The sequence below is a fragment of the Anomalospiza imberbis genome, chromosome 4 (assembly GCF_031753505.1).
Source record: "Anomalospiza imberbis isolate Cuckoo-Finch-1a 21T00152 chromosome 4, ASM3175350v1, whole genome shotgun sequence".
NCBI lineage: Eukaryota > Metazoa > Chordata > Aves > Passeriformes > Viduidae > Anomalospiza > Anomalospiza imberbis.
Window position 1 is genome coordinate 68,187,702 of NC_089684.1, and position 72,089 is coordinate 68,259,790.

The 72,089-nt window shown below is 40.6% G+C and overlaps 2 long non-coding RNA genes across 11 annotated transcripts; one reads left to right on the plus strand and one right to left on the minus strand.

Annotated features, from left to right (window-relative positions):
* Positions 1–6,494: 6,494 nt before the first annotated feature.
* LOC137473201 (uncharacterized) lies at positions 6,495–11,784 on the minus strand. Its single transcript, XR_010998641.1, has 2 exons — positions 10,470–11,784; positions 6,495–6,725 (listed from the first exon to the last, which is right to left on the minus strand). It is a non-coding gene; the product is annotated as an uncharacterized lncRNA (long non-coding RNA).
* Positions 11,785–16,332: 4,548 nt separating this feature from the next.
* Positions 16,333–42,204, plus strand: LOC137473202 (uncharacterized). Of its 10 annotated transcripts, none has more exons than XR_010998643.1 (8): positions 16,333–16,469; positions 24,189–24,274; positions 25,274–25,385; positions 26,500–26,670; positions 29,516–29,653; positions 32,683–32,873; positions 34,618–34,769; positions 42,023–42,204. It is a non-coding gene; the product is annotated as an uncharacterized lncRNA (long non-coding RNA). The 10 variants fall into 10 exon arrangements; XR_010998642.1 differs by having other exon boundaries at positions 26,500–26,664; XR_010998645.1 differs by having other exon boundaries at positions 26,500–26,607.
* Positions 42,205–72,089: the final 29,885 nt, after the last annotated feature.

Below are 72,089 nucleotides of genomic sequence, written 5' to 3' on the forward strand. Positions count from 1 at the left end.
AAATGCCTTGGTGCATGAGAGGCTTATCAGCAAAAAATGGCAAATTGATAAAAGAGAAGGTTACACAAGAATTCAAATAAAAAGCTTTCAGTCTGTGTCAAGTATTTCTTCTTGCCTGTTAACAGCTGAATAGAGAGGAAATGAAAGAAATTCTCTTGCCTGTAGGAAGAAAACTGCACACACAGAAAGAAACCCCTTACAACATGTGCAAGGTGGGCTTGAGTTGAGAGCAGCTGAGGCTCTCTCGGGAGCGAAAGAGGGTTTGCTTTCACTGGCTCGAGGTGCATAACCTTGGCCACGGAGTTAGGAGCTGTGGATACATCGAATGAAGATTTCAGGATCCAATTCAGGCATCAAGGTTAGAACTTGATGATTTAATTTTCATCTTCCTCCTTCTTCCAGAGATGCTTCCCAAGGAAAAACAGGTAAATGGACCATCAGTCTCAAGATCTGTGTTTTCTGTAAAAATAGAATTTCAGAATGGTTGAAATACTGGAAACAGTGAAGAACAGGCTTAGCCAGTGTCTCAGAAATTTAGCTCATTCCTGGGATTAGGATTATTATTAATGCTGGCATTAATAATAATTAATTCAGGCATCAAGGTTAGAAGCTGGAAGCAGCATGACTGCCCCATACCTGCTCAGCTCCCACCAAAGGTACTGCAGCAACCTAAGGATGAGTCAGATTAAACTGGGCCAAATTAGGTATTTAACCTATGCTCGAGAATCCTGAAGTAACTATTTAAATATTTTCATATTTTTCGGCTGCTGCAGAGTTATAAACATGGTGTTACTCTAACTCCTAACTTCGGGCTGTTTAGACAAGGCTTTGGTGGCACCTGAGGCATCAGGGCAGAGCAGGATGTGCTGCTCATAAGGTTATCTGGAATTTGATCTCATCAGTGCACCACGTTATGAAGGAAGAAAATATTTGGTACCCTGAAGATACATCCCAAGATGGTCTTGAGAAGTGAAGAAAAATACAGACTGTTTTAAATTTTTTGTAAGAGTTGACGTTTGAATACAGAGTGAAGATTTTCTTTCACTCTTGCAGTGTTATTTCTTTTAAATGTGTTTTTAACCACAGAGAATGCACATTTTGTCCATATTTTCTTGCTTTCAGTAGACCTGTGATATTCCCATAAACATTTCAGTGTGACACAGACTGTTTGATTAAAGGTTTTTAGTTTGTCTTGCCAAACACAGTCTCTGAAATAGCACTTCTGCTCCTAAAACATCCAAGATTATATAAACTACTTCTGCTTCTTATACTACTTCTCTAAAAGCTGTTTGTGATTTGCCCTTTAACTTCTAAATTTCCTGAAAACACGGGAAGGCTGTTACCCATCTCTTAACTCTCCTTACCAATGGAAATTTTTCTCCTGAGAAGTTGCCCTACCTACAAATGTACAATGTGTAATCCACCAACTGTCCTTAAAGTGCACTCAGCTTCAGAGGAACTGAGACTTCAATGTCTTGAAAGATTCCGCAGCATTGGTTTTTGTAAAGGTTGTTTGATTCTCACTTCCCCTGTATTTCTTTTCCACATTTTTTTGTAGAAAGGTAAGAATTCATTTCAAGTTGTTGAAACGTTGCCTCTGATGTTTTAGTTGGTTTTGTATGGCAAAAACTTCTTGGTTTTAATACAGATTGCATTGATTTAATCAAATGTACCAAAGAGCCAGTAAAAGCTTATAAAACCTCACCACATGCTTTTCATTCCAGATTTCATATGGGATCAGTTTTATTAACAGAAAAAACACTTGTATTGTCCCATCTTCCTGGGATGAGGTGAGAAGGAAGAGCCCTCCTGCAGTTATTATGTGCAATGTTCAGCCTTTTAATGAATTACTCCATTTTCAAATATAATTAAAAATAACTGATAATTTGGTTAGTTTTAATGAACGTCTGGGATGGTGTTTCCTTCTGAGATACCATCAATGGTGACTTCTTATCTAACGCCTGAGAGACAAGGCATAAGGTGGCCATTTAATTGGGTGGGTAGGATCAACAGATGGTGCTCCAGGAGTGTGAATGATCCTGTGGCCTTCTCATGGACAGCTTTATTCACCCCTACCCCTTTTTTGCTGCCGTACCTGCGCTGCCAGCATCCAACTGTCAAACCTGCCCCCTGCCCAGCTCCACCTTGTCCTCAACAGGATTTTCCTCTATGCTATTAAATGTCAGGAAATGTGGGATGGACAAGTGTGATGCATAATTGTGACAAGGAGAGCACATCCTTCATCTTAGTGGTGTTTTTACCAGAATTTTATTTCAAGTGTTTCTCACTAATCCCCAATTTCTGAGAAGGAGAGTATAGGTGTCTATGGTTCTTTAGGCTTAGTCTTAGTTACCACCTCTGCACATTGACAAAGCCACATGATGTGTGAGGTTATGAGATCCTGTAGAACCAAAGATATCAACAGAGGTGTTGATTTGTGCCTGGAACCCTGTGAGCTTCCCTGCAGTCCATTCTCACGCCAAGTCCTTTTGAATGGTTGGATGGTCTCAGCTTTTGGCCAGCTATGGCAAAAGATCTTAAAGGTCTCTTCCAACTCAAATGATTTTGTGATTCTCTACATTTAGCACATACTACAAATAGCACCTTATTGTTGAGCAGGGAAATAGAAAATTACAGAGAGTGAGTTTCCAGAAGGATGTCTAACAGTCTCTGTTCGTACCAGCAATAAAGTCCCTAAATAAAGTAGCAGCTTTACGTTTGCTGAAGTCCTGAAGCCCAAGGAGAGACCTGCTCTCTGTCTGAGGAGACTTTCAATCGAATAGGATAATCCTTCAGATGCTTGTGATTGATTTTTGTTGCCCAAAGCCTGTTCTTGTTGTGTTAAATAATGTATCTGCCCTGTGAGACAGGCTGTAATTCTCTCTCTGCTGGAGCTGAGAATGTACCCATGTCCCAGCTGGGAGCAGCGACCTCTCTGACAGCCTTAGACACAGAAATCTGGGGCAGATTACAGGAGAAAAGGGAGCACACAACAGCATTTCTTTTGTGCACCCTCCCAGCTTTCAGCAATCTGCAGCTTGGTTCTTAATGAAGCTTTCTTGCATGAATCTGCCTCTCTTAATTAGGTTCTCCATAGCCTCCTGAAGAAGGGGGTTGAGCAGTTTAAGTGAATGGCATTGAAATAAGCATAGAAAAATCCTAGAGCACATTGTGTGCTGAGGTACACAGGAAAGAATCCTGCAGGCAAACCATTTTGGTGCCCTTGTTGAAGGACACTTCATTGAGTTTTGCTAAATGGAGCCATGTATGGAAAAAAGATAGGATTCAGCACTGTTAGGACATCTTATTCTGATCTCCTCTGAGCATTAGCCCAAGATTTATGGGGCAAATATATTGGCCATGTATGATAAAAACATCTCTACTCTTCCGCATGTTCCACTGTTGCAAAGTACAGCAATGTGAAACTTTGGTTCTAGGGTCTATTATATTTTTTGTTCATTTAAAGTGGAAATGAAAGCAGGGAAATAATTCAGAGATAATGTCATGAACCAAATTAGTTTTTGTGCACATATAGCAAAGTACACTAATATAAATTCTAAGCTTAGTCTGGATGCTTCACTGAGAAACAGTTTAATTTATCACATTAATTATGTAATTAAAGCATGAAGGAAGCAATGGTTTAATTGAATACAGGCAATGTTTATTTGTTCACACAGGTATTTTGTATCCTTGTAAATTCATCAAATGAAGAAAATGTTTGCATCACTATAATTGGAGGGCCTAATTTATCCTTTTTTAACTACCTCCAAATATATAAAAGTTGTTTGTTTATTCATGCCTGGAAATTAGGTAATTTATTTATTTTTTTAGAAAAAGGTAAAGAGTGCAGCAAAGTTAATTCTTATTGTAGAAATCCATACAGAAATGCAGAATATACAATCATTTATTTCCCTGTATTACTGTGCCATAAGGTAACACATGCTTGACTGTAATCCTAAAAGAAAATCTTATCTGCAAACCATATGGTCTCTGTGATGCCTTTATGCAGCTTGTTATTTTTTTCTGACAATACTCAAGTCAACTATTTTTCTAAAACAATGGCAAAGCAGTATAGCATTTTGGTTTTTGCTTTCATCTCTCACCCATCCGTACACAGATACTGAGCAGTGTTGGCTGCTAATGGGAGGCACCAAGTTCTGTGGGATGTGGAGTATGGATGACCTTTCAGCTTCATTATTGTACAGTTTATTTTACTTCATTTATGCTATTATCTGCATAATTCTAACCAGGCTGACATTACCTTGAGGCTCTGTTCTTTCATTCTTTCCTGAGATATATTCCAAAAATAAGATTAAATTGTTAATGCAGAAGAGTTTGCAGCAGGAGGGATTTGGCTTACTGTTTTTTCTTGTTTTCCATTCATATGTTCATTATTTTGATTTAAAATCTCCTGTGGAGACAGTAAAATATTTGAAAGGGCAGGTTAGGGAGCTGACAGGTGGTTTGTTCATCAGATCCATCCTCCACTTCAAAGCCCAATCTGCAGAACATGGTGTGAATAAATAACTTGAGGCTTATGAGTTGCTTTCAGTGGGGTTAATCATCTCAGCCAAGTGGCTGGCATGAACCAGAGCTGTCAGGGTGCAGGACATACCTGTAGGCTGGAGGTAACAGATAAATGAACTCTGAACCCCCAGATCATCCCAACAATCTTGTGAATTCTCTTTGCTGGAGAATGAGGGGATGAGAGAGACTTAGTGCAAGATGAAGAACAAGATCATCCTCAGGAAGGACTGCCATGCCTATTGCCAGGTATGATCATGACAAATGATCTTTTACTTTTTCTATTCCTGTTTTTTTTTTAACCCCTTGTTTCTCCCTTTAACCATATCCTACTCCTTTTTCCTTTTTCTGTCTCATTCCCTTCACATTCTCTGCTGCTCACATCTGTGTTGACTCTGGGGTTGTTGGATGGTAGCAGCTTTCCAGCTTCCAGACTTATCACATCCTTAAAGTGTTGTTGAGAAAGAATGCAACAAACAACAATGCAACAAACAAAGTGAAGAGCTGAGACACTGTAGAATCTGAGGGCATCAGAACAAGTATTTGAGAAAATGGCCTCAAATTACATCAGAGATTTTAGATTGGGTATTAGAAAAAAATTCTTCACTGAAAGTGTTGCCAAGAATGGGAACTGCCTACATAGGGTAGTGATAGAGTCACCATCCCTGGGAGTGTTCAAAAAACATGTGCATGTGGCACTTGGGGACATTGAACACAGTGGTGCTGGGTTAAGGGTTCACCCTGATGATCTTAGAGGTCTTTCTCAACCATAACAGTTCTGTGATTCTGTGGTTCAGACTCTGCACTCCCATGTCCTCCTTAGCACTGGAAAATCTTGATGGAGCTCATGTTTGCCAACTGATTAACTAAATAAGAAGTGGCATTTTTGGAGTGCTCATCTGGTATTTTTTATGAAGAATGGTTATTAGTCTGGCAGAGTTCAAGCTTTTTCATCAGTGATTTGATAATAAATATGAATTTTGTGGATGACAAAGTGACATAGCCTGCAGTCACTTCATAAGAGGTACCTGTTCAGAGAAAATTAGTTTTAATATAAGTGTAAAGTCACATCTTGCAGAAGGAGGAATGAAAAGCATTCTGCCCATGTTGGGGACTATTTTTTGGGAAATCAGACAGACAGAAAAATGTCTTTGGAGTGGTTTTGGTAAAGCAGCCTGCCCCAGCTGTCCACAAAAACAGCCATGAAAAATCCTCAGTTCTATAAAGAGATAATTCTGAAATAAACAAATTTACCTTTTAAAATATCCCTGTTGAGGATGAAAATGGAATATTGCTTCCAGTTTTAATACCTTTGTATTGTGTGTGCAGTCTTGTCTCATTTTGTGTTCCAGTCCTACCTATGAAATGAGCATCTTAAGATTGTCTATCTTCCCAAAATGCACAATTTTATTTTATTAAGAGTCCATTTCAACCCAGACCTAAAATCAGGGGCATATTCAAAGATGTCCTTACTTTCTCTAAAGTGTTTCACTAATGACTCCCAGATGGCAATAAAACAATTGCCAGGGAAAACAAAATGTAATAATATTGTCACATAAATGAAAAGATGCCACAAATGAATGCATTTACAGAAAATACTTGAGAGCAGACAAGTGGCAATTGGTTTGCAATGTCTCTGCTGGGAAACTCCATACAATTATAATTAGCGCTCTGCCTCTTATTATTCAAACTTGGTTGGGAGATTGACTGCAAATGATTTTTTAATGGCTTTGGTTGTGTATTTTTCCTTTGTTATCAGACCATAACAGCAAGAAGAACAGTATTCTCACTGTACTCAATCTGCCAAAGTGTCCTTTGTACCAGATGGTTTTGGCTTCAGCAAGCTAAATTTAAATCATTAGATTATTGCACTCTATCCCATGTTATCATCCTGACAGACCTGGCAGCTAGAAGTTGGTTTCCATCAGTAGATTTTTATCCAAGATAAAAACTTAGTCAACAGGGAATGATTCAAGTTCAGGCAGTTATTTACTTTATTGGTGCTTCCTTCTACCACTTATTCATATTTCCAGCTTCAACCAGGCCTCCTGCTACACCAGGCTGATAATTATTTCTCTCAGTGGGAAGAGATGGTGTTGACAAAACAGAGGATCAAGAAAAAATTGTAGGTGATCAATTTTCTATTGTTCTCATGTTCGTTGATGTTTCCCAGAGTGAGGTCACCTGGGGAAATAATGGAGCTAAAGAAAAGATTAAGGTAGTTAGGAAAAATGAGGGGAGTAATGAAATTCTAGTCCTTTGACAGGTATGAGTGGAACATCAATAATGACTAAATGCATTTGCAGTGCTTGCTGTAATAACCTAAATAATATAATGAGGCCTCCTGTTACTAAAAAAATATTGGAAAATATTAGATACCTTATTGTCCTAAAAATTAGCAATATCAATTAATTTTCAGGTATTTATAGTACTATATTAATCACTAGCAAAACATGACAGGCTTTCAAAAGTGATTTTGAAGTTTTTTTTTTCTTTTCTGCTATATAAGGAACTCATTGTACCTATTTGTCATTTGTAAAGGTTTGTTTTCTTTTTTTAAGGAAATGGAGGAAAACAAAAATGAAAAATCATATCTATCTTTTCAGTGAAGAGTATTTAAAATATCCTTTTTTACCTGCTATGGAAAGAAATAATTAATGTATGCTCTGAAATAATTTATTAAAGAGACAAAATAATGGGACAGAGATAAGCAGTTGTGAGAGGAACTAAAACACTGGTGTGGGGCATCAGTGCAGTAAATGAATACGATTTGGTTAATGATGCAATAAAGAAACTGAGGAGTAGGATGGAGAAGGCAAGCTGAGAAAAATTCATTTCATGAAGAATGATGAAAAGGTTCTGATAGAGTGACCCACAGCTCAGGTATTGACTGCAGAAGACTGGAGCACATCGATCACCAATGCACTTCATCTCTGAATAAGCACTCGAGTCAGAAAGTGGTGCTTTTATACATTAGGGCAAACAGGGACCAAGAACATGCTGGGAAATGTAGAAGTGAAAAATAGGCTGCACTGACTGTGAGTTTGATTTATGCTAAATAGAAATAGGTGAGTTTTCATGTGCACCCAGGATCACAGAATCATAGAAATCATGGAACAGTTGGGGTTAGAAGGGGCCTGAGAGACCATATTGTTCCACTCCTCTGCCATGGCAGGGACCCCCTTCACAAAACCAGGCTGCTCCAAACCCCTGCCACCTGGCCAGGAACCCTTCCAGGGATCCAGGGGCAGCCACGACTTCTCTTGGCAAGAGACTAAAATGACTAAATTTGTAGAGAAAGAAAATAAAGAAAGAAGAAACAAAGAAAACCTTCCAGTTAAACTTCTTAGACTGAAAAAATCATGGATAAATTCAACTTTTCACCAGCTATAAGGGCAAAGATTTCATGGTGATCATATCACACCACTGACCCTGCTGTTATTGCATGTGATCTCCTTGAATTTAACATCTGTATTTTTGTTGACATACCATAAAACTTATATTCCCAAATCTCAAGGGTTGCACTTCTAATTCCTTTTACCCTAGTTTTCTCTGTGTTGGAGCCAGCAGTTCCCTGCACCACTGTGAGAGAATGTAAATGCCTCTCTAACTTGGGAAAAAAGGAAAGTTTCTGGGGAAATTAAGGAGAGAAGAAAAGAATGAAAATTCAAGTAGCAGCAGTGGTGAAAGCTCCATCTTTATGAAGATACTCAATGTCCCTGTTCACTCCTTGTTCATATTGCCTGCCCCCTTCCACGGCATGTGACCATATGTTTAACAATTAGCTCGGTACGGATTTTTCTGTGCAGTTTTTATTGCCCTTATGTCAATCCTAGGCTGTATTTTGCATAACATTAGTCAAAGAATCAGTGGAAAAAAGAAATTATCATTTCAATTGCAAATTTAAGTGCTGTGATCAATATTCCAAACATGCTGAGCTATAGTATCAGAAACCATACTTAGAATAACATTTATATGCAGCTATTCCTTTCTGACAGATTTTCTGCCTAAGTACCGTGCCCAGTAAGAAAAATAAGACAAACAGTGAAAGTTCTCATTCTGGGAACACACTGAGTGATGAAGAGAACAATGTGGAAATCAAAGATGTCTCTGAGGGATGTGTTTGTCTGAGTCAGTTCAAAACCCTTTAAACTGGTCTTTCAAAAGAACATGATGCTCTTATTTGTTCTGTTTTGCAGCAATGTGCTGATTAATGCTTGTGCAAATTTTGAGAAGACTAGTTTGGCATAAGGATTTGCTTTCCTTCACCCCTTCTGCTCCCTTTTTTTTTTTTTTTTTGTGTGTGTATTTTTTTGTGGGCCTACAGCTGACTAAGCCAAGATCAAACTTAACGAGGACACTTAAAGCAACTTTGGTGCAAAGTGAGACAGAAAATATCAGGCTCCTTGTTGTGCTTGTTATGTGAAGGCAGAAGTGCACAGCTTTCCCACAGCTTCATTTTTACAAAAAATACATTATAACCAATTTTTTTACTGGCACGGGAGATTTGCAAATCTGGAAGGGATTTCTGGGAAGATCAAACTTCCCTAAAGAATATGAGAAACTATATCAGAGAATCATGGAATCATAAAATAATGGAATCCTAAACACACAGAATCATAAACACATAGAAACAGAACCTCACAGAATCACAGACGGGTTTGTGTTGAAGGGACTTTAAATTCCATCTCATTCTAACCTCCTACCGTGGGCAGGGACACCTTCCACTATCCCAGGTTGCTCAGAACCCCATCCAACCTGGCCTTGGACACTGCCAGCAATGGGGAAGACACAGCTTTGGACATCTTGTCCTAGTGCCTCCCCACCCTCACAGTGAAGAATTTATTCTTAATCTCTGATCTAATCCTGCCCTCTGTCAGTGTAAAGCCATTCCCTCCTGTCCTGTCACTCCATGGCCTTGCCCAAAGTCCCTCTCCAGCTCTCTTGTAGCTCCTTTTGGCACTGGAAGGTGCTGGATGGTCTCCTGGAGCCTTCTCCTCTCCGGGCTGAACATTCAAAGCTCTCTCAGCCTGACTCCAGAACGTCTCAGCACCTCTGTGGCCTCCTCTGGACTCGCTCCAACAGCTCCACAACCTTCTTATGTTGGAGGCCCAGATGTGGACCCAGCTCTGCAGGTGGGGTTTCACCTGAGCAGAGCAGAGAGGCAGAATCCGCTCCCTTGACCTGCCCACCCTACTGTGGATGTAAATCAGGACACATTTGGCTTTCTGGGCTGCCACTGCACATTCTTTGAGGGGCAAACTTGAAAGCAGTTACACAGCAGATACTACAGAAAAAGAATGGGCTCTTTTTAAGTATTGACCTCCCAGTCTCTGCTGACCAGGTTGTTATAACTACCATGGTGATGATCTCACATGAGAAACTCTCTCCTCAGCAGTAAACACCTAGCAGAAGAGGTGAGAATAGTAATTTCAAGCTTTCTTCACAGAGTCCTTCTAGTTCAATATACCACACTTATTTTTAGTTGAAAACTCAGTTTACCAGAGGACTGAAGCTGCAGCCAGGGAACTTGCTGCTTCACTTTTGTCTCTGCCCTGATCTTTCCAGTGTAAGCAACGAGATTCACAAAACTGCTTCTTATATCACAGCAGGAGGGGAAAAAAGGCTTTCTTCAAAATACAGCATGTCATATCATCTCTGTGTGAGTCAAAATACTGGGAAACTTACTCTCCTGTAGAATATTTACCTGTCTTGGACTGAGTTGCAGGTTTTTAGTCAGTTTTAAAGAACAAAAAGCTGCAGTCTGATATCTCTTCCAGTGAAGAGCTCTAAGAACCTATTATGAAGCACTTCAAGGGGGAACAGAGTAATAGTAAAGTGCCATTAAAAAAAAAAAAAGACAAAAAGAGTGCCAGGAAAACTGAGCAGGAAAAGATAGACAACATTTTCTGTGGAAGGAAAAAAATACAAGAAATATGAGCCACCTGGTCTAGGGGAAGGTGTTCCTACCAATGAGAGATAGGCTGGAACTAGATGATCTTTGAGGTTCCTTCCAGCCCAAAATATTCTATGATTCTAAGATTTTATGACTGTGTAATTCTGTGACTCTGTGAAACAATTGCCTACATTGTTAGGGGAGGTTTGATGTCCCCAGGATTCTGTGATTCTAGGACACAGCTTCTAATTTGCACATAGGGCACAGAAAGATTAACTCTGCTCACTAATTGTGGGTTCCTGTTCCTCTGGTGGCTGGATCCCAGAGAAATTTGAGTCTAATATACAGCTGGGGTATCTGGATCGAGGCAATATGCCAGCTGCCAAGAATGCCACCTTAGAATCCACTAGGGACCCATACAGAGCTGCTGAACATCTGATTGCTGGGGAGACTTAAGCCTGGGGGGGTGTAAATGGGCTCACTGTCTAGGACAGGGCTAAAATCAAATATAGAGACTGAAGCCTACATCTGTAGGTGGAATGAAGCAGGAAAATGTTGTCATTAGCCTTGCTTGGCTATAAGCAAGAAGTTCCTGGAGTATCTGGGCCAAAGAGAAGTTCAGTCAAGAAGCCAACCAAAAAAAGAGTGGCAGCATGTTCAGAGACTTGTGAAATTTGGGCAACAAGAAAGACTGTACAGCAAACTTTGATATGACAAATGAGAGATGTTTCACTCTGCCCAACCATTTTTCTACCTCTGAGAGTGGTGTTTTGTAAAACATAGGCCAACATGAACAGTGAGTCTGTTCTCCCCTCTGCTGTTCCTGGCTCTGCACTTCTGCTGCTTTCCTTGTATTGTCAAGAACAAATTGAATCTAAGGACATGGCTTCCCAAGACATGGTGAGACAAATTAATAAGCTGTCCTTTCTTTTCCAGAAGGCAATATCTTCCTGCACACTCTCTTCTTTGCTGTCCCCTCTCATCTGCTCTCCCACTGCTCACCCTGTATGTTCTGAAGAGACTTTTCTGAGGTAATATACCTCAGTGAAAGGGAGGAAAACAAGCTCAGTGAATTACGGGCTATTTTTCTGCCTTTTCAGTGAGTTACATTAATTCAGTAAAAGGTCTGACAGGTGCTAGAGGCAGAACAAATGGTTTAAAGATAAAATTATGTGGCTAGGAAGAGGGTGGGTGGGGGGCTGAGGATAGTTAAGGATGATGAAGAGATGAACAGGGCAAGTGGAAATAGAGAGTCACAACAGGTAGAAGGTGTCTGGTTGGTCCAGGAGTGTGGGCACTTACAGGAAAGATGGGGAAAGAGTATTTGCTAGAGCCTGTAGTGACAGGACAAAGGACAATGGTTTCAAATTAGATTGGATACTAGGAAAAAGTTATTTACTGAGAGGATGGGGAAGCCCTGGCACAGGTTGCCCAGAGGTTACCCATCACATGTGGATGCTCCATATGTGAAAGTGTTCAAGGCCAGACTGGATGGGACTCTGAGTAACCTGGTCTAGTAGAAGGTGTCCATGCCCATGGCAGGAACAAGATGGCCTTTAAAGGCCCTTCCAACCCAAACCAGTCTGTGATTCTGTTGCAGAGTACATTCAGTGCAGGTAGTCAGGGTGCAGCTGCAGTTACAGCTGCAGGTGGAGCTCTGGGTGTCAGAAGACCCAGGCAAAAGCTCATGAACTGCTGGTCCTTGGCATAACAAAGGGCACAAGGGCCTGTGGCCCAGGAAAGGGACCCAAGGGCTCCAGACTTTCCCCACACTAAGTCTGTGAGGGGATAAAAGCCCAGGGCTTCCTTGGTTCACTCCCTGGAGACACCCAGCTCAAGTTGTTCTGTTATTGCACCAAGATTAAATGTGTAGGATCTATACTTCTCTGACTCTGTTGTGGGAAATCTGGGGTTGAGCTGATAAGGAAACCTGATTTGACCACATGAGTGTGGGGTGTGTGCAGAGACCAAAGCCAGGCCCTGGAGCTGCTGGTGTACATGGTGTGGGTGTAACTGCTAGGGTGGCCCCTGGATGGTACGGCAGGGAAGGTTCCTTAACAGTTCTATGATTTACCTTTCCAATTAATTTTTCAGAATTTCACTTACAGAAATAATTTAATCCCACTGTTCCTCATACACTGAATTAACCCAGGGGCTTGGCAACCGTGCAAACACCTGTCAGACCTCAGTGAGATGGCTGCTGGTGGAAACAGGAGCCAGAGAAATATCACTTTGAACTAAAAACTTTATTTTCACATGCAGTTCATGCTGCTTTGTGATAAGGCCTTCTTGGGTTTTTTTTATTCTAACAAAACAGTGTCTCTGTCTTTGTAAAAGTAATGGCTGCTTCTTAATGCAATGAGCTTTTTCTAAATAATGACACAGCACATAATCCTGAAAGCCTGGGTTTCCAGGCTTTCCATTTTCCATTTGGAAAAATGATCGAGGTTTTTTTGATAAGGCATTGGGTTTTCTTGGGGTTTTCTTGGTCTTATTCTCTACTAATGAGAATGTGGATAAACAAAATGGCAGGACAGGTGGATAAACAAAAGCACAGCCAGGACAGGTGACCCGAACTGGCCAGAAGAATATTCCACACCAGAGAATGGCATGCCCAGTATATAAACTGGGAGAGTTATCTGGAACAGGGCCTGAGCTGGGTTCAGAAAAACAGCTCTGGCATTGTTGATCAGTAGGTAGTGAGCACTTGTATTGTGCATCACATGTTTGGGTTTTTATTTTCTTTTCAGCTATATTATCAATACTATTATTATCATTTACCACTATTACAATATTTGACTGTTTTCAGTTGCCAAGCTTCTCTAAATGATTAAATGTTAAACTTCTCTAAACCTGTAAGTTGTACTTTTGATTCTCCTCCCCACTCCACCAGGGTGGAGGGGAAGAGAAGGGTGTTGAGCAAGGGCTGTGTGGTGCTTAATTTCTGGCTGGGGCTGGAACGACAAGAGGGTACTTGGGTAGTTGGGAGTAGACACAGACAGCACAGCTGACCCCAAGGTTAGGGTTAGGGCACCTCAAAGGGATATTCCATACTGCATTCCATCAGGATCAGTTCATAAAGAGGGAGAAAGAAGGAAGAAGGAGGGACATGTCGGGTGTCTGCTGGAAACCCAACACAGCAGGGGCGGCCTGGGAGGGCCCTGGAGTGTGTGGATGAGAACTTCACTTCCTGGCATAGCTGGTGAGCCCACCAGGGGAACCACCTCTGGAAAAAGAGGCAAGCAGCTCAGGAAGTATTTATGGATGTTTTTAGGTCAGGTAGAAAGAAAATCAGAGCGGCAAAAGCTCAGTTAGAACTTAATTTGGCCACTTGTGTAAAGAATAATAAAAAGTGGTTTTATAAATACATTAATGGCAAAAGGAGGGCCAAGGAAAAGCTCTGTTCTTTACTGGACCCAGGACCCAGGGGAAAACACAGTCACCAAAGAGAGAAAAGGCTGAGGTACTTTACACCTTCTTTGCCTCAGTCCTTAACAGTAAGACCAGTTATCCCCAGGGCAACTGGCCCTAACCTGGTAGACAGGGATGTGGAGCAGAATGGAACCCCTGAAATCCAGGTGGAGGCAGAAGAGCTCACCAAACCCCTCTCCAGCATTCATCATCAGTCCTGGCTAACTGGGGAGGTCCCAGAACTGGAGCTGCCAGTGTGAGGCCCATCCACAAGGGCTGGATGAAGAATCCAGGGAACTCCAGGCCTGTCAGCCTGACCTTGGTGCCCAGCAAGGTTATGGAACAGATCATCTTGAGTGTGATTCCACAGCACATATGGGATAACCAAGGGATCAGGCCCAGTCAGCACAGGTTTAGGAGCTCAATGTTCTGTTGTCTGGCAGATCCCTTTGGGCAGTTGAGGTCAGCTGTCTGTCTGTGTCTACTCCCAATTCCCCACCCAGCCCCAGCCCAAAGCAGCGCCTGGGGACGCTGCCAGCTCTCACTGAAGGATCAGGAAGGTGCCTGGGCTGCCCTGCTCCACGGCAAACACCAGCACAGCACAGAGCTGCATGTCGGAGGGGCCGCTCAGCAGCAGCCGGCAGGAGTGGGAGCTGGGCAGCATCGTGAGCAGCCAGTCCTGCCACTGGGGCAGATGATCCCAGGCTGTCTGCACCGAGTTCTGCACCCAGCAGGCGATTTCCTCCACGTCTAAGTAGGAGCCTGTGCAGAGGTTCTGCAGCAGGGGTGAGTGCTGGCCTGTCTCATTGGTCTTGGAGGGGTGGACAAAACATGGAATATTCTCCATTTTCTTCAAGCAGGTGCACTCCAGCACCACACGGATGTTGGAGCACTTCTCTGGCAGATGTGTCCCACCGTAGAGCTCCAGCTTGAAAGAGTGCCTGGAGGGTGGCTTCAGGAACACGAGCAGCTGGTACAAGATTCGATCCTCGAAGATACTCCAGGATTCATGCATGCTGTTCTTCCCGGTCGCTGGGTGTATCTCCGGCATGAAAGTGTTCTTGGAAAGCACTCGGCAGACACGGAGGATGTCATGCGTCATCTTCTTCACGTCCCTGCACATGTCAGACAGTCCCTGCATTGACATTACGTTGGGGACAGAAAACAACCTCACACTGTGGCGTCGTCCCTTGCGGGTTTTCTCCTCTTCATCATCTTCCTCCTCGCTGCCAGAGGTGTCCTGCTCATAGCAGGTAGAAGTTGTAAACTTCATTTGCCAGGCCAGCCAGCAGACCTCCACGAGCAGGGCTACTGCAGCAGCCCAGAAGAGACAGAGCTGCAGCCCAGAGAGGAATGGGGCTTCTTGTGGCGACTCGATCCACGCAATCTCCTGTAGCAGCTGCATCATCTCCTGCTGCAGAAACTTCTTACGCTGCTGCATCTGTTGGACTGTGATCGTTTCGCTCCATAGGTCTTGTGTCTGCTTGACCAGGATGGTCAGCAGAACCACGAAGAACGTGACTGCTGCAGCCATGGCCTGGAGGAGATGGGAGAAAGGTTTATCCAGCAGGTCTGGGTGAACAGGCTTGAAGGGACCACAGACCCTGGCTGGAGACAGCACAGGGCCCATCCTGCCCAGGCCACCCTGATGGTCATCCCTGGCTGGGCTGTGCCCCATGAAAGGGCAAGACACACCTCAGCAGTCTCCTGAGGCCCCATCCCTGCCATGCTGGAACATTCCATGGAGCCAGGGGCACCTGGCACACCCCCAAAGCCTCTCTGGCACCACTGGGAGCCCTGAGCCCTTCTGCCCCCAGCCCAGAGAGTGGCACCCTGTCCTGCCCTGCCCTGCCCTGAGGGGCCCGGGCCTCCCTCAGAGTTAGAAACCCCCCTGGGCATCTGTCCCATTCCCCACCCATCCCAGCCTTCCCTGTGCATGTGTACTCACCAATTGCCCAAGTCCGAGGTGGGGTTGAAGGGTGGTTGTCTGGTATTGTCCCTGGGAATGGCTCCCACTGTCACCTGTTCTCTGCAATGTCACAGCCACCAGAGCTGACAAACCCCAGACTTCAACCCTAGCCCCTGCTCAGTGGGTTCTGGGCACCACTGCACCAAGTCCCAGCCCACTGCAGGAGGAACCAGGGGGTCTCTTGGCAAAGCAGGGACAGGCCCAAAAGCCAGCACAGAGAGCCCCAACTCCCACTGTCCCCAGCCCCAAGGGCAGGACCTTGCCCTGCTCTGAAGGGCTCAGCCCTCACTCAGGATTAGGAACCCCCCTGGGCCTCTGTCCAGTCCCCCAGCCACCCCAGCCTTCCCCGTGCACGTGCACACACGAATCACCCGAGTCCAACTGCAGTGGGGCTGCCTGGTGTTGTCCCTAGGGACAGATCCCACTGTGACCCATCCTCTGTGATGTCACAGCCACCAGAGCCCCATCACCCAGCTGACAAGTCCCAGACCCATCCCCACCCCCTCTCAGCGAGCTCTCGACAACGCCCCAGGTACAACACCACTGGGCAGGAGTTCCCGGGGCTCTCCTGACAAAGTGGGCTGCCCAAGCCACCCCCTGGTCATCCCCTGGCTGGACTGTGCTCCATGAAAGGACAAGAGACACCCAAGACACCAAGAGACACCAAGGGTCTCCCGAGGCCCCATCCCTGCAACAGTGTGACAGAAAACCCTGGGCACCCGGCACATCCCCAGAGCCTCTCTGGGCACCTGGAACTCCCCCAGGAGCCCTGAGCCCCTCTGTCCCCAGCCCCAAGGGTTGTCCTGGCACTGACTGACAGACCCTGGGATGCACTGACTGACCCTGGGATGCACTGATGGATCCTGGGATGCACTGACTGACCTTGGCACTGACAGACCCTGGGATGGACTGACTGACCCTGGGATGGACTGACTGACCCTGGGATGCACTGATGGACCCTGGGATGGACTGACTGACCCTGGCCCTGACTGACCCTGGGATGGACTGACTGACCCTGGGATGGACTGACTGACCCTGGGATGGACTGATGGACCCTGGCACTGACAGACCCTGGGATGGACTGACTGACCCTGGCCCTGACTGACCCTGGGATGGACTGACTGACCCTGGGATGGACTGACTGACCCTGGGCACCAGGGCTATACATGGTCCATGATTCCAGCCCAATGGACAGAGCCGTGGACTTTGAACTGATGGTTGCCCCACCTAAAGAAACATCACATGCAATCTCTCTCTGACCACATCTCTAAAATTTTGACCTTTGCTGTGGTTGGGTCAGTTATTTCAATGGATTCTATAAATCCAGTTGGGTTCATACAGAAGTCTGATTTGGATTTACTCAGCTCTGGAAAGAGATACAGGTGGATCTAGGAAGGATTTCTGGTGATGTTATTGTGTGCCTGAAGAATTTCAGGATATAGAATGATGTTCTTAACCTTAAGTTATAGAGTTACACTGCAAAGGTCTTTTCTGAAATGAACTCCATTTGGCTTTTTGATTTTCTTAAGGAAAATTAAGAAATGTATTGGGCATTGCATGCTACATAGTTCAAGTCTGACAACTGGACAGTTCAATAAACCTATTCTGCACTGCCCTCAAAGGAAAAGTTTTGGAGAAAAAAAAATTCCCAAGGTTCTGTTTTCTTCTGGTAGGCCTTTTCTTCCTCTTATCTAGTTTCAGTTATCTTTATAAAAGCATCTCTTGCATCTTTATTTTTTTTTTCCTGAATCAGATTAACCTAGCCCAGTGTTTAATAATGAATTCCACTCAGCATGCCAGTAGAAGAGAAAAGTTCTTTTGTCTGATCTTAGACAAGTTCTCTAATAGGTAAAAATGAGATCCAGAGGGTAGAATATGCTAATAAATTATGAAAAGAATTTATTAGAATTTCTGAAAGGTATTTGACTTATCTCATAGAACATTTAATGCGGTTTCATGATTATCAGCCCTTTTCAGCTTGTTGCTTTAGAACTGCATGAGGAGCCAAGGACAACATTTGCAAATCATTTTTGCATCTTAACAGACTGTTCCCATAAAACTGTTACTGTTCTTTAACAGCAACTTCGATATTCAGCCTTACTAGGAGGACTGCAAAATATTTAGATAAAAGCTCTAAACCCTGTATTAAACTCTTTTAGTTGTGTGAGGAAGCTCAGCTTGGTGAGTAGCATCTATCTTTATAGTAGCCTGAAACAAATACCTGAAACTTCTGGATTTTAACTCAGTCCTGTTCTGTTCAGTGACTCATTTTGTCTGTTCACTTGGTAAAACACATATGATGTGAGTCCCTCAGGAACTTCATCCTGTAAGAAATAAATGAGTCTGCAGCATGTGCTTTATTGATGTGATGGATCAATAGCCAGCATGATGATTGACATTATGTAAATCACAGCAAAATCAGAAGGTATACTACTAAAATTTAGATTAATGTCACCTATAATTAGACATGTAGTTATTTGTCATGATTGCTCTATGTCTTATTTTGTTGCCTTTTTCTATGCAAATTGTAAACAGGAATGGAAGAGATCTAAATTTAGGCATGCTTGGATCTAATCTGCAGTTTGAATGTGGTAAATTTCAAACACTGAGAACATTTGGATGAACTTTCAGGTGACAACATCCCAAAACAAAGGGGCTCATGAGCTTTGTGGTTTTGCTGATCTAGGTTATTGTTCAAAGCTCCTTGGGAATTGTAAAAATATTTCTCAGTACAGGACAGATGAGCCCTGATGAGCCAGTTTTCTGCAGTGCTTGGATAAACACAAATTTAGATGCCATACAACAGTCAAATGTGTTTATCAATACATATTAATATAGAGACATGTAAATATATGTCTGTATTTGTTCAGAGACCTGAATAAATAGAGGAATACATTTAATTAGGCAGTGTGATCTCTGCCTTCCATTGTTAATGATTAAAGTTTTGGAGTTCCCACTTGCAGACAGCTGCAGGATCAGGAAGAGCAGAAAGTGTTTGACTGCTGTCATTGCACTGACAGCCATTCTCTGTCTCTCCTGGTGCCCTGAGCTACATAAAGTCCTTAGAAAACAGACCAAATCTGAGGAAATCATGCTGAATGAAGCAAGATTTAAAATTTATGTCATCCTGCAGGTGTGCAAAAAATCTTTCAGACAGAAAAGTGATGTATTGGCCTTATTAGAGACAGAGAGGGACTAAGAACTGCATTTCTGAGGGTCTTTAATAATTAAAGGAGGACTTTAGGTTGTACTGAATGGAAGGAATTAGCCAGCTGTAGTTTGGGTATCATTACATAAAAGTCCATGCAATTAAACAGCATGAACTGAGATGTCTTGAGACCAATCTAAACTCAGGTTCATCCTTCTGATATGTGTGGATTCCAGTGTTTCTCCCACACCAGCAACCTACTTATACATTTATAAGTCATCATATTTGACTGACTGTGCTGCAAATCTTTTTATAAAGAAAACACTCATCTTGATAGAAAAGCACATAAATCCTGGAATTACAGTTTTTCTTTCCCAGTCCTGAATGGGAAGAAGTTCTTGCCAAGGCAGTGCTCTGAAAGACTTGTTCACAGATGATCACATCTGAGTCCAGATGAAATTAAAATGGCAAAGCCATTGGGGACCAATTCATAGCAGATGACAAAGAGGAAAGAAACAGGGAAAATAAATTTAGAACTGACATTTTCCTTAATGACTGCTTCTTTGAACTTCTCTTAGAAACAGCTAGTTATACTGCCAGGAGCTGATTTTTTCCAGGGTCTGTTGCAAAACTCAGCTGAATTTTGCAGCTGTTTTCAAGCACTAAAACCACAGGGCCTAAATATATAGACAAACATTGATGAACCTCCTTATAAGTAATAATGATGAACAAATAATTCTAATGACTCTACTTGCTTTCTCTCAGTAGGTATCTGGGTTCACTGAGAAGATACCACATGTTCTAATTTTTTTGTTTATTTTTATTAGCCTGGAGTATTTTTTTGTTAATGTTTGCTGCACAATCACCTTATGCCATATAGTAACTACAGGGAGTTTCTTAAAAACTTTTCTCTGTACAGTGACATTTGGCTATCTCAGCCACCTCTTGATGTTCTGTACTACCCAGAGTATCTTATTGGTAATATGAGTCAAAATTTCCACATTCACTCTCTTATACCTGAGTCTTTTATAATAATAATCCATATTGTAAGGTGTCCGATCATCCAGTAATTTGTGGACTTTTCAGTCCAGAAAGTATAGAAAAGGGTTTGCAGGAAAATTCTGGCTTTATAATGAAAGGCTGAATGTTTATGAGGAAAACCTTGGAAGAAAATGAAGTTCCATTGCTTGTCCCAGCAAATCCTCTTATCCTTCTGTAGATAGAGCCTTACCAAGGTATCCTACTTATCTGTATTGGAGCACAGAAACTGCAATCCAGGATTCTCACCCCACCTGAGAATCATGAGCACACACCTTTCCTAAATCATTCACTGTGCAAAGCGATTACTTAGGCACTTCTCATGTGCCACCTTCTTTTTCACCCTTCAGCCCTCATACTGGGATTGCCAGCAGTGTCTTCACTAAGAGAGCAATTCATAAATTTTGGGATTCGACAAAATGAATGTTAGACCCGTTGGCATTTGCTAAAGAGGGAGCTGTGTCACATACCCCACTCAGAGATTTTCCAAATGATTTATTGACTTCAGTCTTCCTCCTCTTACTTGTGCTGCAGGATGTGTTTACCTGTGATAAACAGGGCAAGAATGAGGTATCTCTGGGCAGCAGATTTGCTGGTTCACTTGAACACTTTGAAGGCTGTAGGTCCCATTTGTGCCATTTTTTGGTTTCCAAACTCAGTGAGGTGAATTAGCACATCAGGACACATTTAATGGAGGCTCACATTACTGTGGCATGTGTACAGAATTGCTCTAGACACAGGAACTCAATGATTAGTCTTGCGCCATCTCAATTAGCTACAGGGAACAAGAGATTTCCAGGCTCACTTCAGATAATCCCTAAAAAATCTAACCGTTTGTATCAAACTCACCCAAAGCATATGAACCCAATTGCAAATGTCAACCAAAAATCACATTGGAACTTCTCTCTGTATTGCAGCTTGCCTCCCTGCCAGTCTTTTGGCAGTATTATGAAAATTTTTCCATCATGGTGGTATGTCCATTTTGGGGCCTGAATCCTGTGTGCCATGGGATTGCCTGACAGTGGTCTCAAAGGGGCTGAAATGAGAAAATCAGATGGCTTCTATTTGCAGGAGAGATTGAGATGTGAAAGCTTCAAGACCTCAATAAGGAATTAACTGCAGAAAAATATTTGAAGTCTGGAAAGTTCTGAATTAGTTGATAAGGGATTTTTTGCTATGATTTGATTTGAATGATCTCATTTGACTTCTTATTCCAAACCCATAGTGACTCTTTAATACATTACCCACAACCCTTTTCATGCAGCAAAACTATTAGCTCAGCTGTGTGATTACAGTGCCTGACCCACACTCGGATTTTTCAATCATAAATACAGCTGCTAAATTTTGGATTAAAAAAGGGCATTGTAGAAAATGTCAGAACTGGGAACTGAACTCAGCCTTTGCTCCACTAAGTAGTTAGAAAACTAGACTAAAAACAGAATGGTTTTTGTAAAGATTACTTTCTTCCATATTTTTTCTGCTCTATTTGTTTTGCATGTGCACAGCTATAGCTACTTCTGGAAACTCTAAAAAGTATGACTTTAAAACTGCTTTAAAGCAATGATTGTGCATAACTAAGTTGGAGCAGACTTCTGTTCAGCAGTCTTTCATCTAAATGTGCTTTCTGAACATAAGCTTGGATTTTTGTCTGTTGTGCTCTGTGCAGAGCTGTGCACCTTGGGATTTTCATCTGAACAGACAAAATTAGAATTTTTTCAACACAGAGGCAAATTTTGAACAAGAGAGGCCTTTTTTGATTAGGATCTTCCTGGAAGTAGTTTGTGTTGAGTGTCCCTGAGGCTGAGAAAGCTATTGAGCTTCCTCTCCCATCTCTCACAGGAATATCCTGTAGGATCATGGAATTGATACTGTTGGAAAAGATGTCTAAGATCATCAACTCCAACTATTAACCAAGCACTAAACCATGTCCCCAGGTGCCACATCCAAATGTTTCTGAACACTTACCAGGATGGTGGCTCTACTACTTCCCCAGGCAGCCTGTTACAATGCTTGGCCACCTTCTCAGTGAAGAAATTTTCCCTAGTATCCAATCTAAACCTGCCTGGCACAACTTGAGACCATTTCCTCTTGTCCAGTCCCTGATTCCCTGGGAGCAGAGCCCAAACCCCCTGGCACCCTCCTGTCAGGGAATTGTGCAGAGCCAGAAGTTCCCCCCTGAGCCTCGTTTTCTCTGAGTCCCCCAGCTCCCTCAGCCACTCCTGGTGCTCGAGACCCTTCCTCAGCTCCGTTCTTTTCTCTGGACATGCTCCAGCCCCTCCATGTCTTTCTTGCACCTCAGCCCCACCAGTCCTCTCAGTCTCCCCATGTGGATATTCTCAGTTCAGTCAGAGAGAAAAAGAGAAAAATTTCTGCAAGGCTATGCCTGGGAAAAAGTCCAAGAAGAATGTAAACAATCTATTATCTTGATTTCTGTTCATATTGTTTATAGATATGTTCTACCACACTGACCTAAGTCCAGTGTACCAATCAGGTGAAATGTTTTTACTTTAAGACCAATAGAATTAATGTTCATGATGTTCTCTGTAAAAGAGAGAAGTGTTTTTAAATAAACGCTCATTTTACCATCTAAAATAGTACAAGTCATTTCGCCCGTCCCTGGCTCAACAATGCCATCCCCAGCCCTTCAGCAGCTCCCCAGCCCCTCCAGCCCCATTGTCCCGCTCAGCTGGAGCCCAGGGATGACACTGGGTGATCCCCAGGAGGTGACACTGGCGGAGCCCGGGGTGACACGGCTGGACCTTGCCCCCAGCATGGCGTTGGCTCTCTCCGGCCTCGGCCCAGCCCTGCTCCCATCCCAGGGGAAGGACACAGCCATGGGGGACTCCTGGCTGGGTCTGGGGTGGCAGAGCAGGAAATCAGGAGGGGGAGGACAGGCCAGGTTCTCCCAAAGGAATGTCATTGCATCTCACAGGGTGACATTGGTGAGGAGAAGGTGGGGAAGGAGCTGATGGGCCCTGCTGTCACCCCAGCCCTTCAGGGAATAGCTCCACAAAGGGCAGTGGGACTGCTCCTCGCAGTGACAGATGGACCCTGGCATGGACTGACAGACTCCTGGGATGGACTGACTGACCCTGGGATGCACTGACTGACCCTGGGCATCAGGGAAACACACGTTCCACGATCCCAATTGAACGGACAGAGCCGTGGCCTTTGAACTCATGGTTGCCCTACCTAAAGAAACATCACATGTAAGATCTCTCTCTCTCTCTCTCTCTCTCTGACCATATCTCTAAAATTTTGACCTTTTCAGTGGTTGGGTCAGTTATTTCAAGGGACTCTGTAAATTCAGTTGAGTGCACACAGAAGTCTGATTTGGATTTACTCAGCTCTGGAAAAAGATGCAGGTGGTTCTAGGGAGGATTTCCAGGGAGGTTATTATGTGCCTGAAGAATGTCAGGATCTAGAATGATGTTCTTAAGGTTAAGTGCCTGAGTTGTGCTTAAGATCCCTTTCCTGTGTGTCTAGATCCTTTTCTGGCTGTGGACCTACTTGATTTCCAGTTTTCTTCTCTTTGCCATTTCCATGATACCATTGGACTGTATTATCACTTGCAGCCTGCTTCCATAGTATGTGATCTGAAATATCTTTTTAATCAATTTTTCTTTTAGCTACTTGTATTCATTTAAGTTCATGATGCAAGTTTTTGTGTTTTTAAAAAGAATTAACTTTTTCTTCTATAAAGTGACAGAAAGTGGCCTGGGGAAGTGTTTGTATGCTTGTTTGCTATTCCTAGTGTAACCTGACATGCTTTTTGTTATGTTCAGTGAGATTCCTCTAGGATGAGAAAAGCTGTAGTTTTGATCACATCAAGTTTGAGTGTCATAAAGAGAAGATTCATTTTTCATTTTATGAGGAGACAACATAGTCTGAAGAAAGAAGGATGTCATGAGCATAAGAGAGAAGGAAATAACTACATTTATATTCTAGATTTCTTTTCTTGTTCCTTGGCATTTTGTGAGAAAATAACACTAAATAAGTTTTGCAGCTTGAAATATTTCTTTATGCCCAGTTAGGTTTTATCTTAATTCTAAAAATGGGTTGTTCAAAATGTCAGTGTCTGCTCGTTACTAAGTAAGGCTTGCGTTCATCTATTCATTTTAATGTTAAAAAGAGGAAGGAAACAAGGAACAATATTCTCTTTATAATACACTACAAGACAAAATATTCTGTTTGGGTGATAGGTGAGGCAAGACCATACATTGTGATACCTGAGGGACAGAAGAGATGACTTCCTGAGGACAACCAGTTGATGCACTTTGGTCTCCAAGTAGGACATGCCATAATTCCATCAGTGGTGCAAAATGTGACATTGACATTTAATCAAGAAGGTGACACTCTCAGTGTTACACCACGCTTATCTGGGTGCTTTCTTATCTCTGTGCTTGTGGAGAGGACAGCACAGATGAGGCAGGAAAGTCACTGGAATTATCTTGGTCCAAATTCTATAGAAATGAGAACTTAAAATTGTTATCTACACTGGTGCTTAAATAGTTTATACCCTGCTATAATCTGTGGGAAATTGTGACTGATACTCAGCTGATAGTCACCGAAATGTCAGTGCCTACATCACAAGGTGGGTGTCTAAGCTCCTTTTATTGCCAGTGAGATTCACAGAGTAGAATTAATGAAGTTTTAGAGATTCCTCATACCCTGAGTGGAAATGCACATTTCATCACCTGAGAACCTCCTTGGACTCCAGACTTCCTGAATCTTACCAAGTCTCTATTGGCTGATGAGAGAAGGGACATGAAGCCAAATTTGTAAATATTTATGTTTTGCATCTAACTCAGAATAAAATCCCACCTTTGGGCTACATTCTCTTCTTCCCAGTGCCACTTGAGATGCCCTAAATTATCCAAAACACCAGGACTGGTCTGTCAGGGCTGACAGAGGACCTACAGGGCCCCTGAGCCCTTTCACAGCTGGAGAGCAGGTGTCTCCTGAAAGGCACTCAAGAGTCTCCCTAATAGCACCAGGCAACTGTGTCAGCAACTGCATCACTTTCTTTTCATCTGGCTATAAAAAGTAGTACAACCATTTTTCATATCTTCTTTTAACCTCCAAATATAGTCTTTCCTTTATAGCACATTTCAGACTGGTGTATCATCTGTTATTAAGTATTGCCTAGGAAATGCTGAAATGAGAAAGGAAAATGAAAGTTTAAATAAATGAAAGTGGGAATTAAAAGGCAAGATCAAGAAAAAGGAAAATTAATCTTCAGTGATCAGGCAATAACCCATCTCTGTGTACTTTATTTTTATTTTAGGAAGAATTAACTGCAAAGGATTAAGATTCTCCAGATTGCTAAAATTCTCAACAAATTGCTTTTAACAGCTGAAAGATGGAACAAGCAGAGATCTTTTTTGAAAGATATAGGGGTATGGGTCTTCTCTCACTCTTGTCTACTAAACAGATTGCAAGGAGTTATATCCTCAAAAGGGTTAAACTGATTATCAAGTATAACTCTAGTACAAGTCTTTTTCTCACACTTTGTTCTCTGAAATAATCCTATTAAAATAAGAGAATTTATTACATACCTATCTGCCCAGATTTTATCAATATTGAAACCTTTAAAACAGAATAAGTGATGAAATAAACCCTGCTCACCAATATGGTAAAATATAATAGATATCAAAGCAGCTAAAAGCTCTCCTAAATCAATGCAGTAACTCTACAGCAATTTCTAGAACAGAAGGTGAAAATCGCCTTAATAATTGATAAATGAAGCAAAATGTATAGGAGCAGATTTATAGAATACCACATTTGCACTCTTAAAAGACCTTCATTATGTCATTAACACCACAGTGATAAAAAGCACTTCCATCGTTCATCAACCACATTGTGTCTGTCCTGCCATTAAACAGATGGAATAATCCCTGATCCAAGTTCCCAAAACTTTTAGAGTACACTTACTTGCATTTTCTTGCCCTAGGCCAATCCATTTAACAACCCTTCTTAGCCAGGTTGGCCAGGTCTTCAAGCTGAATGTTATGAATAAGAAGCAGATTGAAAGTGACCTTTATTCTCCCCCCTCCTTCCTCTGCCAAAGCCTGGCATGTAACATCTGAGAGAATATAAAGTCCAAGTTTCTATTCTTTCAAGGACATTCAGGAATTTTCCAGTACTGATAAATAAATAAATAAATAAATGGCTTAAATGTCACGATTAATTCTTTCATAATTTCATTCAATTATTTCATCATGGTTTATAACGTGCTGATAACTGACATTTGGTAAAAACACATTTGCTTAGAGCTGCCTGTCAATGCTGCCAACCATTGCTTGAGCCATTCTTTCAATCATTTCAACAATTCTGTAACTTCTGTCTCCAAGTCCCAACCTCTGCCAAGAATATATTTTGTAATGTAACATGCACAACAAGAAGATACCTTCCAAACAAGGAAGCTTGTGTTAAAAATAACAAACATGTGATAAGATGAAGGTCCAGTTCTAATTCTGTTTTTAAATATCTGTTTGCTTTTTTTAATCACAGCTGTTTCTCAGCACTGCCTAATGACACGTCTTTATCCTTCAGGTGTCTTCTGTCATCTGCCATTTAACAAGCTGACTTCAGATACGACCTAAAATTAAAGATACCCAGGTCATTTCCCTTTGCCCTCCTCCACGTCTGTTTTGGGAATAGCTAGCTAATCAAAAGGTGTGGGTGAATGCAAAAGAATCAACCCCAAAATAACCATGAGAAAGTTAAGGCTGGATGAAAAAACAAGGTAAAAGGAGAGGGAGGAGCACATTTACCTATCTCAGGGACCTGTCAAACTTTGGTGGCAGTCTTCAGCTGGAATGGGTTCTGAAGAAAGGAACAGCAGTCTCCCAAAGCTTACTCCACTTTCGAGCTTCAGCTCTTCAGGTGGTTAAACAACAGATGATCTTGGATATCTGGCTGAATAAAAGAGGCATTTTTTTTAGTGCATTGTCATCATCCCTTTGCTCTTTTCTCTTACAGCAGCCTTAGATGACCTATGCAGCTGAGTTTGGATTCATTCAATTGCTCCTTGTCATTTTATGGGAAACCTTGCAGTCTATCGTAGATGAAATTACAGCAGACTGTAGAATATCTGAAGGGCTGTGCTAAAATGGTTTTTAGACAGTAAATCAAATATTATCTAGCAACCAAAACCTGTTCTTCCAATCAACCCTTTACTAGGTTTTTATGCATCTCGTATTGATTATTTCTTTCTCTTTTCCCAGGTGGGCATAGAACCATAGGGCTGATGAGCTGGAGGAGAGTCTGTTCATCCTGTAATCTGTGTTAAGCATTGCACTTGAAATGGCTGATTAGTGAGATGTTCATTAATGATATAGATGAATTTTCATCTTGTGGCTGGAATGATATTAAAATTCTTGGAGATATGTGTATCCTTCTGATGGACAGATGTCCCCTGCTGCCTTTCTGTCTTTAGGGGGATTTTTTATCTTCTGTTTCAAGGGACTTGATTTTCTGTTGATTTATGTCTATTTTAGTGTCCCTTATCTCTCTCACTTCTTGTTTCTGCTTTCGGAACGTCTCTTTTTCTTTCCTTCAGGGGCCTATTTCTCTTTGTTCTGTCTCTCATTTTCTGTGTCTGACACATCTGCTCCCTCCTCTCTCGATGTACAGTGTGATAGATGGAACATGACTGGAGAAAAAAAAGAAAGTTTCAGTTCTCCCAGCAAGTGGAAAGGTGACCTGCAAACATCTGAACAAAAAAGGGAAGAAAGTTTATTTTTATGTGCTGAATATTCTGCACAGCAAGAGACACAGAACATTTAGAGACTGCACAGGAGACACTTTAAACACCACCTACTCCATAGTCAACCCCATTAAATTCTGTGCACAATTTTTCTCTTGATCTGTGTCTGTGTACACGTATATAAAACACGTATATATATATCAGCTCTGCTAATAGAGGGTCGTGTTTGAAATGTGGTAGTTTTCCCATTGTTTTCAAAGGGGTTTGGATCCTCAAAGAATTTGCCTTTCCAGCTATGAAATCAGTTCTATACCACCTGGCCAAAGTGGGAATCAAAGAATCTGACTCATATTTCAGATTTCAGATTTTCAGACTCTTAAAACATTTGCAGCAGCTTGTGTTATGATCGTGTTTTAAATCCAGAGTCCGCTTTGGGGAAATTTTAATGATTTTTAATTATTTCAGGACAAAATAAATATGGTAAATCTGAAGGGAAATATTTTTATTCATGCATGAAAAAGAAGAATGGTTATCCCAACCAGAACTGCTTTTAGAAGTAGGGAATTACTGTGGGCTTTCCAGAAAGACTTTATTTTCTCTAATGAGATGTAGCTATCATTATCAGTTTTGCATATTGTGTTTGCAGCCAGAGCTGCAAGGTTTTGGTTGCTGACCTAGTAGCTCAGATTTTGGGAGGTTTGAGAGTAAAGCAAGAGACAATTGCCAGGACGTTACTGCTATGGAGCCAGGAGGTATCCTTGGAGAAGTGGTGGAATTCCCATGCTCAGTTTCAGGGATTTTGTCAGATCAGAGCCATGTGGGATCTACTCCCATGGGGGAGCTGTTCTGGAGCACCCAGAAATCACCCCTGTGATCTTCCTGCATATTTGGAAAATGCTCCTCATAAAACCCTGTCCGTGTTTTGTCAGATCATCTGAACAAATACTGTTCTACAAAGCATTGCCTTCCAAATTAATGGGTCGGGGTGATTCCTATTTTTTTTTGTTGTTGTTTTTTTTGCTCTTAATTTAAAAGTCATTTCATTGGAAAATTGCAACTAGATGTAATAGAAACTGCAAATTTGTTTCACATATGCCACCCCAGAGTCGCCAACTGGCATGGTAAATAAGTAACAATTTATAAAGTGAAGCAATCTGAGAACATTCCCCAGCAGTTAACGCATGGAAGGTATGAATATGCATGAGCCATTTTCAGGTTGTTATGGTGTACATTTTCATTCTGAAACAATTATAAAAAACATTATTAGAGAGGTGTTAAATGTGTCAGAGAAGCATTTGGCACAGCCATTTTCACAGAGCTCTTTATTTTGGGGCATTGCTGTTTTCTTGTGATTGGTTTTTAAAAATCCAGTAAAATAGTGCTGAGAAAAAAAATTCTTGATAGAAGTAAGCTTTTTTCCTATGAAAGGATTAAATTTAAACAGCCTGTTCCCATTTAAGGTCTTATTCAGGAAATCAGTGCCTGTGTTTTCAGAAGCAATCACCAAAGTTTTAAGCCTGGCTTGGCCTGCTCTTCACTGGATCCACTTGGAGTGAAATGTGCCCAATCCAGACAAATGAGCAAGAGTTTAGTGCAAGAAGTCATGGTTTAGATAGTTGTAAGCTCTGGGAAGTCCCTGGCTGGATGAACAGGACTCTGAGTGGTCCCTCCTGCAGGGATGTTGGAATCACAACCAGAGGACAGGGCAGGAGCTGTAAACATTCACTCTGTTGAGTGCCAGCAGAGATGGCTCAGGGTTTCTCAAGGCTATGTTTGAATTTTTCAACTTTCTCTCCCCAGCCCCTTTTTGTACCACAGGAGTAGAGGCTGACATCTCCCCTGGTGCACACGGAATGGCTGGGGATCTTGTCCTGCACTGACAGCAGCTCCCTTCTTTCCCAGTCCATGCCTGGGCCAGCCCTGCTGGTGTGCCAGGTGTCCTATCCCAGGCACGGGGTAGGTACATGCCTTATTCCATTGTCTTTCAAAGGGATAGAGATTCCCTGTCCTTCCTTCACAGACAGAGTGAAAATCCTTCCACTGCTTCTGAGAAACCACCTCATAATTTGACTTCACATCCTTGGAAGTGTTCTTCTGATCTCCAGTCTAGATTTCTTCGGGTCGTTTAGGTCATGAAACAAAGAGCAATGGGTACAAATTGGAAGAGGGAAAATTTAGGTTAGATATTAGGAGGAAAATTTTTTCTCTGAGGGTGGTGACACACTGGAACAGGTCATCCAGGGAAGTGGTGGATGCCCCAGTCAAAGCAAAGTTGGATAAAGCCTTGAGCAACCTGCTCAAGTGGAAGGTGTCCCTTCCTGTGGGAGGGGAAACTGGGACTGGATGATCCTTAAGGTCCATTCCAAGCTCTTAACATTCTATGATTCTACGGTTTGCTTCAACTTTTTCTCATGTGTCACCTCCTATCTGTCCTCCCTTAAGGGAAGATCACTTTTGCAAGATCACTTTCAAGGGGCAGTCCTGTCTTCCTTTATCTTCATTTTGGTAAAACAGTGGTGTACCTAATATTTCTCCAAATCCCTGTGGTACAGTAAATCTTCTCTTCCCAATTACCCTCTTGCTTCTGTTGCTGCTATGCTGCCTCTTTTTTCACAAATGACCTGACCAGAACTGTGTGTTGTGCTTATTGGCACTTTCACCAGAGTCACATATAGCAGAATGAGCAATTCCTTATCTCAACAGTAAAAAAAAAAAAAAAAAAAAAAAAAAAAAAAAAAAAAAAGTAGGATTATATCAATGTTTTTATAGCTTCCTGTTCTTCTCATCTTCTATCATGTCCCATTAATAACCTCTCAGGATCTAGCAATAATTTTTCTCAGTAGGTGTACATTTCTTGGCACTTTCCTGACTACACTTTCTTCATTTCTATTATCCCAGTAGTGGAGCAGGTCTGTTTCTTCCTGTCTGACATTTTTCTCATCAGTTTATTGACAGCACATCCTTACTTACTACCAAACCAAATGATCACTTTCCTACTTTTTTTTTTTTTTTTTTTTTTTTTTTTTTTTTTTTTTCTGTCAGGGTCACAGATGAAAATACCAAGGAAAATTGGTCCCAGTGCTGATCCTGAAAAAGTGCATCTGAAGAGTGCGTCCAGGCAGGAAGGTCTTGCTGTCATACAGCTCATTCCCATATGCCTTCTAAGGGGATCTTTTGGACCTGCCAACTCTTTATCAATTCCATCTCACTCTGCTTTGGTGAAAATTCTCCATGTGGCTCATTACATGAAATGCTTTCCTCAAGTCCAAAGAGATGAGAGCCGGAGCGCTGCCTGTCTGCAGAATATAACTTCTGTTACAAGAATAAAAACAGACTGAGTTAGTTTGGCTTGGTCTAAACTTGGTAAATTCAAGTTCCATTTTATCCCATAATCCTTTTAACTTCATGTCTTTCACTAATTTTTCACTTGAAAATGTGTTCTATAGCTCTGACATATTATTGAGGTCAGCTTAATTGGTCTATATTTGGTGAATTCCTTTTTCTTCCAGTTTGTAAGGAGCAGTATGTGCTTGCTGATCAATAGTCAGTGTCCCAGATTTTTGAAAATCTGATGGTCATTGCTGTTAATTCTGTCACAATTTGAAATTTAGTCAGCTCGCGCCCCCCTAGCTGAGATTGACTTATATCTTTAGATAAAATCTGTTCCAAAGTGTCCTCCTCTTCATACATTCTACCTTTAACCCCACAAGACAAAATTTGTACTTGTATTTTTAAAACTAATTGTTACCATCAGCATTACCATCATCATCAACATAAATATTCCCTTTATCATCATCCCACATATCAAGACAGGTATAAAGAATATTTTATATTTTGGTTCTGGAAGACAGTTTAGGAAATACGTTTCTTTCTTTGACCTTCATTTCCTTTGGGAGCATCTTTTACCCCTTTATGTTTTTTTCTAACAAAACCAGGAGATCAGTACCCCGTTCCTCCTATGTTTTGTCAGACTTGCCTGAACAGATGGCAAATTCTCTAGGGCAAAATTTGCCTCTAACTATGTGCCTGATCTGGGTCTATTATTTGTTAGTGATAGTAATCAAAGATAAAAATGTTAATCTCACTTCCTTTTTCTCTTTACTGAAAGAGGTGAGCTGGTATCAGGAAATATGAGAATTAAGTTTTTGAGTAGAAATTTACATGAAATTTGCACAAAGGTAATGTACCAGTAAGAAGTAGGATTCTGTAATAATTTTGCAAAAGCTTCTGTTTAATAAAGTACATAGAAAAACTTGAAAGGTGTTTAACAGTAATGACATGATATTATTTTCTTAAGAGATTTGTTTGCTTTTTCTTTTTTTTTTTGAGTCTCAGCCATGGAAATATAAAATGCAGCATCATATCCAAAGGTGCAAGGAAGGGACAAACTACAATTTCAGTATGTTATGAAAAAGATAAAATAAGTCTTCCAAAACATCATAGAAGGCACTTTCTTGCAGTTGTGTCTGTGGCTTATATGACTTAAATGTTCCAGACTTTATTTTGTAGCATCCTTGATGGTTCCTTCTACCTCATAAATGCCCAGTAAAATAGAAGCAGCTTGTATTTTCAATTCAGGGAACTGCAATTCTGTGCTTTGCTCTGGGATCAGATTGCAAATCAGTCATATTTTTGTGGCATACTTCTGTAGGTTGAAATTTTATTGAGTTTCTCTCACTCAAAAAACTTCTGACTCTCCCCACCCCCCGCCCCGATACCCTCCTTAACCTAGTCTGACACTTTACAAGAGTGAGTATATTAATGGGATTCTGAATTGCCCATTCATCCTAGGGTAGAACAATTTCTCGAGCACAAAAGAGCTTTTTTTAACAAATAAAGATAATTATCTACTGACCATTTATCTAAAAAAGCAATAAAAGACAATAGCTGTAAAAAGCTAAAGCCCAAACATTAGCATAATTTATGGAACCATGCTAATTAATTTTCCTGAAAACTTCAAATTTATATGCTTTTGTTTCTCATAGGTTTTCTTACAGGCAGTCTCTGAAATCTGAAGTCTCGAAAAGCTCCCTAATTTCCAGACATAACAATGGTCATAATTCATTCTAGACTTGGATGAAAAAGTTGCTTCTCACTCCTTCACCATGCTGAAAAATGACCATCAATAAGAAGAGATGTGGACAAGATCTGGCTATAACTGGAATAAATGCTGGGAGTAGGAAGGAGGAAATGGGTAGTGCAACAAGTGAAAATAACATTACTGGGAATATTTGGAGTCACCAAAGTCATCTTTGTTACTTAAAGTGTTTCGTTTTAAGATTATTTAGTCTCTTCAACTTTGTGTTAATTTGCCAATTTAAGTTAAATTGTTGCTGGAGTTGGTGGCAATGCCAAAATATCAGCTTTCAAATGTCAATTTCAAAAAAGAAAGAAGTTTGTCCTTGTTCAGACAACTTACACTGATGCAAATTGTGTACATGTTTTCACCTTAATTCTGAATGCTTTGGTATGGTACAAACAGAAGATTCAGAGAATTGCATGTAAATGCAAAGTTTCTAGTACATTAGAGATGCTTTAGGACATCCCACCTGAAGGTTTCCCATACAACCTTTCAATGATGAAAGCCATGGTCTTGTGCCTTGAAAAACTCAGGATAATGTAATCAATCTTTTATTTTACATCATTGTTTAATTTTCCTCTTGCCTTGAGGAGATACAAACTTTCATTGTCCATTTTGTTGAATAATGTTTACCATGAGGCCACCAAATAGATTGAGGGGGGAGCAGAGCTACAGAGGAGTCAACTCTGTTGAGCTGAAATCCCGAGCAGAGTGGTCACTGCTGGTGGGGATGAAGGAGGTGACACAGAGCAGAGTTTAGCTCTGGAGCCCTCACAGGATCAGACAACCAGAACAGAGATGTTGTTTTCTTATTTAATAGAAATACAATTCTTATTTCTTATGTAAAAATTTTCTTATTTAATAACTTCCCACTTTATGCAGCATGTAATCAAACCAGAAGGCAGGACTGTGCACCTTGGCTTCTTTATTTTCCCAAATAAGTAGGGATTTCTGTTCCTATAGGCAAAAAAACCAAAAAACCAACCAAATAAAAAACCTTGATGCAACAGGCACAAACACACACAACTGCATGAACAGAAACACCTGCAATGCACATGTCTGTTCATACTGAGAATTATGTGGAACAGTGCTCTGACAAAAATGGGAAAAAAGAATACAGATTTAAATGTTCATGTTGCAGAAAGCAGGACTGACCCTGCTAGCTCTGTGCCATCAGAACGCAACACCATCAGCAAGCTGCATGTCTGATCTCTTTTACAAGCTGCCGGGACAGCTGAAGAAAGTTTGAAAATAGCTGCTTTTTTTCATTTTCATGGTGAGATTTATGTCTTGCACAGTTTACTTCCAAGCCAAGGAAATACATAACATGCAAACACAAGCCAGGAAGGAGCACGGGCAGATCTGTGTGCTCCTAGCAGGTTTCTGAGCTGAGCAGCAGCACCTTGTGTTGCACAGAACAGTGCATGACAAGGCTCCTTGTTGACCCCTGCATTTTTACAGAGCTGGTTTAAGCTGCATTAAAGCACCCCATGGCATTTCCATCTTCACTTCTACTGCTGTAATGTGAACATCTCACATTCCAAATCTGCTGTGTCATAACCAGTTTGCCTGTAGCCTCTGTGACATATATCAGACCAGGAGGGGTCACAGACATCAAGGCACAAGTTCTGGTGCAGCCAGACTGCTAAGAAAGCTCTTATTTTAATGCCTCCATCACTCCTAGCCCACAGCAGAACTGCATTGCATTTGCATTTTTTCCATTCCGTTCACTTTCTCAGGAAAAAAAAAAAAAAAGCAGGTGAAGGCTATCAAGCTTTAGCCATTTTATTGTTCTGCCTTCCTTATTTGCCACTGCTGAAAAGCTTTGTTATTTTGACAGGTTCATATTCACCCTGATTGAAAGCAGTAGTAACTTTCTTATTCACATTGGTGAACTTGGAAAATTACTTTTCTCAAACAATCTTTCCTTCTGTTGGTTTTTGAGCATTAGGCATTGACTGCAAATTGCCACATGGATATTTATTCTTCATGGTAAAATATTTTCTTTTTTTTTTTTTTTCTTATAAACTCTAGTGTTTACAAAGTTGGAAGTGGGGGGAACCATGATTGCTTTCTTTTTTTTCTTCATATGCTTGTACATCTAGAATTATCTACAGGCAGAGCATATCTTGCTAGAATAAAATGTATTAACTCGAGTAGCTCTGAATTCACAAGACAAACTTAAATAAAGTTTTTGCAGCCCTGTCAATATGTGGGTAGGACTGGCTGAAGAGATTAAGAGATTGTCTCTGAGGGCTCCCTGCTTATTGAGTCAAGGTCAAGGTGACTCATAATTGTTTTCCAACACTGTAAGGAAGCTCAAACAATTTGGGGTTTGGATTTTTTTTTTTTTTTTTTTTTTTACTTTGCATAGAAATGAGAGAAGGACTTCTTGACATGTGACATTTATGAATGGCTCCCTCTCTATCTTTCCCCATCAAAGGTTCAAATCAAAGGTTCCGGGGTTCCAACAGAAGACTCTTTTATCTATGTCATGATCAGGGCACACGTGAGAGATCAGAGATGTAAGAGATGCAAATCTGGGTGTCCTGACAGTGCAGTTTTCAGTCAGAGACACCTCAGGAGAAACTCCTCCTGGCTTTACTCAGATTTATGGATATTTTATAAATGAGAGTTTCAACAAGACTAGCTCATAAAAAAGTTTCCTTGTCAAGAAATCAGTATTTTGTCACAATTCTCTTGAGTTTAATGAGATATCCAAGCAGCTAAACAGAAGCATAAGTTTTCCTTGCCATTTTCCAACAGTGATCACATCCATCATGTCACCAAGAACTGTAAATGGCCAAAGAACAGAAATTAAAGATGAAAGAAGCTTATGATTTATTTATTTTGATTTTTACAAGCTGTAAAAGAAGAAAGTCTAAGCAGTGTCCCTTTGCCCTTGGAGAAAAAAAATCCATGCAAGGAAAAATACAACTTAAATAAACCCCACAAAGTAAGACACAGACCTGTCTTCTGTTCTGACAGAACCAGTGATCCTGGAACAGGTGTAGGAAAAGAAACCATTGGTTGTCCTGCCCTGATCACAACCATACACACGATCCCCATAACTGCAACGATGCACTAGCTACCATTTACTACTTGAAAAATGCTAATTTGCAGACAGACCTGTGGATTGTGGTGGGAAAATCTCTCTGTATGAACTGAAACTATTTTTTTTTAGATACAACTGAAATGCTAAGCTAGTCCTTAGATGTATAAAAATCCAGATATGGAAGTGCTCTTTCCTTCAGGTCTACCACTACAGGAGGCAATGCTGCATAAAGGCCTCGGTGTGCCCTGGAGCTGTTCCATAAATGCTGGAGGAGCGTGTCAGTGAAGCTTTTGCTCATAGATCCAAAGAGAACCTCTCTGAAAAGTTATCTTGAGAATTTATCATTGAAGGCTGACATGTGTTTGTGAAAAGTGGGTCTGCTGATGAGTAAGGATGGGAACAGATTTTATAGGGGCAGGTTTAATATTTTCAGATTTGCAGTTTAAATAACAATAAAACAGCAGCTTGGAATACAAATTAGACATTTTTCTCAGTATGGGATAAAAAAAATAGACTCCAGAAAAATTTGCTGAGATTCTAGACTCAGAATTGCTGGGATCCCATGAAATTATATTGTCAAATATGTGCTTGTGGCTTGTTTTTGCAAGACATTCTGGCTTTTAGGAAGAGAAGGAGCTGGGTTTCTTTAACACATACTCTGTTCTGAGCTTGGAAACTGGGAACTTGTGAATTGCTTTCAGCATATTTATGGTTCCTACAACAGCATTAACAGAACAGTTTTAGCTAAATTCCATTCCAAGGTTTCAACCTATTACCTGAAGGGGTCAGCAAGGCACCTAGTTTTCCGTCTGCTGTATCTTTCTAATCTCCCTAAGCCTGTCACTGTCACTGCCATAATCCTGCTGCTGATATGGCCCTAAAAATGATACTGTGCACGTTTAGTCAGGGGATTTCAGTCCCAGAAGGCTGAGTAGCGCTTGCAGCTACAGGTACCTTATTTACCTGATGTCTTTGTAATGGTTCTTCCCTTTGTAATGCACTACCCATGATGTTGACACTGATTTGTACCAATATTTCTGAGTGTTTTGCTGATCACACACTGCTTTTAAATCCCTGAGGTGTCTTGCAGGTTCATTCAACCCGCAGTTAAAAATCAGACATTCTGTTCTGCCACCCTCTTTGTCACTAATTGCACAGAATCACGTATATATGGAGTTTTGGTCTCATTTATGTGTGTCATTTTAGTCTGGTATATGTACGTGGTCTTTCTTGTGTGTCTTTATACAATAGAATGTCTGACATGGATTTTATCACTCTGAGCTCACTGATTTTTGAGTCGGTGATTTTCTTACATGTTTATCCATTAGGAATAAATTCAGCCAAAAGATGTGGTTTTATGACCAAACAACTTTACTCAAACTGTCCTTTCAAACAGTGTCCTAGAACTGTTTGCTGTGAATGCCAGCAACATTGGCCTTTTTTCCTCCAGGTGGAGAATGTTCACACACACTGGTAGGACTGTCCACAGATACAATCTGGTCTGTAGGAAAGGGCTTCTAATAGGTGGAGGAAGGAAGTTCTGGAAATGGTTTAAAAAAAAGAAGTAATCAGAATGAGAAACAACTTGATTTTAAGGAGATGCTCACCATACTCATGGAATGTGCTGTACTTGATAACATCTTCTGTACCAAGAGATGTGTTAAAGAGGTCAGGCAGCTTCTTACAGCCCTGTGGCCCTGGCTGGAGCACCCAGAGGCTTGTGGAGACCCTCCCATAGTGACTGGGCATGCTGTCCCCTGGAAGCTGGGAAGGGATGGGCAGATTTCAGGACTGCAGGAGCTGCTGAGCCTGAGGATTTTCCTGCTGGCTTTGCAGGGTGAGGGGTCTGCAGGGGAAATCTGCAGCTGCTGCTCCCACCAGGCCCTGAGCACATGAGGTGTCATGCCCTGAAAGGTGCTGCCTTCCTGCAGAGACACATCAGCTCTCACAAAACCAGGGCAGATCCCAAACTGCTCCAGGGGAGCACAGGGATAACTGAATCTGGGGCAGCATCCCTAGGAAAAAGCAGCAGCACAGTTTGTGAAAGGTTTTTACAGGTATTCTAAATTCCTGTTACTACAGCCAGAGTGTTTTTTTTCCCCTCTTTCTGTATGATAGAGAATTCCTCAGTGGTTTAAATACAAACTGGGGAAAAAAACAAGAGCATACAGCTTTAGCAGCCTGACGTTCCAGCAGAGTGTGTGCTGGGAGCTGTATATTGCTGAATATCCTGTAAGGAAGTGCCTGAAAAAAGGAAAACTGGGACCTTGATTATTTTACTCTTTTCAGGTGCTTCAAAATTACTTTTAAATGTACCCATAACACTAGTCTTCTCACATGTAGCAAAATTAAGAATTTCTGTTATGATAATTGCCTGATATTAAATATTTATTTTCCCATTGCTGGACACACACACCTTGCTGGGTAGATCCCCCACACTGGGCAGCCTATGCAGAGTTTTGGTGTAGTGGAAATCACAGCGGACAAAGCAATTTTCCTGGTCCTGTCGTAATATTTCTAAACCAATACTGGAATTTTTTCTAAAAAGGAATATGTCTCATAGGGCAGTGATCAGATTGAAATTCAGAGTGAGTGTTTTATACTTTGGCTAGCCTGAGGTTTTAAATATACTATGCATTTTGAAGCAAACTGCAGAGTTTTCGGAAGAAAACTGTGAAAGCTTCTATTTCTAAAGTGTTGAATGCTCTCCTGCTGATTTTTGTATCACTGAACAAAAGAAACCAAACAAGGGATCAAATTTCAAGCAAAAACACTTTTAATTTTGTCCCCTTACACTTATATTATTTTCAGCAGCCTTTTACCCATGCCTTCATCTGCATGTCACTATGAAAACTATTTTTCAATTAACAGGATGAATTATATTGTATATATACAACTTATATTGTCCAAGAGCTTTCATTATCCATAACATATTAGACTTCTGAAATGGGAATTTCAGAATTCACATTTTGGTGACATTCTCTGGCAACTCCATTCAAACATGGCTATGATGAAACAGCTATTAGCCTTTTCACTAAAAATGAGGAATTATTTAATGTCTTTGATGGGAAGAAGTGGTGCAGAATAAATGTGACAGGGCTTTGCAGGACACAGCCATGGGGACAAACTGTGTGAGACCTTCTCTGCTCTGAGCTCTCCTGAGTGCTCATCCCAGTCAGAGACACACTCCAGACGCCACCCAGACAGAAAACCATGTCCTACAGGCTCATTTTCCCTGTGACAAAGCTTTGCCCAACTGTGTAACATCACTGCCTCCTTTTATATATTGCTAGCATGGCTCCAGCTCACACAGAAAGATTTCTCTGAGATCTGACTGGGAACTTGGCATGGGATTTGGTTTCTGATGGAATGTACACTGCTAGCAAAATATATAGCAGTCCAAAAAAATCTCCTGCCTTGATTTTGTTGACAAATAAACCCTGAACAAACAAACAAACCCCAAACAAATTAAAATCACAGAAAAAATATAAACCCACCCAAAAAAAAAAAAAAAAAAAAAAAAACCCTAAACCCCAAGCCAAACCAAACTAAACAGAAAACCCCAAAATCTCCAACAGTATTCTTCAAAACAAGCATCTGAGAGGAAAATTTTTTACTTGAAATAAAAAAAATCCTGAAATGGATTTTTAAAAATTTGTTTCCAGGGGAAATAATTTTTTCAGTCACAGTTTGGAATAAAAAATAATTGAAAGTAGAAGATATTTCAGAGAGAAAGATTTAAATTTTTTTCTGTATTTTCCATTAGCTCCTGTGAACTTCTGATTGAAAACTAAAGGACACTAAAGATTTAAAGTGATTTTAATGCACACAATATCTTCAGTAAAAGAGAATCACTACTGGGATGATGTTCATTAATTTTCCTCTATGTATTAACAGCAGCACTGGCTGATGTCTTTAGAAAAGGAGCAGAAGTTGAGACCTTAATGTATAGGGAGGAGATCCCTGTACCTAAAGTGTGATTTGGGCTTCAGCTCCTGCCCTTTCTTCCTTAATTAGTTGTGCTGTGAGCAATCCAATTAGAAAGCAAACTGATTAGAGACCTCTAACTGAGGCATCACAATAACTCAGTAGTCCTGTGAGCCTCAAAAACCTGCTTTACTGTGGATTTCTGTCTTTTCCTTGATTCACTAGTTCATCAAATTATCTTTGGGTGTAAACTTACCAGTATTTGATCTTAAGCCTTCCCTTTACTGGGTTTCTTTGGTTTTGTTGACTTCTGAGACACTCACTGTTACTGAAAATTGAGTTGAAACCAGCCACTGTGATCACAGTTAGGGACTGAAAAAAAAATAGCAATAAAAATGTATTTAAAAATAAAATTTGCAATCAGGCTTTAATTTTATGGACAAATTCCATGTCAGCCCATATCAGGCATTCAGACTCTGTCACCTCCGTTCACTTAATTTACACTCAAGCTTAGATTCTGTGACCAGCTCTGCAGTTTCTGCTCAGGATCAGATGGAGGAGAGGACTGAGCTGATGAGGACTCACAGTTATTAAAATAAAGGCAGGACTGTCACCCAAGGTTTGCACGATTCCTCATTACCAGGCCTGAGATTGATTTCTGGATTAGTGTGAATAAATTCAAGCTGTTCTGCCCTGCCCACCAGATTACCTGATTTTATGGTGTAAGACTCACCATTTTTCCTAAAAAAGAGCCAGCAAAGAATTCAGGTTTTAGCATCAGAGTTAAGTGAGCAAAAAATAATCTGTGACTTTAGCCCTTTAATGAAGTACTCAGGGTGCTGGGTCTCACCCCTTGGATTTTGTGTTGTCATCAAATTACGTAGTAGAGAGCCCCTGGTCTGAACAAACATTAGACAGAAAGTCTGAGAGTGTGGATTTCAATCAGAATTTCCTTTCTGAGCATCTGAATCACACCAGTCCTCACAAAATATGTAATTTTTTCCATTCTTGGGCACATAAAGCCAGGTCTACAGTGGGATCAATCATGGTTTGATGAAGGGGAAGAGAACCAATCAGTTTAATGAAGTGCCTCCTGCTGAGACTGAATATTTGATCCAGGGACTACATCATTTAGATGAAGGTTAGGCACTAACCTTCATCTGACTGGTAGCCACAGCTCACTGGAAAAAAATGATGTGAAAATAAAAGGGTATGAAAGGCACATCCAATTCAAAGTTCTGTAAGTATCCGATCATCATAAAATCCCTTTAATACATTTATGAAGCCTTGAATTAATGTTAGTGGGGTGGGATGAGATTTTGATAGTACTAAGAATGTTAGAAAATGCCCCCAAAAGTTGAAAAGAAGACGAGTTGAATGGAAATTCGCAACTAGACAAAAATTTATGGAGAGCCTCAGGACATGTGACCACATGTGCTGTGGAGTGAGTGCTGTGCTGTGAACTCTGCAAGCAGAAAATGACAGCAGTCAAATAAAGTGTGATCCCTCCTGGTTCAGCAGTGCTGGGAGTAGGATGGGCAGTCCTGTGCTGATTCTATAACTCTGTTTATCCCAAGCCTCAAGCGTGTGCTTAACTCTTTAGCTGCATGTCAGTAAATTTACCAAAGGTGAGCGCATACTCAGGCTCTCTGCTGAGCCTGAGAATTCTGCAAAAATGCTGCAAATGACCTAATTTGTCATATTAGTATTGCAAACAAGCACTTGATACTTTTCCCCCAACCTGCGCACTAAATGAATTGATTACACAGCACTTTTCCTCTTTGGAGCCAAAGAACACAATGCCATGACTCAGTCCTGCCTGCATTTCTTTCTCCATACTATGGAGTTGTCAAAGTTTATAAGGATGTTGTCTTGGTCCTTTCCAGCAGTTTTTCAAGACCTGATTCTTCTGCCTGAAAAGGTTTTTTGGGGGCAGTTCTTATTTCAGGTTGGCATACAATCAGCTTAGAAGAAGGTGATGAGCATTTAACTGAATAGTTTTTGTGTTTTGCTTGCTCTTAACTCCAAAATGCTGTCACAGACAAATAAATAATCTGTACCAACCTTTACTACTGAGAAGAACAAGACAGTTAAACTAATCTTTCTGAGATTATATGGATTCATATTGATTACATCCCCCAGAGGAAAGAAAGGAAGAAGACAGAAAATAGACAGTGAAGTCTTTATACAAATTTGACATGGGAGCAAAATTGTATGGCTAAAGTTTTATAAGGATATTTCTGCTGTTTTCTTGTCTAAAGAGCCAAAAACATAAGTCAGAACTGAAAAAGCAAGATATGATTATTATTATTCATGTGTTCCTTCAAAAAGAAAAATCCTTACCGTGTAAGTCTAATGGGAAGATCCAATAGCACAAGGAGAACAGAATTCAGATAGAGCGTTTCTATTATCCTTAATGAAAAGAGCATTAAATAAGAATGATGGCAGTGGAGAGTGAAAAGCTGAGAGTTGATGTAAATCTGAAAAAGCCAATGCCTCAAACGCTCAGCAGAAGAGAACAGGAATGTTGTCATGCCAACCAGACCAGGTGTGGTTTAAAAAGAGGGTCTTGTGAAGGCAGGACAGTGATTGTCTGAGACAAACTTCCTTATCTCTAAAAACAAGTTGGAGACAGAGCCCCCAACCCTTTCTGAGAAGTTTGAGAATATCCAAATGTTCTTTTGTGAGGAAAAATAGCACAGCTGAGAGGCTAGGAGTGTTCCTGTCATCACAGGGACCAGACCCGGGATGGTGTTGGGCCCCTGGGTGCTGACCCCGATCTGTTATCTTTATTTCTATTTTCTTATCTTCCCTTCTTCCTTTCTTCCTCTTCCTAAAAGTTTAAATCACCTTTCAGCCTGTCTGTCATGAGGTTAGAAGTTGAATCCTTTGCTGCTGTGGGCTGTTCAGAGTTTAATCCACGGGTTGTTCAGAAATGTTTAAAGTCTTTCTGCCGTTCAACTTGTCATAAAGTTTAAATCATTGCTGCCATAAATAAAACTTCTTAATTGATTGCTTGGCATTGTTTCACTTTTATTGATCCCAAAGTTTGGCTGCCCCAGAGCCAGTGGCTGTCCAAGAACTGCCTCATGGTACCTGACTGAACTTGATTCTCAATTAAATAAACTTAAATTCATAGGGAATGGTGTCACCCTCCTCTCATCACACTGTCTGTAGCACACTCTTTAAGACTTCAATTTACAGAAAATTTGCAGTAGTTTCTTGTTTTGAGCTACACACTAGGCTTTTGAAACAAATACTGAAGGGAATTGAGGATCATGGGGTAGGTGGGACAACAATCCATCTGAAATTATGAAATGTCTGAATCCCTTAGTCATTCACTTTGGAATGCAGGTTTCCTGGGGTTTTTGTTCCTAAGGTGATGCAGCTTCCTTCCCTTCAAGAGTATTTTGTTGCTGTAGTTTTGGATTTTTTTTTGTATTTTCTCACAAAATTTTATTTGTTGGCTTTGGTACAAAGAAGGAAGCATGAGAGAGTTCTCCAGGAATACAAAATATCTTTGCCCTTTTGATCGTGATGCTTTTTCTGCTGCAAAGGTTATTTTCTGTGATGGCCCCTACACAAACCTGTCTTATAAGATGTTTCAGCATCAGATATTAGAGGGCACTGGGTACGTACTTAACCTCGTTGAAGTGAATAGTAAAACTCTCCCTGGTCTTCTCTGGCCTGGAATTTTATCACAGAATCACATAATGCTTTGGGTCTGAAAAGACCTTAAGCAGGGACATCTTCCACTAGACCAGGTTGTTCAGAGACTCATCCAGCCTGGGCTTATCATCTCCTGTGTTGATATTTTTCCAGTTTTTCACAACAAAGCCTGGAAACATTGATTTCTCTCCCTTTCTCTTTTCTCTTTACTACTATACTCAAAGTTGATTTTCTTGTCCTTAGTGGACTCCTTGCAACCTACAACAAAATAAGTGGAAAATTCTGGTCTCCCTCAATAGCACTTTATACCTTTGTCAGACACATGCTACTTTACAGAGGCACAAGAGGTGAAAAAAACATTACACTTTTGTCTGAATGGAGAAACTAAAATCTTACTGTGATCCAGTGCTCTGCTTCTGTTGAGATAGTAACTAACTTAAAAAAAAAAAAAACTTAATCTGATGGTTCGCTGTAAATTTGGAACCCTAAACTTTTCTTTAAGGGATCATCAAAAATCACTGTGAGAATTTTGTCAGTTATAATATATTTGCAATGGAAAGAATAATTTGCCAATTTAAGTTGGTTTGGGTGCTTTTTTTCCCCCCTGTACAATAATAAGAAGCAGCGTTTCAGAGTCCAATGCCTGGTTAGTTAGTCGTGTCATAATAGCTCATAGTCTCTTCCACCAGACATGTTTCATCCCAAAATGATCTGGACATTTCTACTTCAGTATGACTTCCTAAAGGACTTTTCCTTGGGTAAGACAAATGTTTCACTGATTTTTTTAGTGCTAGAACAGCATTAAGACCCTATTTTTTTTTTCCTTTTCAAATGCAGCACAAAAGCTATCCTGCTTTTAATAAAAAAACCCAACAATCAAACAAACAAAAAAACCCCAACAAAACCAAAAACCAATCAAACAAACAAATTAAGAAACCAGGCATAGAAACAAACCGAATTGACTAAAACATTCTAAACAGAATTTCACCCTACAACCAGTTTACCAACATTGATTAATTAATCCTTGAGACATTGAAGTTAGTTATTGTAGTTGTATTTTTGTGGATGGAGACAAATCAATGGCCTGAAACTGTGCTGAGAGGGTTGTGTCTATGCTGGTGTTTGTTAGATGTTCCTGGAAATGTCAGGCAGAGCCATTACTGTGGGGGCTGCACAAATAACCTTTTCTGGGATGGCAAAAAGGAAACGGGGGTTATAAAGGCAGTCAAGTCCTCCACTAAGCGGACTAATGCACTGCTTATTTCTCATGACCAAAGGATAATCCTTGATCATTTCAAATTTGTATGCAGAAATCTGAAATCTTCACAGAGCTCATACAAAGAAAATCCTCTTGTTTGGGTCTGTAGGAGGCTGAAAACTTTTGATCCCTACTTTAAACAGCAAAAATTGAAGATAATTTCAAGGCAAAGAAATGAAAATACTTTCTAAAGTAAAGAGTCACATTTCTGTAGAAGAATCATAAAATCTTTTACTGACTTTTGAGTGCAAATATTCTTTAAAACTGAGCTTTCTTTCCAGTAGAAACATGGCTACTTTTGCCATACTTTTCATTAAGAAAAATATTTGCTCAGTGTAAGGCATTGAACCATCTCAGATACTTTTTTTTAAACACAACAGCCTGAGCACAGATGTTCTCCACAAGATTTTAGGTTCAAGAAATAGGGGTAAAACAGCTTGGTGGACCCAAGTGCCCAGTATACTCAAAATAAGCTCTTTCCAACACCTTCCCTGCCTTTCTTAATGGTGTTGCTGAGTTATCTGACATCACTTCCATGGTTCCCAGTTCTTTGCTGGACTGGGACACAGGGCTGTGTCCATCCTGTATTAAACACCTCATGTAGGCTATTTGTTGGGGAAATGTCTTTTTCTGCACAACTGACCAAGGGACCTACAAAGACAAATATTTCTTTAGGTGGGCAAAGTCTTGCTTTGCAGTTCTCTGTTTCTTAGGACAACAGGGGAAATTAGGGAACAGTAGATCCAAGTTAGAGTGAGGAGTGTTGGTCACTGAGGAGAAAAAGTCAAACCCAAGTCCCTTCAGACAAATAAAGCTTTCAGGGCTATCTCAATCTGAATTTTCTCCTTTTCTCAATGTGCCTCTAAAAACAATCATCTTTACAGCAGGGTAGACAACAAATAAAGGAATCAGTACTAAAGTGTGGTTGCAGCTCTCTTGGGAGAGGAGGAGATTAAATAAGACCAAGTTCAACCCAGGAAAATAATTGGAAGAAGGCTTTGTACTCTTAGAAGAGCTGTGAGAAGAATGGAATGTACTGTATTCATTTCTTGCATTGCAAATTAAATGCATATTCTCCTGAGGAAAAATAAGTTGCATATTGAGTATAGAGAGATGCCCAATAGTTTGAAAAAAAACCAGCTTCAAGATGAAATTTAAGTAAGGGTCTATATGCCCAGTAGTAGTAGTAGTAGAAACATATGTTTCAAAGTAAGGAATATCTGCTTGTGTGGATAGAAAAGGAAATGAATAAAGGAATAAAAAAAACCAGATAATCATGTGGGTGCGGGATGAAGGGATGTACAGAATTCTTATACAAAAGAAAAAAAGGAAAAGCTATTTCATTCTTGTTTGGTGGGAGTCAAGTGGCTGATATATTTTTGCGGCTGTGATAAATAGAAAAATGCATACAATTTTTTTGCTACTTTAAAACACTTAAACACATAGATTTATGGCATGTTGTCTTCTCTCAGTACAAGAATGTTGGATTACAGACAATATCATTTTCTAATAAAAAGCATTCCTTTGCCTCCAAGTCCAGCAAATGGAATTATGTTTACTGAGGCATAAACCTGTACTTAGCTGCTTGGCTGAATAATGTGGCATAAACTCTATGTATATATTTTGTTCACACCCTTTGACTTTCACATTTAGTCTTTTTCCCAAAACTTGGGATCTGACTTTGCATGAATCAGGAGCCACCAGACAAAATCCCTGAAAGCTTTTGTTTCCTTCCAACCATTCTGGAGCCTTTACAAAGGCTCCAGAATTAACAAATTATTCTGCACTGATGAGAAGTCTCTGGGCTTTCTGACACTGAACTGGTGGTCTTTGAAGTTGCTGGGTGTGCTTGGGATGTGCTTGGCCCTCTGAGCCACATTCCAGCCAGGCAGAGGCTGTGCCTCCTTCCCCATTTGGTGTTTAGGTGGCTGGAGCACTGGAAGGGGATATATTGAAGATGTTGGTATCGGTATTTAGCTTCCTGTGTGACTTGTTATTTTAAAGGAGTTGGCCACCTTCCTTCAGTCTGACTTGTGTGAAAGTCCATATTTTGGACTTGGAATCCCCCAGTATTCGTGCCCAGATTCAACCCCTTTTCTACCTAAGGTAGATATTAATTCTGATCTCACATCCTGAGTGGAGCTGATGCAGATGGAATCACTTCACCTGGGTATTTTTAAACAGAAAAATCCCATTTGCTTCTTGTAAAAATGGTTTGCCCATGAAAATTCTGTAAACAGAATGGCATTTTTCTCTCATGAAAAAAATTGTAAAAAGAGTTTTATACACAGTTTCCATTTCTAGTGATTTTCAGAATGCTCTAAGTCTAAGTAATGAAAGAGGTTAACTGCTAAAGAGAAAAGATAGAGGAGAGATTGAATGCAGTATTTAGTTTTCTTTTACAGTACCCATAACCTGCCGCTGAACAAAAACCTGGACATGCTGCTTCTCTACATCTTTCCCCCTCCACGCTCCACTTCCTCTAAATAACAGAACATTTCCTTTTCAGGACCCTGAGGGCAACAAGGGACAGGTAGCAATGCTGAAATTGATGACTTAATTAGCTGCTATAATTTATTGAGTATAAGCAAAACAATATAATGAATAAATTTCAAGTTGCCACTTAAATCAGAATGATTGACATTTGATGGCAATTGGTTGACAAGAAGCTCAACATAACCCAGGAAAGTGCAAAGGCAGCCCAGAAACCAACCATGCCCTTGGGCAGGTCAAGGAAGGGGATTTTGCCTCTCTGCTCTGTTTAGATGAGACCCCACCTGCAGAGCTGTGTCCAGATCTGGGGTCCCCCACACAAGGAGGACATGGAGGCATTGGAGCAAGTCCATAGGAGAACACGAAGATGCTCAGAGGGCTGGAGTCCCTCTGCTATGGAGACAGGCTAGGAGAGCTGGGGGTGTTCGCCTGGAGAAGGCTCCAAGGGGACATTCTGGCACCTTCCAATGCCTAAAGGTGCTCCTAGAGGCTGGAGATGGACTTTGGACAAGGGCATGGAGTGACAGTTCAAGTGATAATGGCTTTAAACTGTTGTTTAATGTCCAAATTTATAAAGGTACCTTCTCATTCTCATCATCTAGTTGGAAATAGAAGACTTTTAAGGTGTCTTCTAATTGAAATCATTCTATGATTCTATGACTTTTGTCCAGTCTACAACGATGACAGTCTATGACATTTCTGGTATGTAGAGATACTATATTCCACTTTATAGTATCTCAGATACTATACATTAAGTTTGTTTTAAATTGACAGTAACTTTTTCACCCTGATTTCCACTTGATTTGAAGGTAAGAAACACACACAATTTATACCTATATTGCTGTTTCTTGAAGATGGTTTAGAATGCCAGATTTCTTCAGGTCCCCAACCTGTTCCTCCCTCAAAGTGGGACAGAATTCAGTTGTCAGGTCAAAGGTAAATGGCACAGAAGAGGAAGGATAAAATTTTGATCAGATGCAACTTACTTCTCTGACCAAAAAGTTAGGCAACATGTATTCAGGTTTGAAAGGTACACAGAGCCAGAAAAGGTTTGAAATGCAAGGAGGATTGGGAGGTAGAATAATCAATACAGATATTTGTATTCTGCAATCAATGGAAGTCGTACTTTTAAATCAGGGTAACATTGATTTGTGGATTTTTTTTTCCTAAAAAAGAAAACAGGTGTGAGGTTTAAACAAAAGGGAAGCTGAATAATCTGACTACTTTTCTGTGCCTAATTTCTAGTTGCTGTCTAATGGCTGAGCTGCTTTGAGATGCCATCCTAAACTGTAATTTGCAGAAACACTCCCGTGGCACCTTGGTCTATATATATTGGATTCTTTCTATCTCTAAGAGATCCAAATGACATGAGACATCAATTAGAGTTCAAAATTCAATCCATTTGTGCAGCCTGTGAATTTATTTAGCTCTAGCTCTGCAAGTCCTTGGAACACATTTTTGGAAGGCAGCTCTTGCACAAGAAGCTCTGTTTTCTAAATACAAGATTGAGTTTACAGCTGTTTAAAACCACTTTAGTGTTGGCATAAAGACAGTGCATACACATACACCTAGGTCAGCTTTGAATCATCCTTTAATTTTCCCTGAATCTCTTAATTCTAATTTTCCTGTTTCATATCTGGCTTAATTATTTCATTTGGGTGTTTCCTTCTTATTACTTCTTTTTTTTTATTTTTTTTTTTTTTTTTTTTACAGAAAGGAATGCTTAGATTGAAACTTGTCCATTAATTTCAAGCAATTAACTTATTACTTGCTTGGGTTAATGTCTTCATGGCATCTCTGCAGTGATCCAACCAACTCGATTTTTTTTTTCCTTTTTTTTTTTTAAAAAGGTTCTGTACTGGTTTTTGGATGCTGCAGCGTAGTTGTATTCTTTAATTTTTTTCTTTCCATTCATTAGGTTTTCAACATGTATAACCCCAGGAGTCTTTGTACTATTTATTGTGCAATCTACACATAACGAAAATCATTGCAAAGAGGATAGAGAGCACCTTGGATAAAAAAAAAATAATCAGCTTAGGCTCCTTGTTAAAAGGAATACTGAAGTTAATAGAGAATTTTTGCTGATGACATATTCAGTTGGTCACCAGTGTGGATTGCCCAGAATGAGCAAAAGACTCTCATACTTTCAGAACACAGCAGACCGAAATCTGACAAAAATGCCATCATTGCATTTGATCCTGTTGTGGGTAAAGGAAGGACCTTTCCATCAGCCAGCTTTCTGTCTGTGAAGAGGGTTGAAGATCCTTGAGGAGTACTGGCTTGATGAGAATGAAGCTTGCTCGGGAGGCTCCCAGCACACCCTGAGATCAAACTTGCTCTTCAAAGAAGTTTTACAGTTAACCAGGAGATCTCATTAAGGTGATGTCTGTGGCTTCTGATGCCCCGACACACTTCTCAACCCTGCAGATCAGAGACAAGTACGATTTAAGATTTCAAGTCTCAGATTTTTTGCTAATTGCTCATCAGGGAACATTTGCCTCACAGCTTGAATGTTAACAGAGTCTCATGAAGTTTGGATTAAAGAACACTCACTCTTCCTCCCTTCCTTTCAGCAAGACAGGAGACACTTGGCTTTTGTGATCATTTGGCTTCTACTGTTTCTTCTCTTCATTTTATTTAGTTAGTTATTTTTACTGCTAGAAAAAAAAAAGACATAGTTATTTTTATTAGAAGAAAAATTAATCCTATGGGTGGAAGAAAAAGCAAGACTGACTGCAAGAGACAGTTTGGACTTCAGGTAAATAAAGGAAGCACAATGGAGAGAGCATGTGGACATTATCTGCTGAAGCTGAAAGCTTCTCTAGGAAGAGTTAAAATGACCAGATAAAGAGAAATATGGTCTTTTTTTTTACCCCCAGCCACTAGCACACAAAAGATGAAGGAAGTAAGTTACCAACAGATCTCAATTCCCACCAAGAAAGTGGTATAAAAAAATCAATCTTGATGCCATTTTTGTTAATGAACATCATATAGTGGCTTTATCAGACAAATCTTAGAATGGCTATACAATTCATTAGCATAGCAAAGAAATGCAAATTTAATGGAAATTACCAAAGCCAAACATCTTTTCTTCCCCTGCTCCCAGGGCTGATAGAATATCCTATGAGGAACTTGTATCCACAACATATTTGTGAGCAATGTAACTTCACCCTGAGTTTGGCCTGCCTGTAAGTCCTCCCTGTCCCTGTAGCTGGGAATACTCCCGGGAGCACCATGGACTGTTCTGTTCCTTCTGTGGTCAGTCCCACAACAAAAGCCAGTTTCTACACAATAGGAAGGCTCCATGTGATCAAATCAGCACAATTTCACAGTGGAAGGAAACAGATCCTGCTAGTACCAGACATGGGGATTTTCTCAGGTGAAATGCACCCTGGAAATGTGTATTTTATGTGTATTTTTGTCTCCTGATTGCAAAGGGAAAATCGGGTGACCACTCCACACAGACAAGCCTGGCGATGAGCAACAAGAATACCTACAAGGTAGAGATGGGATTTCAGGGGTAATAAGCAATGTCCCTCTGTTCCTCCAGCAGCACCAGATTGGTGTCTGCAGATGCAGCCTGTGACTTTTCATGGAAAGGAGAACTGTCGATGACAAACAAATCAAGCATCAATGTCCACCTCCTGTGGGTTCAGACCCTCAAGTCTGTGTAGGTTATATTTTGGTGTTGAAAACATTTACGTTGGTTGAGCAGGAGCTTTTTACTACTCAAAGAGGGAGCACTGTTTCTCTGCATGAAATCTGTTTATGTGTATAAGCCAGTTACTTGTTTTGGGGGAGAAATTCACAGCTGAGAAGCAACTCCTCCATTGTGAGTACTAACCTCAGTCACTGCTCCAACTGCTGTCAAAACAACTCCTCCACTCCAGTCAGATCAGCTCTAAATTGTTTATTTACCACAATTTTCTGATTTCTTGATTATTATGGGTTTAAATTGGACAGCATCACTGTATGAGGGACTTCAGTATTTAAGTTAATAATCCATTTGATTCTCTCAGTAAAAGATTTTCTATTCTCTGAGAATGTTTACGGTCTGATTCAGTCCATTTTAGTGCTTGCTGCAGTCACAGTCATGCCTCTGGCTCAGTCACTTCGTGCAGCATCACACTTTACATTCTTTAGGTCTTTAGATTGCCCATAAGCCTACAAGTGTTTTTAGTACTTTTCTCCTCCTCGTAAACATCTCATTATTTCTCACCCTCATGGGCTCTGATTTCTGAAGTTGTCCCCATTGAAATTTCATTTTAACTCTCCTCTAATTTTCTTTTGAAGATGCAGGTCCTGTGCAGAACTAATATTTTAATACTATTAATTTTGCTATATGTCTTGGAAAAAATACACCTAACAACCTTCTTGATCATACTCCCTGGTTAGTTTTTTTTCTCTAGCCCTTAAAAATTAGGATGGAAGTAGTCCAAATTAGTGGTGCATTGCCACTGTGATATGATCACCTAGTTAATTGCTAAGCCCTTAGAGATTGCTTGGTTTTTTGCTCTAATTATTTCTTAGGACAATATTCCTGTCACCTTCAAGCTGTGTATATACACCAAGCAAAAAATAATTCTTTTAAATCTGGACAATAAAATATCTTTTACTTTCTCAATAATATTGACCTAACCCTTAGACGTGATTAAATTTTCTCACTCATCCATGTATGTTGTATTTTATATTTGTCTAGAGAAACTGCTTTTTGCATTAATTTTTCATGCAGTATAAATACAGCAAAACCATATTGTGGTTGAAACATGTTACATCTGACTAAAACTCATTGTCACAATTATTTGCAGAGCTTCAAATGGCATGTTGTCTGCTCACTGTCCTGATGTCACCAAACCAACTTTGGTTAGCACCTGCCCCTGCAAGAGGTCACTGGATGACTTAGTGACAAAAGAAAGATTTAATTCCTCAATTGTTTGCATGGTGAACTTAATGAAAGCACAGCACATCTCCCTTCCAGGCATTTCCTTCCTCTGCAAATTGTGACGCAGGGAGGAGGAGTAAAGGAAAAACAAAAATGTTGTCAATTCCCCTGATCTTTATGATGTTAGATGAATAAGACTGAGGGGAGAATAAAATATCCATATTTCCTTTCTGATTCAATCAGAGTGTTATGGTTTTACAAGTAATTCTTTACAGTTGGGTGTACTAGAACCTAAAATCCTTGGAGAGAACTCCTGGCAGTGTGTTAGATTGATGCCTCATTTTGGACTACCATTCCTTAGGACCTGCTCTGCAGATCACTTGGGGTTCACAGAGATTCTTATCCAAACGTAGGTTATATATTTAACTTCATCTTATTGGTGAATACCAACTTCAAAGAAATTCACTCATGTTCCTGTTGCAGGCAACGGAACTCTGACATTCAGGGTGGTTGATGGAAACTGGGGTTAGATTCATCTCAATCAGAAGTGAACATCTAAAATAGGTCAGATAAACTGTGCTCTGAAAGTATGTATATTTCTCTTTTGATCACAAAGGAAGGCTGACTGACTGCCTCAAAAACAGATATATAGTGCTTTTTAAATTTGGGCAGGATGAATCACAAGGAGCTGTAGATGGAACAGTGAAATTGGCTATGATTCATCCTTCTAAAAAAACAAAATGTAATCCATTTTAAATTGATGCTGTGATTTCCAATAAAAATGATCCTTCAGTGTTATCACAGGGGACAACATTCAGTCCTAGTTTTTAAATACATGCTTTATTGTTGTATAGCTGAAGGATTTTCCCCAAATTCACCGTGAACTTTATTCCAGCAATGGTTTGAAGAAGTTGTAACTGTTGGAAGTAACAGTCATCAGAGAAACATTCTTAATGACCTCAGAGAACCCTGTATTTTGTGTACTCTCCCCAGAAATGGACTTTCCATCTTCAGGGAGATTGTCATTTAATAGCAGATGTTGCAGCTGGAGTTGGTACAGGTTTTACTTGATTCAAGTAGGAGATTTTCAATATTGTGTAGTTTGGAGCCTTGAAAGCAACAGCTTTTCTTCCTCTTGTTCTCCAGTTGAGGAGCTTTTTGATGAAAGGACTTTTTCTTCTCTGAAAATGTCAGTCACAAAATCCTAAATGTTTTAGAATGTACTGATTTCATGAAAACTGGGCTCTTAGCATAAGCTGGGATGAGATCAAATGACAGTGATGCAAAAATATTTTAATAATCCAAATACTTTTCTGGAATGTGGGTGATGTAACCTCAATTCATTCCCATGGTGACACTGAATAGGTATGTAAACTTTCACACTCTGTACAGCTTAGGTGTGTGTCTGCTGCATGCAAATACCATCTATTCTTGAAGCAGAAAATAAATTTTCTGTTCACAACAGCAGTTAACAACTCTTTTTTTTTCCTCTGTTTTCCCCCTTACTCTCCCTGCAAGCAGTGGGATTCTGTACTTTTTCAACTGCTTGGGATGATGCATCATATATTAACAATATGCAATTATATATCAAAAAGAAAAAGCTGCCTTTACCACCCTTTAAACATCATTTAAGAAAGGAAAGGTTTTACAGCAAAGTATGGAAAGTTGGCAGTGCTTAGGGAGCACTGGAGAGAGTGACAAATAATTTACTAGTCTCAACTCGTGATAAATGGTGAATGCTTGTTCTGTTTGACCAAAATATAGCTTTGATATGAGTGGTTTTGGCATCTTACTGCCTTGTGAGAAAAATTACACAGCTTCAGGTTTTCACTCAAGCAGATGCTCTGTGCCTTATACGGCTTTGTGTTTTAGGAGCACCAGGACTCATTCTGTCTTTAATCTAATAGCAATGAGAAACAATCCCCAAATAAAATAAAATAAAATGGAAGTAAAAGGAAGTCCAAAGCATCTAGCTATTGACTTTTGAAGAATTCTGACTTTTAGAATGATGTGAATAGAATGACATTAGTAGAATGTCACATGGCAATAAACAGACAAACACCACAGTTATGCAAAATCAGGGACTGTGAAGTAAAGTTTCCCACATCAGCCTTCCCTCTTCATCACTATCTCCCAGTCACAGAGGGGAGGGAAAGATGGATCTCCAGATCGGGAGAATAGAGGAGAGGTCTCAGGAAGTGAAAGCAAGAAGCACAAAGCTCATGTTTCAGATGGAGATTTCTCATAGCAAGCAAACTGCCTTTGAGGACCTTGTATCCTCCTGGCCAGGCAGATGAGGAGCAGTTCAGCTGAGGAGGAATTCAGCTCCCACCACCCCTCACTACCTGTAAACCATCACCACCGTTTTCAAGCAACCCTCATGTTTCAATAGGATTATCTATTGTGGGATAAGTTGTATGTCATTTTCTCCATGATATGGGAAGTCTTTGGATCCAAAGGTAAAAAAGAGAGAGTCTCAAAGAGATGTGAGTCCCCAAAACTTCCTTTAGATAAAGAAATCCAAGCTATGCTTTGTTTTTTAAGGTTTTCAGTATTGCTGATTTTGATTGTCAGCATTAAGGCACATGAAAGTTCCCCTATTTTCATAACATTATCAGCTGTTTTTTCCTGGAAATCATATCCATTAAAGGTTGCTGACAGACATCCAGGAAGTGCACAGGGCTGAGTAGGAAAAACACAAAGCAGTATCCATTTGTCTGGTGTTTCCTATACCAGATTAATTTTGAAAGCATTTATTTTCTCTTCATTTGAGTGGCTTCTTTTCAAGAGTATCCTTTCAAATCTTCGTCCTTTTGTGGAGGCTCCCAATTAGCTTGAGCTCACAGCATCTTGAAAACAATACAAAAACACATTAAAGCAATTGCAATTTAAAAGAAGAAGTGATTAAAATACTTTTAATTGAGGCTTTTCAGGAATTGCCACTGCCACTATTATTTCCTGTATTTCTTTTTGGTTCTCTGTTTATCTAAATGGAATTTTAAATTTCCATCTTCTAACTTCACTGCCTCCCAAACTGGACTAAACAATTTTATTTCCAGAAGCAGTATAATTGTATTTACTGCTTATACTGCAGGTAGGGAAATGCTGCAAGATATATTTGAGCTTCCTATGGAAATTCTCATCGTGGAACACTTTTCAAGGAAATCATTGGACTAGACTGTCAATCAAATATTGTATTGTAGATCTAGTAATTATTAACTTGATAATCTTGTTATCACTAAGAAGAAAAAAAATTGTTTCCCTAATAAAAAAAAACATACATTTAATTTAAATTCTTGAAGTCCTGCATGTGTATGGAAAAGTCTTGCCTGAAATGGTCACTCATTTTTCACAAATATATTCAATGATCCTTTTTTGTTTTTTAAAAACTTGTTGATGTGTAAGAAACATGCTCCAACTGGAGATTGCCCTGTGAATCATTAAAGGTATTCTTGAAGCCCAGAGAATAAGCCCTTGCTTATTTGAATGTGGAAGTACTTTTGTACATGCAAACATTGTAACAGTAGTTAGGAAAAAAAATGCTTATTTTATATTTTATCACGCAGATATGTGCATAACTCTTTAAAATAGCTATGAACAATTTTGAGTTATGCTTATTCAAAAGTATATTGACTTATACTTATTTGAAAAGTGTACTGACAGATCTAGAAAAAAACCTCAACTACATTGTTTTGCCTCCTTCCCTGTGTTCTATTCTGATAATAGCAAATATTTGGAATATTTTGCATTTTAAAAATGAGAAAATGCTTCTTTTTTGGCCTCTGTGCTATAGTGACACTGAAACATTAGGCTTCACACTCCATATCCCCTGTTCTCTCCCATTTGCTGTTGCTGTTCAGATCAGTCCAACAACATTTCCCTGCACTTTACTTCTACACACAGCTCTGATTTTTCCTTATGACTTTCATCCTCTGATTGCTTTGCCCTTCCTGGTTTTCTCTCCAATCTTTTACTGATTTCCAATTGTGTTTTTTAGTGCTTGGTGCTTATGTGGACATTTCCATATGCAAAGAAGGAACTGGACTGGCAGTAACTGAATTTAAACTTGCACTTTCCAGGACATCTTAATTCAAATACAGGAGAAATTGCATCTTTATGATTCCACCTAGAAAGCATGGGAAGCAATTTCCAATGTAAAAAAACCCAAAAAACTAACCAACCAGCAATCAAAAAAACCATCAAACCCAAACAGAAGAACACCAACCAACCAAAAAAATCACAAAACTGAAGCAATTTGACCAATAAAATACCAGACAGATTGTGTCAATGTTCAAAAGAAGAAATAAATACTTTTTTTTCTTTTATATGTATATAAATGTATGAAAATATTTGCTTTCTTTATATATATTTTTCTTTTATAAGACAAATTTATGTATATTTATAGACTTCCCATAAGACTATACTAATCTTTGACATATTCAGCACTTAGTAAACTTTAACCAGAGTTCTGGTTCAAGTTTAACCAAATGCACATGGAAACACATTTTCCTCAAAGATTTTCAGCTCTGTTTCTTCAGAATACATCCAGATGGAGGAAGATTGTGTGCAAAACTATTTCATATTTTCTTGTCAATATTTTTTTTGCAGAAGTTACATTTATGTAAAATTCAAAGAACTGTTTGACCCACACAGCTGAAAACTCTTTCACATTGTACAACTTTACTGCTTGGTGTCTATTCAATAATTTAGAAGAAGCAGTTTGAACTATGTAATTTTTAGGCACTGTGACAGAGAATATGTCTTATTTAGGAAAAATGGTGCTTTTTTCACCTGTATAGGTCAGAAACGCATATTGATATTTTTAGATTGCAGCCCAGAGACCTGTCTCTGTTAAGTTGAATGGAAAATAATATGGTTAGAACTAAAAAAGGTTTTAAGTGGGCTCAATTGATCTGTCCTGTCAAGATTCCTAGTGGGAAAAAGGAAAGGAAAGAAAAAAGAGCTACTAAGTCAATATATTTTTTCTTTTTTTCTTTTTTTTTTTTTTTTTTTTTTAAGAGGAAGACTGGAGTCCTCAAAGCCTCATATCTTAAGCTTTCCCAAGAAAAAGAAAAAGAGATTGAAGACTGGAAAAGTAGTGAAAGACTAAAATTTATCACAGGAAAAATAATTAAGGTGGAGAACCACTTCCATGAAAGATTCCAACCTCTGGGGCGAAACAAGAGTCTGAGTGGAGAGACTTATTTCTGCTGGTTTGTTTTGCCTGTTTGTTTCGTCAGTTCTACATCCACCACAGTCAGTTTTTCTTCCATGTTCCCCTTGTTTAGGGGAACACAAGATGCTCCCTAGAATTCATGCAACCTGCCCAATCCAAACGGACAAGAGTTGTGTGAATAGGGCTGATGTCAAGTGTTTTAAAGATGGATGTGTTTTTCTAATAGAATCCATCCTGGCTGAATTCCAGCTGAATCTACAGAAGAAGATAGTTTGTAGAAAATTATTGTGCAGTCAGGCAGGAAATTACAGTTGGAGAGAATTGTTTTCCTGGCCTTATTTTAGACCAACTTCTCTTAAAATATTTAAGTTCCTTATTTCTGAACAATCGTGGAATCCAATTGATTTTATTGTCACGCATAAAGAAAATAGTGTGGAGTTTTTCATCTGGCACCACAGAGAGAGACAGGCAAACAGAATTAATATTTTCTCACGTGGAACACCACACAGATGATTGTATTCCAAACTGGGCGATTATGATAATGATTCACCTGCAGTATTTGCATGAGATGGCTGTAATGGAAACAACTGCTAAAACTCCAAGCTATCAGCTATCTGTGAGCGTTTAGAAATCAGAGTTTATTTTCTCTTCAATCTCTGCAATTGCTTTTTCCTAAAATATAACCCTGAGGGTTCCTGCAACTCCAGCACTCGTGCTTTATCGACTGAAGTTTCTTTGTTTCTTACCCAGTTCTGAACCTGCATCCTGGCTCATATTGGCTCTCTGCACTGGCTTTATGATCTCCTTTGATAGCCATACACTCACTCTGCCTTCAAAAGCTCTTTTATATTCCCTGGTTAGAGCTGCTCAGCGGGAGGTTTGGTCTGTATCAGTTTGTTGAAATTGCTGCTGATTCTGTAACCTCTCCCCAAAATGTACCTCCTGCGTGTCCTGCGCCTTGCAGGGCCGCTTCCTCTCAGGAGAGGGGAAAGCTTTCTGTCTCAGTTCAGGGAAAGAGAAAATTGTAAGAAAATAAGAAGAACATAAAGCTTAGAAATTTATTCCCCGAGCCTGCAGACTTTACCTTTCTGTTTCTTCTGTCCCTACTCACTGAAGCATGAATGCAGGAGCACTGAATGAATGTTTATGTGAGGAAAAAAGATGTCCTCAGCTCTGCAGTGGTTTGCTGTGCTCATATCTTTCCTTTATCCACAGAGCCTCTGATTTGGGATGGCTGATGCCCCAAAGGTAGCCCTTGTGTTCACTCCTAATGTCTGACTTTGCCACCAACTTCCCACATGTCACTGCACTGTGTCTTGTCACCACAGCCAGCCTTATAAGGCACATTAGGACAAACCTCACGGGTTTCTTATTCCAAGTTAGAGATGGAATTACACAAATAAGAAATGCTGGCACAGCATGTAACTACTCCTGAACAGCTGAAATTAGAATTTCCCCTTTCAACAGGCTTTGGGCACTGGCAGGTGTTTGGAAGACAGGGCTGTCAAAGGGTAGCCACAGGTAGCCATGGCCTGGATACCTCCTTTGCCAGTGTCCATGTTTGTATTCAGAGTGAGCTGAGCCATGAGGTAAAACTTGCTATCCACCCTCTTTGAAATGCTGTAATTCATCCCAAGAGGCTTTCAATAGTCCATGAGACAGAGAATGGATTTAATATGAGCCTGCAGAAGGTGAGAAGAAAGAAATAAAGATTGCAAAGTGCTCAGCAGGATGACAGAATTGTATGAATAAAGCTGCCAGTAGCTGGCACTTTAGAATTTGACAGTCTGGGGCTTTTTCAAGTTAAGTTTTCCCCTTACTACCTTCAGTGCTGGAAAGACATCTTTGTGATGAAAAAACTACTTTTTGCTGTTAAAAAGAGAGACATGGATTTTTTCCCCACAATGAAATTAAAAAAATACTGTGAGGGTATAATATCAAAAGGAAGCTCCAGTCAGACCTTAGGATGAGACCCTCTAATATACAGGGTGGCAATCACAGGTGGAAGTTCAGCAAGCAGCACTGGAAAGGATCCAATCCTCCTTAGTGTCCAGGGCTAAAGATTAGCATTCCCTTCACAATATCTTGGAGCAACTCAGCTGTCACAAAACCCTTCCTCCAGCCTCTTAAATGCTGGTTTTTGGCTTTTTCTACCTCTGTCAAGGTTGGGATTGATGGCACTTGAGACAATAGTTCGTGTTCAGGCTGAGATGTTTGTTTTTTCTTATCTATGTTACAGTCTCACAGCAGTGAGTTCTGCAGTCTTTCACTAACAAGGTACAAAATGGCTCACTATCTCTTGTTACAAGGTATTTTAAGGCTAAACTATCCAACTAAGAAATTGCACCTAAACTATTTTCCCTTTTATCCCAATAACTAATCACTCAGCGTCCACAATGTGGACTTTTCTGTCCAATTAGAAAATACCACCCAAACCCATGGAGAAGAAGGAAGAGGAAGGTAAAGAAGAAGGATCAGCCTCTACCCTAAAACCTCCATCTTGCTTCATATATATTAGTATATTCTAAAACCCCAAACTCTTAAGTTTTCCATCCTGTGACATTACACATTTCTAATCAAACTACGCACCCACAATCCCAGTGCTATCAATCAATTTTGGAAGCCTTCTCCATGGCCTCGGGTCAAATGCAGTGTTCTCCTGGGACTGAGAGTCTGTCAGTACAGAAAGTCTAAAATTCTCAGCATCCAGGACTCCAACATCTCCCAGTCTTGTTTGAACCTAAAGTCTAGTCCTGGGTACTGTCACACCAGCACGTGTGGTTTGGCATTGCTGTGCCTGAGCCCATACATGGATTTAGCACATGGGCTTTTTTTTCCTGATCTGCTTTCTGATCTTTTCTTATTTCTACCCTTCTGGTTTTGCCTCCATTCAGCAGTGCAGAGTTAAGATTCTAAATTTTAGCTTGTGTTTACCCAGAATATAGAAGAGTGGAGCTCTGATCTAATCTCATGCTTCTTGGAGGTTTTGCATTATTTGCTTTGCAGAGGAAGAGAGTTTAAACTCTTAAAAGTAAAAAAACAATCCTAAACCTCTTTTTAATTCTTGAAGTGGAAGTTGTCATTATTTCTTTTCTCTTCTTTTCTAAGACATTATCCAGCACAGCTTTTCAAACAAGATGGTGATAGGACATTTGCTTTGAGTACTTGCAGCTTCTATCAATAGTGTTTTTATGGACAGAATAATTCAGGCGAGACTTTAGAGTGTTTTGTGTTAGGTTTTTTTTCCTTCACAGCCAAACTACAGGTTTTATTATTTTCTATTCTTGTGGATGGCAAATTATATCACGGTAGAAAATGCAGGATGTGTCTATCTATTGGTCTTTTTCTCTCTTCTACTTATTTTAATAGTGAAACACTTGACAGCACTGCAATGGCAAATTAAATCCAGAAAAAATACCAAAAAAGTCAACCTTTAACAAGAAAAGGAAAACAGTAATTTACCTTTTATTGAAAAATAAAACAAATGGAGACATTATAACAGAGCTCTTTCCTTCTATGTTCTGAGAACCTTGATTTAAAAGGGTGATGAAGTGGTGGCTAATAATGAGAAGGAAAGGAAGTGTTTATTAGATTTGTACTACTCACATAAACATGCATCTTACATCCAAAACATGTCTGTTGGCTGAATATAGAACATAATGCAACATAACAGGACTATAATCAATTTTTCATAAATAAACCAGTTCTTAATATAATAACCCTGACACTCTAATCCTGGTCCAGCCAATCTCATATAGATTATTCCTTATTGCTTGTATCAGGTCAAGAAAGAGAGTCCAGTGGAGCACTGGATTGCACCAGAAGAAAGTTTCTTCCTCTTTTTGTGTCCTCAGTAGAATTTCCTATGCCAGGTGAGTGGCTGGGTCTTCACATTCAGTAGACACTGGCCCAAGCTGGTCTCCAGAAACTGAGGCTGTACTGCCTCAATGTCATCCTGCTGAGAAGAATTATTTACCAGGAGTTTAGCCACTGGCCTACAAAACGAAATGACCACCCAGCTCATCTCTTTTGGGGATCTTTTTCTACTTAATTTTATGTTTAGACTAAATAAAAAGCTTCTTTTAGACATGGTTGCACAGAATTACAGAGTGTGCTCAGTTGGGAGAGACCAACAAGGATTGAGTCCAACTGTTACTCCTGCACATGACCTAAGATGAGCAATCTAGTAAAAGAATTCATATCTACTATTTAATCAGTAAAAGCCCAGGCCAGCATCCCTTGCACTGTTTATATCCCCCTTTGTACATTTGTAAGTGTTCAGAAAGAAAAATGTTAGAATTCAAATCTGAATTATTTCATCATATCACAAGTCAATTTTGGCTGAGTTGGAATCCAAACCAGAAGTTTTTCATTTAAATTCATCCATTTTTCTCAAAATGTACTGTCTGAAATATGTGTACTCTAAGGTGAGTTATTGGTCCCTGTGAAAATCAATGTCAAAACTGTCATTGGCTCTATTGGCACTGGATTTTTCACTACACCCAGCTGCCCCACTCTGTGCTAATTTACTGGTTGATCTATTCCATGTATTTTATTTATGATTTTGTTTAAAAACCTGGTATGCACCAGAACTCCCAGAGTTTTGTGTTTAGCTGCTTTCTGTTTTTCAGTACATTTTATCATCATTCTTAAGACAGTTTTTATCCAGTCAAATTAAAATAGGAAAGGAATAGAAATGAGTACTTATAACCAATACATTTAATATACTTTAGACATAGTCCTTCCAACACCTGGTGAATTAATTTGGGATTTATTTATTTGATTCATTTTCCTGTTACCTTTTTTTCCTCCTTCTCTTCAAGGAAGACTGTCCTTCTCCTTCTCTCCTACAAAACAAACCAGCTCTCGTGTTTGGTGCAGACATCTGCTTCTTTAAAAGTAATTGTCCCTTCTGATGTTTATGTCATGAAAAAACAAAGACTCGTTTTGTGGAAGTTTGATGTAAATTCCTTGTTTCTTAGTGCCAACCCATAGAGACAAAACAAACTGCGATATACTGGAATATGTACTAATCCATCATTGCATCTGCTGCACACTGTGACGTGATAGAGAAATGTAATTTTGGGTTCTAAATTTTCATTTCAAACATTATATGTAAATACAGTCATAAATATGTATCAAATGGAAACAGGTCATCTCTAAGATTTAAAGAAACCAGACAGTCTGAACATATTGAGCTACCTCGTAATAGAGAAATGAAGGGAAATTAAGAACAGGTAGCAATTCAGAAAGTTAAAAATAAAAAGTCAGCTGAAGTTTAAACCTCTTGAGAAGGCTTTGAAAAAGCTAACAATAGAGCTCCTGTAAAACATAACAAAATAAAAATAGATGCTGTAGTTGCTGGATAAAAATAGTGTAGATTTAATGCTTCTTCAAACAGATGGCTCTAAAACTTGAGATGACAAATTATGATTTGTTCAGCCCAAAAAGAAGTCTTTCCAAAGGCTCTGTGAATTGTGACAGCAGTGTTACAGATGACCTTGAGATGGGTTTAGATATCTTCAGACTTTTTTTTTTTGTGAATTTAAATCTAGTATTAAAACCAAAATAAAACAGGGAAAACAAAATTCAGTATTAGAATTTAGGATTACCTAAAAACTTCACTAAGATTTAATTTCTTGTCCAAGAAATAGTGGTAGGGGAAATAGAAGAAATCTTGTCTTTGATGCATTTTAATTCTTTCAGTGTAGTATTTTCAGTCACGGCTCACCACATTCATCATTCTCCAAAAGCAACAGCCCACTCCACCAGAGAATTTCAATTTATTTTCTGCTAGTGTGTCACTCTTGTTTCAAATATGGAGGTGGAGGAAGGAATGAAGTACCCATCCATATGCATTTTCTTTTTCAGATGTTGCTGTACTTAAAAGTGCAAACCCATTTCTTGAACATAGACAAAGATACATAAACCTCTTCTGAGGATTTTCCAGAAGGAATTTTCCCACCAAAATTGTCTGTTAACAGGCTGATAGATTGAAATAGTGACCAGCAAAGCATTTAATACTCCCTACACTAGTGCTTTGCCAATGGCCTTGAAATGCAACAAGGATTCCTCAAGGAACCATACAAATTATGGATGTGATTCACTTTGTGCTGCTCCAGCCATATTCTGCTGCAAACCCAAGCTGATTTAATACTTGTATGAGACTGATAAAAAATCAGTCCTAAATGCAACCTGTTATCTGTAAGTTAATAAGTAAATAAAATATGTTCAGGTGCCTGTTTTATTAAAAAAACAAAAAACCAAAAAAAACCCAAAAAACAAACACCAAAAAAACCCCAACAACAACAAAACCCCAACAAAACAACTGACACTTGTAAAATTAACCCCTGCCATGTATGCATTTTCTTATTTTCAAATTAAATAATTTGAAATAATGATTGTATATATATGAACAGATTAATACAGATTAATGTTTCTATAGCAACTATCTTTTTGCAGAAAGTTTTTCAAGCATTAATTATTATTAATAATATTTATTGTTCTTGTGCCCAAGGAATAACCAATCTCATGGTGTCCAACAAGTTAAAAACTGAGTTATTGAGACTGTGCTAGGACTAGGACCAGGAAATCCTTAAACGTACTGGATGAATGGTCTGCATTATTCCTGAGTTTTACCTTTTTTGGGTGGTGATGGAGTAAGAAGGGTTTTAATTAACTTGGGAAATTATTTGTTTCTGCTGTAACAGGCTCTGATAGTGTGTGCACAGCAGAACCTCTCTCCTTTTGCCCCCTCTATGCTCAGCAGTTGTCTCTCCATTCAAGTGAAAAAATAACAAAGGAATCAGCTGCTGTAATATATCTCACAAGCTTGAATTTAGTGCAAATTGAAGAGACAAGGTAAGAAGTGAAAAGAGTAAGGTAAATCAGATGAAATAAATGGATCTGTGAGACCAGAGGAGGGACAGGTCTGGAAGAAATCATAATTCAGCACAAAGTCCCAAGAAAATTGTTCCTTATCAGCTTCCCATTTGTCCTTCCTTGGCTGTGAAATTTGATTCTGCTTTCTGAGTCACATCCAGTAAATAACTTGATGCCCTTTTCCTATTTGTTCACACCACTAACTGGAATGGAAAAGGCATCATGGTTGAAAATGAATTGCCAGTGGGACAGAATGTGGGCTATAGTATACCACACATGTGCCTTGTCTTGTTCACTAAGCTGCTGTATTGCCCTGAGATTTGAATGTCTGAAATTAAAACGCTGCCAGTGTATACTTTGCTTTTTCTATTTTAAGAACATGTGGAGAAATGATTTTCATAAGCAACTGCTTGTCAGTGGCAGCCATCCAGCTGCCATAAGAAACGGGAGACAATATATTTTCAGAACATGAAAATGGCAGTGCTAACGAGTCAGGCACAAGTCTCATTTTTGGATCCATATTGTGTCTCTGTGGTCAAAATCAGATGCCAAAGGAATGGTATAGCAGAGAAATATGTGATGTTGTCCTCACACTGCTAAATGTTTCAGTACATCAGAGAAAATTCTCTTGCATGTCCACAGGAGCAGCTTCAGCATTCAGTTCCTCAAAATCCTCCCACTAATATTTCAGTCAAATGTTTTGTGTGAAAATATCCTCATGATCCATTTAAATGTACTCCCTTGTCCAGGCAGCCACATAAAATTAGGATTCCTTGCTTTTAAACACAAACTGTGAATGAGAGTTCAATGTGAGATATGCTTTCTAAAAGGGCAATTTTTGTTCTAACTGACCTGAGGTTAGTGCATTTATTTTCTGGATAAATGTACAGTCAAGTGCTGAGGAAAAATGGCACCCTTTCAGATGGTTGATAAGTGGTGGGTGAACTTGTACAGCCCAATTTCAAATCCACTCCAGCTTTACTGTGTGGCTCATATTTTGTTTAATATAGACTGTAAAGAAAGGGACAGAAAGGTTGTGAGCTAAATCATGCCTGGTCACTGAGTCTGCTCACCAGTGGGGACAAGGATAAGACACAGGTCACTTCCCTGAGTCTGCTGACTCCTCTACCTGCCCTGTGCTTGATGGCTAGGTAAAAAGCAGCTGCTATGGCAGCCAAAGTTGGTCTGGTTGTAAAACGAGGCATTGACATTCTGCTCTCTTTGTCCTAGTCATATCACTGGGATAAAGCAGTAAAGTTCAGGGAAGAAATTGTGATCTAGAGGAATCAGTGGGAGTTTCACCACTAACTTAGTGACTGAATTTCACCCTACTTTTTTGGCAGAGCTTGTGTCTATGTTAAACCTATATGAAAATGTAAATCTTGGCTCCTGCTAGTTATACCTGAGCTTGAATCTGGCTAAGGAAAGCCTGGAATTGAGTGAGCATTAGGAGTCTCTTAATTTTCCTCCCTGTAAACAATGTTGAGTTCCCTAACAAGGATCACAAGGTTTGGCACGCTTTGTGTGTTGCTCCTTTGAATCCTCGGACACAACTTTTGGTTTTGCCTGTGTATAATTATACAAATCCATTGACAAAGTGCTTAGCTACTGAAGGATCTTAGGAGTCTTTCACAATTGAGTCAATTAGGAGAAGGACAGTTTTATGAAATTATACCCTGGGTTAGAAAAGTGACTGATGAATATGGGTTAAAAATTTAGCTTCCTTTTTTCATGCATTAAGTAAATAATCACACAGAAATCACAGCCATGGTAGTACTTCAGTGACATTTTCTTTATGGTTCAATAGTTAAAGGTGAACCTGTTGGTTTTGAAAAGGAAAAGGAACTGTCAAGTGGAAAGTACAGAATCCTCTGTGTTCCCTTGAGTTAATGACAACACACCTGGTGATCCTAATTCTGGTCACTCTCAGCTTCTCTTCTTACTCTCAAATCTCCTGGGTGGAATTACAAGCTCTTGATGTGGCACAGCTCATCATGTCCTTTCTTAATCACGTGCCTGTTTACTGGCTGAGCTCCACTCATTGCCAGTGTCACTGAACAAACTTCCAGAGAGGAGAAACAGCAACTGAAACTCAGCCAAATATGGAGGAAAGCATTTCATGGAAGAAGATATCAAAAGTGCAATGGCAAATGTAGGCAGGTGGCATTGCTACAGAAAAAAATCTGCTTGGACAGGGGCATAAAAGTCTTAAAATTCTCATGGGTAGACAGCACAGTTTTGCACAACTTCACTCACTTCATCTCATCTTCTGTGTAGGCAAATAAGGAATAATTTCATATTAGAAGTCTCCACTAGCACTCTCTATGTCTGGGTTCTCTCACCCTCTTCTTCTGACCCCCATGTTAGTTCTTGTCTCCTTCCATCACAGGAGTCAAACCAAATTTCTTCTGAGAAGAAAAAAAAAATCTGAAAAAGATATGGAGAGTACTGCAATGAGGAAATTCCATGTTAACTTGGTGTTTTCAGACCACTGTTTCATACAGCCATAACCAATAGCCCATTCCATTTTGCATGGATTTTACTTATGAGCAATTCAGCCATTATTAGCCATGCCAGGCTACAGATTAAAAACAAAGAACCAATATAGCATAGGGTGGGAGAGCCTCAGCTAGGAAAGAAAAATAAAACTCCCAGAAGCAGCACGAAAGCAATTTTTCTGCATTAAGAGCTTGTCATGGGAATGGAAAATCCATCAAGGAAAAACACTGATGTGAACAGAGCTTAACCATTCCTGAACCAGTTAGCCCCCTGTCCTTAAGGGAAAATGCAGCTTGCAGCATGTGGACCGGCATTACCAGCTAGCTGGGACAAACTGGTCTGGGAGGTTCCCAAACACACCCCAAGGAAAACTGCTTGAGACAGAACTTTGATTTGTGTGTCCATGGTGAAGCCACCCCCTTGTGAAATCCACCCTCAGAGGGAAAGAAGCACCCAAGACTTGTAAATGCTCATGATCTAAAGGAACAACAAAAGTCACAAGGTCTGTTCTGCAAAAACTCCCCAAGTTTTAATAACAAATTACATAATTGGCATGGCTACAGCTATGTTAGTCCCTAAGCTAGCCTATCTATACCTGTCAGGGGGTTTAAGATAAAGGGGTAGGAGGAAAGGAAAGGGAGAGAAGAAGAGATGAGTTAAAGGGAGGGAGAGAGAGAAAGCAAGAGAAAAAGATAGAGCAAAAGAGATCAGCAGTCATGGTCCCAGTGTTGATCCAGCTGATGGTGGTCTCATTCCTGGTTCAAGCCTTCATCCAGATGGGATTTCCAGGGTCCTGGGAGCACTGCCCAGGCTTGATGGGGGTACTTTGCATGGAGGGTTTTCCTTGCCCTGAAGACAGGTTTCTTGCTTTCTATGCAAATTTGTTGTCACACACTGTCTGCTTTTTCAGACCTTTCTGGAAATAGGTCAGAGGCATCAGGGCTCTTGAGTGGTTTTATATGTTTGTCCCTGAAAAGTGCTGCTCTTCCTCTGCATGAACCCCTTCTCCAGTCACAATTTCTCTTGTTATGGTGTTCCCAGCAGTGCTGGGTTACTCCCAGCAGCTCTTGTGTGTTATTACCAAGGCTGACTCCACGGCTGTGCAGCTGTGGATGTTTGAGACACGCACACTGGCCTCCCATCTCCTGGGACTCTCCACCTGTGCTGCTGCCATGGGATGCTGAGCAGGCTAAGGGCCACCCAGCCCACCTGGGGCCCGGCCTGTCCTAATCCTCAGGCTGTCCCCCCATGCAGGGACACTGGCACAGCCTGCTCAGAGCCCAGAGAGCCTCCCTGAAGTGGGAGTATCACCCTTGATTCAGGAATGGGTGAATAAGTGACACGATCCAGATCTCTTCAGGAGGCTAATAATAATTTTATTAGGAACATATTCTTTTTTATATACTGTCCCAACACAGGTGGGCCTGATTGGTCATTCAATCAACACACCATCACCAATGGCTAATTAAGAAAACACCCTTTGGTAAACACCTTATGAGAAAACAACTGTTCAAAACACCAGCTGCAAGACTGTTTTAATTCTTTCTCTCAGCCTTCTCAAAACTCCCCAGAACAATTCCTAGGAAAGTTTATCTGTTTCTCTCTCTCTGACCAGGCTGTCAGTATCCGCAATGGGAGGGACGTCGCCGGTGCACAGCCTGCAGCCCGCGGAGGCCATGGGCTTGTGTGTGCCTGAGCGAGGCCTGTGCCTGCTCTCCTGCAGCACTGCTCAGGCTTTGGTCTCTGCCCCCTTTCCCTGGGACTGGTCTTGGTCTCTCTTGTCTTCCCTTTGGGACAGTTCTTCCTCACTGTCACCTTGCCCTTGGGCCTGCTCTTGATTGAGAGATTCTTTCCACTCTTCCTTAGCCAATGCTCAGTCTATGGCACTGGCGGACTGACCCCACCACTGTCCCCAGCTGCTGCCCGCTGAGGCCATGGGCTTCTGGCCAGCCGACGAAGGGCTGGCCTGGCTGCAGGGGCTGTGTGGGGCAGCTGCCTGCCTGTCTGCCCCTGCAGCTCTCACCTGCTCCCCAAGGGCAGGAGAAGCTGCCATGGCCTCCTCTTGTGCCTCGGCAGCTCTGGCCAGGACAGTACGTGCTGGCTCTGAGCCAGTGGCACCGGCTGTGGCAGGACCTGTGCTGGGCACGGCAGCGACAGTCTCTGCTGCTGTCTCAGGGCCCAGAGTGCTGAGACAGCCGCGCACCTCCTGGGCAGCAGTGTCAGGATGCTGCTCGTTCTCCGGGCCCAAGGGCTTGTCCCAGAGGTTGTAGCTGGTGTGCTTTTCCCCTTGGGACAGCTCTTTGTCATTTTTGTCTTCTCCTTGGGACAACACTTCACTGTTGTCCTCTTCTCCTCAGGACAACACTTTATTGTCATCTTCCCTTTGGGACAGCTCTTGGTGTCCCTTGTCTTCCTCTTGGGACAGCTTATTGTCATGGAATTTCTTCCCTTGGCCGAGCCCCTGGGGGCAGTTACCTTGCCCCTATTGCTCCTCCTTGGCCGTGGTCCCTCATTGGGTTGGAAAGTTTGCTTCCAGCCAGTCCAGCACCCTCTGGTCACTGGGGATTTTCTCCAATTTCTGGAGAACTGGGCTGGTTTCCCTGAGCAGGGGCAGAGTGTGCTCTGCACGGGCCGGGCACCTCATGTTCAGCTCCTGTGGGGGCTGCCTCTGGGACAGGGTGCTCAGGTTCTCTGCAGGCTTTGCAGGCAGTGGCAGAGATGTGCTGGGGAGGTTTTGCCTCCCCCTTTGCACACAGGACGCTGCTGGGTCCTGCTCTGACACTTGTCTGAGGCACCATGTCCCTGGAAGCCAGCCCAGGGGAGCTGACACAGGCCTGCCATGTGCCCCCTCCTGCTCTTCTGTCAGCTGCTGCCGGGGCCTCTGGAGCCCAGTGGAGACCACACGGGACACGTACAGGGATGCAGCTCCTGTGTCCCACACAGATCTGCTGGGATGCGCAGCTGCCCACTGGGCTCTTTGTCTCCAGCTCCTGAGAAGGTTCTGTCTCACGGAGCAATGGCAGTGCTGGGTCCTGCTGTCCCAGGGGAGCTGGCACAGGCAGGCTGGGCTGCCAATCCTGCTGGGCTGTCGGCTGCTGTCCAGGCCTCTGCATCCCAGTGGAGGCCGTGCAGGAATGCAGCTCCTAGATTCAGTGTGGGTCTCCTTGGGTGCACTTCAGTGCAGGACAGCCCTCAGGCTCTGAGAGCTGCTGGCTGTGCCCTGCTTAAGGCTGTTGCCCCAAGAATTGGGGTTCACCTTCTCCTCCATTGCCATCTCTGTTCTCCTCTGCAGTAGAGCTCTCCAGAGAGCTGCTTCCTCGTGAGAGAGCAGAGTGGCTCTGCTGGGAGGAGATCCCTGCGGGTCAGGGCAGTGACACCTGCAGTGTCACAATGGCCTCTCGGTGCTGATGTGGCCCCACATCACCAAGGGTCCTTGGAAGGTGTCTCTGTCACAAAAGGTCACACCCAGCACTCCTGGAAGAGTGGAACCACTCTGATTTGCCTGTCCTTCCAGGACTCTGCCATGGGATGGGGGATCTTTAATGTCATTATCAATGCCACAGAGAGTGGGATCGAGTGCACCCCCAGCACCTTTACAGCTGACAGGAAGCTGAGCTGGACAGGTGACACAAGTGAAAGAAAGGACCATACAGAGGGACCTGGCCAAGCTTGAGAAGTGGAACTGCAAGAACCCAGTAAAATTCAACAAGCTCATGGTCCTGCACCATGGATTGGGCAATTCAAGTGTAGTAAGAATAATTCAAATATGCATCTTTGCAGGGACACATATAATGCACACACGTATCACAGGAACACATTGAAATAGCACTTGCAACTTTTTCAAATCAAGAGTTCAATTTAGTTTCAGCTATCTCTGCTTTTTGACCTCTATGGAGCCATTTGGAGGAATCTATCTTGGGAACATATGTGGTTGGTGAGATCCAATATCTATGCTTCCTGTCTCTGGCACTAGCTAGTAGCAAAGCCTGGGAGTCTGGGCATGAGAAAAAGTGTTATTCTCTGGAATGCTCTCTTGATCTGCTGTGTTTTAGGCTTTAGCCTCTTGTGGAGCCACAGTTGATGTTTTTATACTGAAAATGACCTGCTGTTGTGGTCAGAAGAAGAGTTACCTTGGAGAAACACATGGTTAACCTTGAGTGGTTCAAGTCAAGCTCTGCATAGCTGTAGGAAAATTTTAAAACCCATAATTTCAGTCTCAATCTAATCTGGCACATCAGTTCTTCAATGACTATTCCCTCACGCAGAAGATCCTTAGTGTGCAGATGGGAATGTTGTCCTCTAAGGGGATATCTCTCCTAGAAATAATATGAAGTGGAAGATTGCTTTATTTGGACAATGATCCAAGCAGGGATTCATTGGACCAGATGGCTAGAGCTGTGCTAGACACTCCAGGGTCTGTAATTATGGGGCTGGACGAAGTGGCCAGTGCTGTCTGTAGATGTGTTTAATTTTTTCTAATGCATATGCCCACAATAGGTTATGCAAATCACACCACTAAGAACCCGTTGTTCCCCATCAGCTCTTGGGAGAGTAACTTATGAGGTAATTACACAGATAATAGGAATGTTGCTGCCATAGACAGAACCCCACAATGTCCAAAATGTGGACACTGTTGCACTCTTTCCAATTACATAAAAGCCCAGTGTAATGGAAATCAAATTTTTGATCCCACCAAATATAACCTCTGTTACTGTTACACCTTCTTAACCCTGCAAACATAAAAAAGTATTTCTGCATTTAGTTATATTGTGCCAGATATTATGTCTAACAAAGTTGGTTTTTTAATGTACTTTTCTAAACTTGCAGTAGTTTAGGCTGTCTTGAAAAGAGGGAGTTTTATGGTCAGTCTTCAAATAAGATTATTTTTTTCCCATTTAGATTTTGAGACTACTGTTAAAAATATGGCATTTTAACATAACTTCTGGCATCATTCATAAAGATTTAGTTTTATGCATAGAGTGAGTATCGAGCTGCACTTCAAGAAAAATTGTAATAATGCTTTCTCACATACAGAAATAATGGAAAGATGAAAATAAGATTGAAGTAAAACAGTCAAGAAGATCAAATACTTTTCAATGTGTATATTCAGACAAAAAGTAATGAGTTCAGCTCCTTTAGGGCTAGTCAAAGTTTTTTCAGTCAGAAATGATCCTCTAAAAAATGTCAGTAACTACTAAATAAAGTTATATGGCAAAGACGAAACCAGTAATATCTTTGGTGTAAAAGAGGTCATTGCTATAGAAAAAGACCCCAAAAATTGAAAGAAAACCCACATATGTAATATATGCTTTCTGGTATTTCTCCATCCTCTAGGATTTTCAATCAATATTTTGCTTTGTCACTGATGTGCCATAAAATGTCATAATTGTATTGATCTAATGTCAGGTCGATGGCATAAGAAAGATTTGAAATGACAACTTGAGTAGAGGGATTGTTAAATTTAAACTGAT